The 70185-nt window shown below is 33.6% G+C and overlaps 8 protein-coding genes across 16 annotated transcripts; 3 read left to right on the forward strand and 5 right to left on the reverse strand.

Annotated features, from left to right (window-relative positions):
- Positions 1 to 11260: 11260 nt before the first annotated feature.
- On the forward strand, positions 11261 to 13854 carry LOC145117163 (berberine bridge enzyme-like D-2). Its single transcript, XM_079053495.1, has 2 exons — positions 11261 to 13287; positions 13726 to 13854. Exons 1-2 carry the CDS (start codon positions 11616 to 11618, stop codon positions 13746 to 13748), a joined length of 1695 nt encoding a protein of 564 aa, XP_078909621.1. The 5' UTR covers positions 11261 to 11615; the 3' UTR covers positions 13749 to 13854.
- Positions 13855 to 17261: 3407 nt separating this feature from the next.
- On the reverse strand, positions 17262 to 22916 carry LOC145117247 (CLP protease regulatory subunit CLPX3, mitochondrial-like). Of its 2 annotated transcripts, XM_079053584.1 has the most exons (15): positions 21493 to 22905; positions 21317 to 21378; positions 21135 to 21232; positions 20951 to 21030; positions 20461 to 20511; positions 19690 to 19764; positions 19483 to 19560; positions 19313 to 19369; positions 19115 to 19185; positions 18884 to 18983; positions 18655 to 18759; positions 18206 to 18268; positions 17983 to 18105; positions 17725 to 17889; positions 17262 to 17572 (listed from the first exon to the last, which is right to left on the reverse strand). In XM_079053584.1, exons 1-15 carry the CDS (start codon positions 22366 to 22368, stop codon positions 17522 to 17524), a joined length of 2055 nt encoding a protein of 684 aa, XP_078909710.1. In that variant the 5' UTR covers positions 22369 to 22905; the 3' UTR covers positions 17262 to 17521. The 2 variants fall into 2 exon arrangements, 1 of the variants encoding a protein (XP_078909710.1); XR_013712609.1 differs by lacking the exons at positions 17262 to 17572; positions 17725 to 17889 and adding an exon at positions 18466 to 18554 and having other exon boundaries at positions 18076 to 18105; positions 21493 to 22916.
- A 1106-nt stretch (positions 22917 to 24022) lies between these two features.
- LOC145117692 (Class I peptide chain release factor) lies at positions 24023 to 26344 on the reverse strand. Its single transcript, XM_079054030.1, has 6 exons — positions 25926 to 26344; positions 25271 to 25346; positions 24946 to 25076; positions 24776 to 24846; positions 24488 to 24569; positions 24023 to 24202 (listed from the first exon to the last, which is right to left on the reverse strand). The coding sequence occupies exons 1-6, from the start codon at positions 26292 to 26294 to the stop codon at positions 24182 to 24184; spliced, it is 750 nt and encodes a 249-aa protein (XP_078910156.1). The 5' UTR covers positions 26295 to 26344; the 3' UTR covers positions 24023 to 24181.
- A 241-nt stretch (positions 26345 to 26585) lies between these two features.
- Positions 26586 to 34382, reverse strand: LOC145117373 (histone acetyltransferase HAC1-like). 5 transcript variants are annotated; one of them, XM_079053939.1, is made up of 15 exons: positions 34196 to 34382; positions 33335 to 33483; positions 33131 to 33239; positions 32836 to 33049; positions 30881 to 32700; positions 30473 to 30769; positions 30106 to 30384; positions 29688 to 30017; positions 29470 to 29612; positions 29077 to 29383; positions 28854 to 28993; positions 27832 to 27910; positions 27363 to 27746; positions 27062 to 27279; positions 26586 to 26975 (listed from the first exon to the last, which is right to left on the reverse strand). In XM_079053939.1, the coding sequence occupies exons 2-15, from the start codon at positions 33475 to 33477 to the stop codon at positions 26864 to 26866; spliced, it is 4575 nt and encodes a 1524-aa protein (XP_078910065.1). In that variant the 5' UTR covers positions 33478 to 33483; positions 34196 to 34382; the 3' UTR covers positions 26586 to 26863. The 5 variants fall into 5 exon arrangements, with proteins under 5 accessions (XP_078910065.1, XP_078909881.1, XP_078910005.1 ...); XM_079053755.1 differs by having other exon boundaries at positions 33335 to 33561; XM_079053879.1 differs by having other exon boundaries at positions 34191 to 34382.
- Positions 34383 to 37149: 2767 nt separating this feature from the next.
- LOC145104506 (DNA ligase-like protein) lies at positions 37150 to 40220 on the reverse strand. The gene is made up of 8 exons (XM_079041740.1): positions 39871 to 40220; positions 38837 to 38961; positions 38651 to 38739; positions 38486 to 38581; positions 38299 to 38393; positions 38006 to 38046; positions 37819 to 37902; positions 37150 to 37422 (listed from the first exon to the last, which is right to left on the reverse strand). Exons 1-8 carry the CDS (start codon positions 39908 to 39910, stop codon positions 37276 to 37278), a joined length of 717 nt encoding a protein of 238 aa, XP_078897866.1. The 5' UTR covers positions 39911 to 40220; the 3' UTR covers positions 37150 to 37275.
- A 7328-nt stretch (positions 40221 to 47548) lies between these two features.
- On the forward strand, positions 47549 to 53593 carry LOC145117777 (branched-chain-amino-acid aminotransferase-like protein 2). 3 transcript variants are annotated; one of them, XR_013712862.1, is made up of 18 exons: positions 47549 to 47968; positions 49662 to 49760; positions 49891 to 49962; positions 50058 to 50150; positions 50227 to 50364; positions 50435 to 50493; positions 50790 to 50892; positions 50998 to 51177; positions 51298 to 51453; positions 51534 to 51672; positions 51820 to 51905; positions 51999 to 52052; positions 52136 to 52219; positions 52313 to 52384; positions 52544 to 52624; positions 52762 to 52797; positions 53061 to 53180; positions 53379 to 53593. XR_013712862.1 is itself a non-coding variant. In XM_079054130.1 (18 exons), the coding sequence occupies exons 1-17, from the start codon at positions 47882 to 47884 to the stop codon at positions 53147 to 53149; spliced, it is 1668 nt and encodes a 555-aa protein (XP_078910256.1). In that variant the 5' UTR covers positions 47554 to 47881; the 3' UTR covers positions 53150 to 53180; positions 53379 to 53593. The 3 variants fall into 3 exon arrangements, 2 of the variants coding, with proteins under 2 accessions (XP_078910256.1, XP_078910300.1); XM_079054130.1 differs by having other exon boundaries at positions 47554 to 47968; positions 53021 to 53180; XM_079054174.1 differs by lacking the exons at positions 49891 to 49962; positions 50058 to 50150 and having other exon boundaries at positions 47555 to 47968; positions 53021 to 53180.
- A 2676-nt stretch (positions 53594 to 56269) lies between these two features.
- Positions 56270 to 61415, reverse strand: LOC145118025 (uncharacterized). The gene is made up of 7 exons (XM_079054178.1): positions 61076 to 61415; positions 60210 to 60565; positions 59943 to 60128; positions 59764 to 59865; positions 59612 to 59683; positions 59402 to 59518; positions 56270 to 57643 (listed from the first exon to the last, which is right to left on the reverse strand). The coding sequence occupies exons 1-7, from the start codon at positions 61326 to 61328 to the stop codon at positions 56411 to 56413; spliced, it is 2319 nt and encodes a 772-aa protein (XP_078910304.1). The 5' UTR covers positions 61329 to 61415; the 3' UTR covers positions 56270 to 56410.
- Positions 61416 to 64107: 2692 nt separating this feature from the next.
- LOC145118183 (chromatin-remodeling complex subunit) lies at positions 64108 to 66670 on the forward strand. 2 transcript variants are annotated; one of them, XM_079054187.1, is made up of 4 exons: positions 64108 to 64462; positions 65324 to 65537; positions 66105 to 66172; positions 66431 to 66670. In XM_079054187.1, exons 2-4 carry the CDS (start codon positions 65363 to 65365, stop codon positions 66560 to 66562), a joined length of 375 nt encoding a protein of 124 aa, XP_078910313.1. In that variant the 5' UTR covers positions 64108 to 64462; positions 65324 to 65362; the 3' UTR covers positions 66563 to 66670. The 2 variants fall into 2 exon arrangements, with proteins under 2 accessions (XP_078910313.1, XP_078910311.1); XM_079054185.1 differs by having other exon boundaries at positions 65363 to 65537.
- The last annotated feature ends 3515 nt before the right edge of the window (positions 66671 to 70185 follow it).

Consider the following 70185-nt stretch of genomic DNA (forward strand, 5'->3'; position numbering starts at 1 on the left):
GTTTAAGGAAACTATGAAGCAGTAACACAACAAATATAATAACTTTCCATGATCATTTACTATTTTCCCCAAATTTATGATGTTTTCAAGGAACTAAATTGCTGAAAAATAGTTAGACAAATCAAAAATTCAAGAAAATTTATTTTAATGTCTTTGACTTCAGTTAAAACTGAAATACAAAGTTTGGGAAATTTTATAACTTATTTGATTTAGTTTTATATATTTAACCATTTAAAACACTTTCCAAAATGTTATAGTTACACTTCAATTGACATTGCCAAAAATGGGATTTTTCACTTGAATTTGTTATACAACAAATTGATTCATAGAAATCTAAATTTCATAGAAAAATTGTTTGTAACTTAACAATATTAAATTTTGACACAATATTTGTAACATCCCAAAATTAATGTCCAAAAATTTCGTTTTAAAATAAGTAAGTATAAAACCAGTGGTCTGAAACATTCATATTGTCAACTCATTTTATAAGCAAAAACCAGTATTTCAAATAACTAAAACATGTCATAGAAAAGTATTATCAGAGTACAACTCCCATAGATCTCATAATGCAGAAATCATAGTGTGATGCGTTGCAATCATGCCGACTCCTTTCCTTTTAAAGAAGAAGTACCTGAAACCAAAACTGAAAACCGTAATCATGAAGCTTAGTGAGTTCCCCTATCATACCACATACCATACAATAAACATACTGACTAGCATATATGGGTGTTGTCCTACCCCTTCGGTCTCTTTCAACCGATACTGCCTAGCATATCAGGGTGCTGGCCTACCCCTTAGGTCTCTTTCAACCGACAACTGCCTAGCATATCTAGGTGTTAGTCTATCCCTTCGGTCTCTTTCAACCGGTTACGAGGTCTATTTCGCCCCTTTACCACTACCACATAACAACATATATAATCATACATAAACATATTGTCAGGCATATCTAGGTGTCCGACCTACCCCTTCGGTCTTATCAACCAGATAGTATATTTCACCCTTACCACTACCACATAATATCATATCATACTAGCACATAAATCATAATAGATAGTGGAATACCAGACAATTATCACAAAGACAATCATCTAACTACAAACTCCTACTAGTGGGTCGGCCTTGGTGCCTTAGACCCACTGCTACCGGGAAGGTAACTCACCTCACACTGCTGAAGCTCACTGTAAGAAATCCTTAGTTGCTGCCCTGGAAACTCCTCGAGCTATAAATACCAAAATATCACCCAATTAGCAATTGGGTTCCAAACCATGATCCATAATTCTTACTTGGGGTAAAATGACCGTTTCACCCCCGACCCATCAAGGCCCAAACTACAAAATACATGAAAGTCCATCAATGGCCCAATTTTCCAACTTGGGCCTAAACCCTTACATGAAACCACCCTTTAGAACCCATTATGTATTTCATAACCCTACATGGGTCAACCTTGGTCAAAGTCAAGTTAAGGTCAAAGTCAAAGTCAACGCTCCGAGTTGACTCAACTCGTCGAGTTACCCTTCAACTCGGCGAGTTCCTATAAATCACAAAATCGTGATTTCGCGATCCAACTCGTCGAGTTCTTCCATGAACTCGTCGAGTTCTCCCTTATCAATAGAGTCGGGACTTTTTAGATCAACTCGTCGAGTCCATCCTTGAACTCATCTAGTTCCTCAGTCTGTTAGACCCTTCTTAACTCAATAAGTCCCTATTCTTTAAATCAAGGCCCTATCTTCTGGATCCAAGCTAGAAATACGTCTAGAAGGGTAAAGTTTCCAACTTTACCCATTAAGGACCTCTCCCAACGCATAAAACTCAAACCCTAACCCCAAAATGACTTGGATCCAACTCCAAATGCCATCAATACTTCAAGATAGATCATAAGGCCATAGATCTGGACTCAAGGGGTAATTTGGCCACGTAAAGCTCCCATCTTTACTCGCATGCAAGACCTAATAGAGCTTAAAAAACCAAAATGATGGTATAAAGGTTGCATGGGACTTCCATGGCCATAAAGTTGGCACCTTTATGCCATGAAGTCCCCTTAATACCCTGGATCTGAAGGGTTTGCTCAAATGGGATGTCTAAATCCCAACCATCAACATAATTTGAACCAAAACATGAAGCAAAACATCCTAAGACTAGATCTAAGCATGACATGGACAAGGTTGAAGCTTTATAGCTCACATGAATCAGAGAGTAAGCCCAACTTCTGGATCTACTCTCCTTCCATACGTTCTTGCTCTTCCTTCAAGCTTCATCTTCTTTAAACCTACCAATAATGCACAAGATTAGCTCACAATCACCAAAGATGGCTTAGGGTTTCGAGATTTAGGGTTTGGAACTTGGAGGCTGGAAATGAGGCCACACCCTAGAGCTTAAGTTGTTTAAATAGAGTGCAAAGTCCCGATTTTAGGGTTTACCAAACCCAGTTCAACTCGATAGTGGTACAAGTGGAACGTAGTTCAAGGCATCATTTGCATCATCTCAATGCATTGTTAGTATTCACGGCTCCCCCTATTTTCGGTTTTTAAAATGTTTTGGGGTGGAAAAGCATGTCCAAAAACTATTTATTGTTCGTTGTATTTAATTTGACTTGTATCAAACTTTGTTGCTATATTTTGTTTTGTATGTGTATGCTATTGTTAATTCATGAGGCCTTATCGCCTTTAAGTCCCTGGAATCAGTTTACACAAATCATTAACTCATTTGAGCCCATGGTCATTATGAATAGCGCTATTAGGAGGTAGACAACTCCTCACTCGCATGATTCGCTTGAATGCATTTTACCATATTTCTCCCTATGTTAGCGATAGACATAGCATTCAAGAGGGCATTCGGTCTTAGGCTTGGGTTGTGAACTCATGATTTGATCACTATGCACATACAAACTCTGTTTCTTATTATAGCAACGAACTTTTATTACTGGAAACTTATTTACTTGTCTTAACAATGAACTTGTTTGCTCCTTGTAGCAACGAACTTGTTTGCTCATTATAGCAATGAAAATTGTTTACTCGTTTTAGCAACGAACTTTATTTCCCATGAGGATATGAACGTTGCATCTCATTTGGGCAACGTACTTTATTTCTCATGATGACAACGAACTTTGTTTATGCAAACCTATTTACTCATTTTAGCAATATATTTTTATTCATGGAAACGTTTATCAAAACTTTGATTTCGATTTATGAAACCAATATTATTTTTAATCAGTGAACTCACCAACTATTTTTATAGTTAACGGTCGTTTTACATGCTTTTTCAGGAATCACCTAGTACGAGGCACGTAGAGACACAACACTTGTAGGAGCATTTGCATGTGTTGTTCCATTTTAAAACGTTGTAATTAGTTTTGAAAGTTGTTCAAACTCATTGTAATTTGTAAAGTTTTTAATACTATCGTTGGTGTTGTCTTTTAACTTTTGCTATGAGACCCTTTGTACTGCCATGCCGCGTGTTTCCGCTTTAGCGGGGTGTGACAGGTGTCTAAGCCCATAACTACAATTGGTATGTACTTGAATTGATAGTAGCACAGTCCTTTTAGGTTGCCCTCATACTAGCAACTCGACATGATGACTTTTGGAGAAAGAGGTTGAATTTGTTATTTGAATAATAAATTGAAATAAATGATTTATTAATGTATTATGAAAATAATATATTAATTAGAAATCATATTATTTAATTAATATTTAATCAGAATTTAATTGGAGTTAATTTCGGGATTAAAAGAATTAATTAAAAGTGCAGGGACTAAAGTGCAATTGTTCAACAGTTGAACAAGAAGTTCCAGAACCTTCCTAGGTAGGTGGTGAACGAAATTCCTAAGGATAATTAGGGTTTCTAGATTATCCCATGTGGATAATTATGGAGGTGGATAATTACCAATTTGAATTAATAATATTTTATTCAAATTAGGGTTATCTAGTGTATCCTATCTGCACTATAAATAGATCCATACGGCTTCATATTTTCGGCCACTCTAAACCCTAGAAAGATAGCCGAAAATCTCGAGCATCCTCCTCTCTCATCCTCTTACTTAGTTTGGGTGTGAACCATCACAGGCATAACACTTGTGACGCTTGCTCTCATGGTTGAAGAAGACTTGGATTTTCATTGTTATTAGAACATAACAATCAAAGGTATGTTTACTAACCCTAGTTATGATTTTCGAAATTATACTAGTGCAATTAGGGTTTTCTTTTTGATTTTCAATACTTGTATGTTCAATTAGAGAAAGCATAGATCCAAGAAAATTAGGGTTGCATGCACACATAGGGATTGTTTGTTATGCTAAAAACTCATCACTAAAGAACATCGAAAATGGAGCTCGTATGAGGAAGTTACGAATTTTAAAAGAAACAACATTTTCGGCGCGCACCCGATGCGCACAAGGTTATAGAAGCATGCATCACATACCAAAGGCCGGAGGACATGTGTCAGTAGCAGAATGGAGCCACGTCGCTTGAGCGCGGCGCGCATTCTCAGTATAAAAAGAGATGCTGCTCCATTCCTTCCTAACTCAACCACATTTTTCTTTCTCTCGTTTTCTACTCTGAAAATCCTCATAAAAATCTTATAAATTTCTTCATTTATATATACTTTAGCTATTTTACTATTCCCTCTCGCCCGATCGATCCCGAGCCATCGACATCACCAGCTGCAGTCCTAGAGTCTAGTAAAGCACGCTTCAATGATGAGTTTCACGGCCCCACTTTTACCATTTTTCAAATGTTTTATGGGGGGGATACATGCTATAAAACTATTTCAATGATTTTACAAAAACATTATTACTTGTAATATGTTAACAGTTTTGAAAATGCATGCAACGTTAGGATAATATTATGTCTGGTAGTTACACTGCCTAAGCTTTAAGAATGATATTATGCCTAGTCATTATGATGCCTACGATTATACTCGAGGATTATACCTAGTTGTTATGCTGGCCTATGCCCTAGAATAACGTAGTTTCTAGTCGTTATGATGGTCAAATTTTAGGATAAACATTATACTTAGTTGTTACTCTTCCCTAATATCCTATAAATATCAGTAACCTAATAATTATTTTATGGATATATATATATATATATATATATATATATATATATATATATATATATATATATGTATATATATATATATATATATATATATAGAGAGAGAGAGAGAGAGCTAGGTTCTCAAGTGTTTAAAGTATTTATTGTGTTATTGTATGCATAAATGTGGGCCAATCAAAATTTAAAATATAAATAAGTAATTAAATAAATAAATAAGGGTAATTAGGTAATTTTATAAACAAATTCCCCAAATACTTTCCTATAATTATGCTAGTTGATTTTAACCTAATTTATCCCCTTTTATAAACAACTTCCCCAAATATATCGATGAAGGTGAGAAGGAAAGCACGAAGCGGCTGCAAGGTCCAATGGATGTCGATCGATTGCAGGCTAAGGAAGCGTCTCCGGGGTCGACGAGACTGAAGCAACGAAGTGAAGAAGCAACATAAGTCATCTTCCTCGTTCAATCTAATGAACGTCGTTTCTTTGACTTTCGAAAGTCAAAGTCCTTCAAACCAAATTCCGATAGCAATGGTACGTAATCAGGTACCCATGTAATGCCCGTTACCCCATCGAGATTTGATTTTACGAGCCAATTTCGACTTCAATTTCGTTTGTAAATTCCGATTACAGACGCCAAAACAAAGAACTCCCGAGTCCCGACGAATTTGATTCCAACAAAAATTCCGATCAAAGCTTCTTCTGTAAATGCGAATGGATGATGGGAATGTTTTTGACTATCAATGATGGAATTCCGAATCTGATTTGAACATTCGATCAAGATTGTTGTGATCAACTTCCGATTATGAACCTGTGAATGCCGATACTGAGTCGAGCATCCCAAATCAACACTTAAATCTGAATCCTTTGAAATCAGTTTCAGAATTGTCTGTATAAGAACGCTATGAATCGGTATTTCAAACATTTATGCGAATACTAGACCTGTTCATATCAGAATGCAACAACGAGTTCCGATTTTGGAGTCAAAATCACAAACCTTCGTTTCCAGTTGATGTCGATGCGATTTCAATTCCGACTCCAAATTGATCCACCAATGAGGAGTTTCTAGCATCAATTAATGAAGGAGCAAGGGAGCAACGAGAGAAAGATGGGTGAGGGGAGGTCTTTCATTGCACATTTAACTTGGAATTATATATAAAATCTGATCGCCTCAGATTCGATTTGATTTTGACGTGATTTTTAGTGTACAATTTGGGATTTGTTTTGATTTTAACTTGATTTTTTGCTGCATTTTATGAATTGATTCATGTTTCAATTTATGTTTATTTTTTTATGATTTAACACTTCATTTACGTGGACAGTGCAGGATCTTGACAATGTTGAATTCTGAAAATGTATCAACTATGTTTATGTAGATGATTCAATGGATGATATTGGTGAGATTTCAATTCTATTGGAATGGAATCACGAATTCTAATTCTGTTGGAATTGAATTACGAATTCCAATTCTGTTGGAATCACAGAAGTTGATGCTTGAAGAACGGACCATAAAAGTGAAAGTGATTCTAAGCAACATTATTCTTTTAGAATGTTTTAGTCGTTGTTAGATTTTGATGTTTTCTTTCCCGTTTTGAAAGTTTTTTTAGTTTTATTCTTTAACAATAAATGTAATTCTTAACAATTGTTACCCGTATTCTCTAAGAAATAATGTATTTTTTGTTTTTATTCTTCAATTGATTGTTCAAGAATTTGTTATTCTACAAAAAGTTTTTAAATTCATGATCAAGAAATAGGTTCAAGAATATTTTTATTATTTATGGTTCAAGAATATTTTTATTTTTGAATATACTCATAAACATATTCTGTCAGAATGTCCGAATTAAAAGAATTATAATTCGTAAAATCGGATTTTTAAAATTAATAGAATCTATGATCCCTTAAAAAATGCAATTTTCCTTTATTAAATCATATTATTTGACTAAATTACTCTTCTAATTAATTAAGATGATATTTTTCAATTATATTTAATTCAATAATATATATTAATAACTTTCTTAAAATAAGTAAAATTGATTGGCCCATATTTATGCATACAATAACACAATAATTAGTTTGAATAGAATAACCTAGGCCTATATATATATATATATATATATATATATATATATATATATATATATATATATATATATATATATATATATATATATATATATATATATATATATATATATATAGCAAAATAATTGTGGAATAAAACTATATTAAAGTAAAACTTCAGGATAAGCAATGTACTTAACTATACAATGCCTTAATATCTTATCAAATATATTAAAGCAAAGATATATATATATATATATATATATATATATATATATATATATATATATATATATATATATATATATATATATAAAGGAAATTATATTAAAGGAATAACATTATATCTAGTCGTCATGCAAGGTCATTTCTCTAGAGTAACATAGTACCTAGAGCTGGCCAAAGGAATATCATTATATCTAATCGTTACTCTCGTTAAACGGATAATGGTAATAGATTATGCCGTCTCTACGATCGATTCAAACGTATAATAGTAGTATGTTAGACCATCTCTCAGCTTTTATAATTAGGGGTGGCAATCCCAACCCGAACCCGCTAATCCAACCTGAACCCAACCCAATAATTAGTAGGTTGGGTTGAGATTTTGAACCCATTTAATTAAATGGGTCAACCCGTCTAACCCGTTTAATTAAATGGGTTGGGTTAGGGTTGAAATTTGTAAGGGGTTGTTTGATATTGGTGCTAACTCGGTCCTCAATCAGAAGTTGATGTGTTTGATTTTGCCTGTTCATGTTCATTGTCGGACTCGGTCAAAATAAAGGACTTGATCCAAAAATAGTTGATGACTCGGTCTTCATTTCAAAACCTCCTGACCGAGTTTTGCCTTTCAGTCGGTCCCAAATTACACGTTTTACCCCTTGCCCTTGAAATAGTTCTTCATTGAATTAGGAGCAAAACAAAACCAAAAAGGACCTTACGCTGCTAAAAAACGTAGCAAAGAAGAGTGACAAAGAGCGGTATTAGGTAGAGAAAGTAGCGAGACCTTGAGATCAATACCTTATAATGAAGCAATCGCTAAATGATCGCCGATTTCGTCTTTGATTTTGTCATTATTCTCATTAGTCACTTCCTGTCACACGAACACACCCACTTGCAGGTGAGAGAGAAAACTTGGAAATAAAGTCAGATATGGCGATATAAGGAAGCCCAAATAAATAAATAAATAAATTTTATTTTTCATTAAATCCCTCGTATGTTTATGTTATTTTCATAAAATCTCAGTTAATAGTATTTTATTTCATTTCAAGGAAATACAAACAAGACAACGAGACATGTAGCTATAACAAAAAGAAACGTTATGGATAATTTTATTTTATGGTCCTTTGATTTTAGACAATTTTTTATTTAGATTCTTTATTCATAAATAAATGATAATAAATGATAAGTTAATTAAAAAAGAAAGTGACAAGAATGACAATTACAAAAATTAATTGGTAAAAGATAAATAAGAAATTAAAAAAAAAATACAACTATGAAAAATAATATGATAAAATAATGTGTTGTAAATATAAGGGTAAAATAGTGATTTTTATCGTTTAGTAAAGATAGTGAGACATATAATCAAACAACGCGGTTTCAGTCATAAGGTAACTCAATCAGAATTTTTAACTTAGTCAATTTCTAACTCAGTTAGCAACTATCAAACGACCCTAAATCGTTTACAACCCGTCTTTAAAAATTTTAAAATTTTTTTAATTTATACTTATTTAGTATTATTATTTAGTTGATCTTAATATTTTGATTATTTTTTATTTATCAAAAACCATGGGTCAGTAGCTGTTACTAGAATTCAAGTTTGTAAAAGTGATAGTCGAGTTGCGTAGAATTTAGAAATTAAACAGTCATAATGTTTTATTATTATAAACACTTATTTATGTTTGTGTTATAGGCCTATAAAGTTATTGTTGTATGATTTTCAAACATAAAAATTATTATAGCTTTTAAATTGTATGTAATTTTATTTGATGGATTATTTGATTTTAAGGGGTTCTTTTCATGAGAATTTAAACGGGTCAACCCAGGTTTAACATGTTTAGTAAATCAGTTGGGTTGGAAAAACAATAAACATGTCAACCCGATTTCAACCCATATATTAAAAAAATATGGTTGGGTTAGAAATTTTCAACTCGTTTACTTAAATAGGTTGGATTGGGTAGAGATTTCAACCCATTTAATTAAATAGGTCCACCTGTTTATGACCCAACCAAACTCATTGTCACCCCTACTTATAATGGCTATATCGTCACTCCGCCAGTTTGGCTTGCTAAGAGTATCTACTTTAAATATAATTATATATTAATAATAATTATAAAACCATTAAGATTCTAAATACGTCATAAATATACTGTTATATAGGTTAAGGTTACACGGTATCTGATTAACCTACACTGAGTATGAAAGTTTACCCTTAGTGATCCTACCTTGTAGATAAGAATACCCACTTTTCCGTAAAATACACTCCTAAGACATGAATACGCTAATCAAGGATGAAGGAAACCCTAGTACCTATGCATAGTAAAATACTATTTTCAAATCAAGGAATCAAAATACTTTTACAACTTAACAAAGCTCTATACAAAAAGTATTTTCAAAGTATAATATACAAAAATTGTGAACTTACCAACATTACGTTGAACTTTTTAAAACTATATGTATTTCTAGAAAACCGTGAGATGGAATATTGCACCTCCAGAAGCAATGGTTGACCAACGAAACTATCGAAGATTTTTTATCGTTATAGTTATGCTTACCTATCGAGGCATCTTTTTGTATTAGAATTTCTAGAAACATGTTCGGATGTAATATTTTTATCCATAATGAAAGTGATATTTATGTTTTATATTGTTTTGTACCGTTCAATGTATGTTCAGTGTCTGTGATCCAACGTCCTAACGTTGCACAGTTCGGCGTTTCCGCCGACGGCCGAGGGTGTGGCAGATTGCTTAGTTTTTGTTGTTGATTATTGTCATGTTGTAGATGTAGGATATTTTAGACATTAGCATTGATATTTTGATGTTTAAAAAAGAAATATATGATATTCTGGTATTTATGATATTTTGATTTTTAAGGACATATACGATATTTTGAATTTTTATGAAGGGTAAATACGATATTTTGAAATTAAGTTGGACCAATATGATATTTTGATGTTTATAAGTGTATATGGACATACATAGCAAATTCTAATCTAAAAGATAAGTTAGGCAGTTACATGTATACGAACGTCTATATAATTGGTTTACAAAATAAATAGTCCTAATCATTCGCATTAGGCTTCAACACAACCTCTCAATACTATTTTAATTGCTTCTCAAAATATTACTAATTATATGTCAAACTCACGCTTGTTCCATTACATCAATCTTAATCAATATAAGCATATCAAATAGCCCTTTCCGTTTCCGTTTTTATTTTATTTTTACTTTTTTCCAATGAGAACTAATCCATCACCCGTGTAAAATTTTATGGTTTTAAGTAGTCTTCGTAGATATTTAAATAGATTAAACCAATCAAGATGATTACCGTTGATCTAACTTCGATATAAGGTAGATAATTAATCGATCTATTGTTATTGGAACGGCAGTGTTTGGCATTTTGCGGTTGGCCGGCCTCTCACCACACCACCAACGTAGTAATTAATCTTCAAAATGAATTATACCACTTTCCAAGTCTTGTATTACATTTTTTACTACAAAAAGTATAAAATAATGTATTTTGGTAAATTATGTTATCATTTCACACACATAATATGCATATTCAACTATGCATATATATATATATATATATATATATATATATATATATATATATATATATATATATATATATATATATATATATATATATATATATATATATATATATATATATATATATATATATTGGAAAAGCACAAAATATGTATGCAACCACATTTCGTTTTTTTTCTTGTTTTCAAGTTGTGATCCAGACGCCAGCATTAGAATCTCATGGTGTTGTTGGTTTTGAATAATTTTGTTTGGATTTTATTTAATGGCAATCTATTCTACTCGTAAACCACTCATCAATTTCATTTGTGTCCGTAACGGAACCCTCAACCTCAAGGAAGGAGGATACGTGATACTTTTGTGCAAGAATTGAGTATTGACATTTATATATATTTGAAATGTTGAAGATGAAATGAATCTGAATTGACCTCCAAAAGATGGCATTTTGGGATTGGAGGTTGAATGAAGCATTAGAATTTTACGTCTATCCAAATGAACAGCCCACTTTCTTTCCCTATCTGTTTGAATATTATGTGAGAAAGCTCAGTTTGTCTGCATGCAGTAGCGTATGTTCTTCAAGGCATTAAGAAAATGGCAATGGCCGGCCACGTACGTTAGTTTCTGCTTTTTCTCCCTCTGTTTGTCTTCTCCTTCCGAGCACCATGATTCTTAATAAATTATTCATCTTTAATTTTCCATATAAATCTATGTTCACCACTACTCGTTTCATACATTTATGGGGTGTGATAATTTTCAGCTAATAACAATCTTCATCTTCTTTGCCATGTCTGTTTCTGTACCTTCACTCGCTTACGATCACGAAGATCAAGAACAAAACACAGAGATCTTCACCTCGTGTTTACTTCAGTTTGGTGTTCATAACTTTTCAACTCAATCAAACTCCAACAATGATTCATCAGTTTATTATCAGCTTCTCAATTTCTCCATTCAAAATCTTAGATTTTCCGGATCAAATTTGCCGAAACCAACAGTTATTGTGTTCCCCGAAACAAAAGAACAGTTGGCCAAAACCGTCATCTGTGCCAGACAATCTGCGCTAGAAATCAGGGTCCGGTGCGGTGGTCACAGCTACGAAGGGTCATCATCAGTAGCCATGGAAGGACGTCCGTTTGTGGTGATTGATATGACCAGACTGGACCATGTTTCAGTGGATGTGAACTCAGGTAGTGCGTGGGTTGAATCGGGTGCAACCCTTGGTCAGACCTACTGTGCCATAGCTGAGGTCAGCAGTGTCCATGGTTTTTCAGCCGGATCTTGCCCAACAGTTGGAATCGGAGGTCACATTTCCGGTGGTGGGTTCGGGTTGTTGTCCCGGAAATACGGTCTGGCGGCGGATAATGTACTAGACGCGATTCTAGTAACCGCCAATGGCGAGTTGCTGGACCGCCAGGCAATGGGGGAGGATGTGTTTTGGGCAATACGAGGTGGTGGTGGTGGGGTATGGGGAATCGTGTACGCTTGGAAGATTCAATTATCAAGGGTACCTGAAACTGTCACCAGTTTTATCTTGTCTAGACCAGGCACGATAAAACAGATGACAGATATAGTAAACAAATGGCAACACGTCGCACCAAAATTGCACGATGACTTTTACCTCTCGTCTTTTGTCGGTGCGGGTTTACCCGAACGAAAAAACAAACCCGGGATATCAGCCACATTCAAAGGGTTCTTTTTAGGACCAAAAAGTAAAGCTATATTCATCATAAACCAAGCTTTCCCCGAGCTAAGAATCGTTGAAAACGACTGTAAAGAATCAAGTTGGATCGAATCCATTTTGTTCTTCTCGGGATACGGAGTGGGGAGCTCGATTTCGGATTTGAAAAACCGATATTTACAAGATAAATTGTACTACAAGGCGAAATCGGATTATGTCCGGAAACCGATTCCAAGGCTTGGGCTATCCACGGCTCTTGAAATACTCGAGAAACAACCGAAAGGATATGTAATTCTTGATCCCTATGGTGGCGCAATGCAATCTATAAGTAGCGATTCCATTCCTTTCCCTCACCGGAAAGACAATCTTTTTACTATTCAATATCTAGTTGAATGGAAAGAAACTGATAATGATAAGACCAACGACTACTTAGCATGGATACGAGGTTTTCATGGATCGATGACGCCCTACGTATCATGGGATCCACGTGCTGCTTACGTTAATTACATGGACATTGATCTTGGAGTGATGAATTGGATAAAAACTAGGGTTGAGTCGAATGAGGATGATGCAGTGGAGATGGCTCGGGAATGGGGTGAGAAGTACTTCAGTAAAAACTACGATCGATTGGTGAAGGCAAAAACACAAATCGACCCGTACAACTTTTTCAGGCATCAACAAAGCATCCCTCCAGTGTCGTTGGAGAACAAGAATCAAACAGCAAGTAGATTGAGTGAGTAACTTAACTACGTAAGGAGTGTTATATATGAATTGAATTGTTCCTTGGTTTTCTTTTCATGTGTATACTTTGTGAAGTTCCCAACAAAAGTGTAATAGAATACAGTTTTAATTCGTTAAAAACTACTTATTAAATTTGTTAAACTAAAAAACGAGAATTTATTTCCTCACATATAAAAATAAACTTATTTAAATTATAATATATGGTTAATTACTTAATTTAATAATAAAACCAAATATTCAGTTTCTAAATCCGGATTATTTAGTATTCGAACTCTTCCTAGTAAGCCTGATACTTTTATCTTAGCTGGCTATTTTTTGAAGGATATTTTGTGTATTATGATATTGAGTTAGATTTATGTAGAGATTTGAGTAATAAGAGATGAACCGTAATTTTTTAAGCTGAAATGTGATTTTGTGATGGGATCTTCAGTTCATGAGTTTTGGAGCCTTTGAACTTGATCTGCGGGACCGTGATCAACATTGAAGATTTGGATGTTATTTTTCTGTACTTGAGAAGCTTAAGCGTTTGAAGCGGATTGACCTTTAATGAAAGAAATTTCATTACCTAGACTCTGAGATCACACCAGCTTTAGGATTCACAAGAATTTTAGCATTTGTTTTCTCGGTGTGTACCGTATTACAAATATTCATTATTCAAAACCTTTATCACAGGTTTATACTCTTCATAATTTGCAAGAATTTAGAAAGATTGTTAAAGTTGGTAATGGTGTAAACTAATGAAATACTTAGGTTAAAATATTTCTTTTTATGTGAGACATATTCCCTCCTCTTGTATAAATAGAAAGAGAATTTAGGTAATTTCTATAAAAGTCCTCCATCGTGTAGTCATTTTAGTTAGAGAGAACGTGGAGTAATTCCTTAGCCACTTACTTAATTTGTTCTCCATGTAGTATTTAAGTCTATCTATTACATTATTAATTTGACTTACTACAATCTTCATTATTGTTCTTATTCCATACTAAATGTCAATCTCCCATGAAATCCAACAATATTAAACACCAAGACTTCCGAGGTCCGCTATAAAGAGAGTTACACAACCACCATAGAAGAAAGAATCAACTTTCTATGTAGAAAGTTTACATGTGACTTTTGAAGAATCATTAACCACACATCCTGTTTAAAGATATTATTACCTATCATAATTTTCAAATAAAAAAGTAATTTGCCTTACAAGATATATGTGAAGTTTCTGATTGACAAGAGCTCTTATAAAAAGTAAATTGGGGATTCCACATATATCATACATAGTATCAGTCTATTAGAACGGATATCAGCACCCAAAGAAATAATACTAATGCCAAATTGTGGTAATTAAAGAATAAACTAATTAATACTAATAATATAACAAGATAAATAAAAAAAGTAAGTGATTGGTAAATGTTTAGTAAGTAGTAAGTGGATATCAACACAACCCAAATTCTAATCTTATAGGTGGATCTCTTATTATTAAAGAAACCATCTTTTCACTAAAAAGAAAAAATAGTGTGAATATAATAAAAAAAAATAACCAAGTCATTACCGTTGGACTTGTTTAGGAGGCTTAAAGACCCTTGTATGAAATTCTAAGTCTTTATTTTCTTTTAACATCTTACTAGTGTGTCTTAGTAACATCACCTTGTTAAAAAAACAAAAACAAAAACTTTGAACACATATAGTTTTTCTTTTTAATGACGAATGCATTAAACAAAAGAAAACTAGCAACACATTAACAAAAGTTACAAATTACAAGCATGTGAAGGGGAAACACACCACTTAAACCAACATAAAAAAAAAGTAACTTTAGAAGGAAACTTAATCCAACTAAAAGTCACAAGTTGGATGTCATCTGCGGTCTTCAAAGGAGAACACTTTCTCTTCTTGAAAACTAAAGTGTTTCGAGCTTTCCAAATACACCAAATAGCCCAGTAAACCAAGGCAAGGCGAAGTTTACCCCTCTCCTTTCCAACATCTGAACCAACCAAAGACTTAGAAAGTTTCTCTCTATTTTTCGGGGAACCAAAAAAAACATGTCCGGCCACCAAACCAACTCCAAATGCAATCAGAAAAATGACATTTAAAAAGATGTGATCAACCTCTTCTTCCTCCAGATTACAAAAAAGGCATAGAGAGGAAGGTAAAGCTATTCCTCTAGAAGAAAAATTACTCGCCATAGGAACCCGATTTAAGAACATTCTCCAGACAAAACAATTAGACACAGATAGTTGTTTTTTCAAGAATATATATATAACTATCATATTGTATAATATTATAACAAATGATATTATAAAAATAATGGTATTACCTTAAGAATTTATATTCTTCGATTATATATATAAAAATAGATTTAATACTTATAGTTTTGGTCCAACTCTTGAATGTACGTGTAACAATAAAAACAAGATATACCTAACTAAGCATAGCTAGGGACGTGCATCATTCAAATTGTTGAATTGTTGGGCGTCATTATCACTTGTGTTGATAAGGAAATTTCTTTAAGCTCATTTTATATATATATATATATATATATATATATATATATATATATATATATATATATATATATATATATATATATATATATATATATATATATATAGTTAGGTTTATGTGAGACGGTCTAATTTTGTGAGACCGTGGGATCACTTTTTTCTAGTGAAATATTTTAATATTCTAGTGTTTATAAAAATTAAATATGTGTAATATTATAATATTCTAAAAAATAAGTTTAACATATTTTACATTGAAATATTCTAAAACATATAATGTTAGAATATATTAGATATTTTATTTTTACGAAAAATAAAATATTAGAATATTTCACTAAAAAAATTTGGTCTCACGGTTTCACAAAATTATGTTCGTCTCAAATCAACTCTTATATATATATATATATATATATATATATATATATATATATATATATATATATATATATATATATATATATATATATATAACTCACTAGTGAGCCGTAAATATAGCTTATTATATACCGAATAATGTAAATATCTTGTTCTGATTTTTTTTTTTTTTTTTTTTATGTATGTATGTGTTTTACTCTTCATTTTGCTTGCGGTTATATATATCCTACTCCTATATGTGAATTTGTATTCCTACTTTTGCAAATTCCCATCATAGTTTACAAATATTGGTCAAACTGATAAAGCCTAGCTGAAAAATATCTATCATACATCCTTAAACCAGTCCAAGTCATGTGATTTGATCATTTTTCAAACTGGCCATGAAAAGAGATCCAGCCTAATCAAATTGCTTTGATGTTTGAAGTGTCAATTTGATCAGTTTCGATCAAACCAAACAGTGGACATTCCCTATCTAAGCCTTATACATACGCAACTTAAAGACTTTCTAATCAATAATCCAGAATGGACCATCTAAATATTGTACAAACTAATTAATCATGTAGGGTATGTTCCAAAATTTTATTATTAAAATCATACCATAATGTTTATTATTTTCAAAAGTAGTACTTCTAAAATGTTCAACAATTTAAATTAAACGTACATGGGATCAAGGTTGAAGTTTTTGAGATTCAAACTTGGTTCAACTTCTAAAATATGGTCCGTAAGTTAAAATCATATGTTACCTTTGAAAACGTAAACCATTAAAATATAATCATACAGATATTGATTGACCTAGAAAAGGTTTTCCCGAAACTATACCTTCAAATTTATGTTTAGATGTATGGGTAAAATCTGACATATTTATTACAAATAACCAATTTGGATTATATTTTAACGGATCAAATGGATAAAAATAAGAAAATAAAAACAGCTAGAAACTACGAAAAAAACAATGAAACATGATGAACGGATCGAAAACAACTCAATGTGTATTTCAATGCATACAGCTTCCAAGATTGTTTTATCTAAAAAAAATTTTTTACTTATAATCATATTTAACACACTAACTACTCATAGATGAAATGGACAAATATGGGCGCTGAAATGAATGAATTGGCTCTTTTTCAATTATTGATTTGGGAAGGTTGGCGTGTGCGGATGTTACATTTCTGTTTTTCTTTTTTTGTGTGTGTATGAATTTAAACCCAAATTAAATACTATAGGGTGGGGTGGGGTGGAGTGTTATCCTTGTGTTCTTCTGCAGACTACAGACTACAGGTGAAACATAATTTACAGTCTGTTTTGTTTTGTCTTGTGGACGTTTTTTTTACAACAAGACATTCTACACTAAATTAACAATCAATCTTACATGCTCATGGCTTTTGATGACACACCTTCGTCAAGCCCTTCCCCTTCCTGCAAAATATGAAGAAACATTAAAAGTTTATTTTACAGGAGCTAACAAGCGTCAAACAACCTAGTACACTTGAGTATTGTTTATGTTTAACCTTTAAAGTGAAAAGTGGATTTATGATGAAGAAAGAAAATAAGGATGAGTAAGTGGATACCACTTCTTGTTGTTGTTTGGAGTTGGTTTTTGCAAGATACTCATCTAATGCACCTTCACGCCGAAGTATTTTTCCACCACACCCCGGTTTATCTACCGACCCAACCGACTCCTCGTCAATCACCACCGCTTCTATTCGATCATTTCCCGTCCCCACATCCGGAATCTAAACAACAGAAGGGCAAATAAGTAATTTGAAACCTGAAAAAAATTTCCTAAATTTGAAGCAAGAGGTGAAAAGAAAAGTGAAGTTAGGTACCTCGTACATAGAATCGGTTAGAAGGTTTTCGAGTATGGCTCTTAAGCCTCTAGCACCCGTGTTCTTAATCATAGCTTTTTCAGCAATCAATCTCACTGCCTTCTCTGAGAAATGTAGTTTCACCTGCATGCATGCATGAGAAAACCTTTCCATGATAAACCAACAAACTTCAAACAAATTCTCCGTTTAGACTTTAGAAAGAAAGGATAAAACAAATGCTTACATTGTTCATCTGAAACAACTTCTTGTATTGCTTCCCAAGAGCATTTTTTGGTTCCATCAGCACCTAACATACAAGTAAATCATGTTCATATATATATATAACTCCTTCATTGAAAGGGAAATTGTACAGAATAGCAACCTACTTCACTTTTGCTACTGATATGTGACTTTTTACTCATAATAGCAACCAAAAGAACATACTTATTTTACTTAACCATAGACATAGATAATAGTACCAACATCAACAACATGCTTGCTTACATTTTTTAGGTCCACATGGGTTACATTACATGTTGCTGTTATTGGTAGAGAAACATAAGTACATTGGTATTATGGGGATGGGGATGGGGCTGGGGAAAAAACAAAATATTAGCAAAATAAGATAAAGTCTGTATGCAATTTTGTGTTTGATAGAATAGAATAGAATAGGTGATGTGATGTGATATTAACCTGAACAAGTTGGTCCTCGGTTAGAGCTGATAAACTAAGTAAAATGGGAAAACGTCCTATAAACTCCGGAATCAGTCCATAAGCTATAAGATCACTACTTTCAACCTGACACAAAGAAAAAAGAGTTGATAATTAATTACAGGAGAATGAAATATGCAATATGCATAGAAATCCAAAAAAAAAAAAAAAAAAAAAAAAAGGAGATGATAGTGATAGGCTGAAAGCTTACAGATTCAAGTAAAGATGATGTGACTGAAGCGTTGGTGAGTTTAGCATTTCTCATATTAGCACGAACAGGTGCTCCAAAACCAATTGAAGAATCCTGTCGTCTGTATAAACATTAAACAAACATGCATGACATCACTTTCAGATTCAACTCCCCACAAGGCACAACCAGTAATTCATAGAAGAAAAAAAAAGGTTGACTTTATGAAACAAAAAGATAGTAAATAGTAATCACCTCTCGGATATTGTTTTTTCCAAATCGATAAACGCTCCCCCACAAATGAAAAGGATGTCTTTTGTATCTATCTGCAATGCAAAGGAGATAAGACTTAATCTAATATATATTATACTGTATGTGTTTCTTTTTTACTTGATACAGAAAGTCACGGAAAGGAGGCTTATTTTAGAATTTTGGCCTAATTTCAAAAAATACCTGAATATTTTCACCCCGAGGATGCTTTCTGGCCCCTTTCTCGGGTACATTGACTATCTGTGCAGAGAATATAAATAATAGTAATACTTGGTGTTAGTGATAGATAGTCATAAAGGAAACTTAGATAAGAAGAAATAAGAGAATTTATGGGTACAAATACAATGACTTACTGTTCCTTCCAACATCTTGAGTAGAGCTTGCTGAACACCCTCCCCAGAAACATCTCTGCTAACGTTCAAGCTCTCCGCCTGTAAAATCATTACAATCAAAATTTCTCAGAATTTAAAGCATCCAACATGGAAAACTAATTCAATATATATATATATATATATATATATATATATATATATATATATATATATATATTTTAAAATGACCTTTTTGGTTATCTTATCCACTTCATCAATGTAAACCATCCCTTGTTGTGCTGCTTGAACATTAAACTCAGCAGCCTTCATACCAAATCAAAATTCAAAATATTAAATAAACTATTATGAATAAATAAACATGATAACCACTCAAATGGCTAAAAACATAAATTCAGGAACAGGTAACAACTTACAAACAGAAATTATATATAGGGCCAAATGCATTGTACTTTCATCGATTTGTTTATTATATATAGCATCCTACTTTCTATTTTTTTTTTCTCATTACAGCATTTAATTTGAAAAGCCAACCCAATTTGTAATACTTCTCCATAAGGTTACCAGTTGACTTTGAGGCTTTAAAGAGTAGACTACCTGTTTTGTGTATCTTTGTAATAAAAGGGTTTATTAGGGGCAATTAGGTCTTTTTCCCCAGTTATGTCAGTGCATAGCTGTAAATAACTAGCAGGTAGTATGTCATAGTTCATTTCAGTGAGTAAATTCACTTTTGGGAGAGCCTTCACATCTCGAATGTCAAGATATCATCTGTATTGCTTTGATTTTAGCACCAATCATTCAACCACAGTATACCATATATGTTACAACTTAAAGAAAGAAATATAATTACTATTCTCACTTTAACTTGTCAAACTAGTTGAAAGCATTGCATTTCACAACCACATTAAAATATAAACCCAGGCTCAAAAAGAAAACAGTACTTTTAGCTGAAAATTCATATTGGAAAGATATGCAATACGAATGAATAAATAAAAGCTATACCGTAAGTAGCTTATGTAATATAGATTCAACATCTTCACCAACATAACCAGCCTGCACAACATAACAAATAGGGTTAAATAAATGCTAGAAATAGAAACACACTTTCATTGATTTGTTTAATAAGGCATCCTACTCTTATTTCTTCCTATTAAAGCATTGTATTTTTAAAAATTCTACCCATCTAAATACAAAACAATTTTCACTGCAATAATTGGAAAGGTTTTTCAAAGTATAATGTCCTAATAAGAAAAAATTTGAAAACATGATGCTATATTTGGGTGCATTTTCAAAGATCTAAAGGAGTTTAGAAGGACCCCATTAATCAACATGATCCCGTTTAATTCTTTCTTAATACATTCTTCAGGTCAATACATCATAAATGAAGCAACACAAGTAGATTATGTGCTCATCTATAGTATTCAAAACAAAGCCACGCATATCCATATTTAGTTCATCTCCATAAAAACACAAGATGTTATATCTGATTTACCTGTGTTAATGTTGTTGCATCTGCAATTACAAAAGGAACATTAACAAATCGGGCAAGGGTCTTTGCAAGTAGAGTTTTCCCTGTTTTAAAGAAGACAAATTTATATCATCAGCCATCTGCAACCAACCAAAAAGAAACCAATGGAAACAAAAAAAAAACAAGAGAGACAGCCTTGTAGCCATACCCGAGCCAGTGGGGCCCATTAAAAGTACATTGCTTTTCTCTAAATCTACATTATCATCATCATCTTCCATCCTTCCTCTTCCTTTTTCTACTCCTGACCTAGAATTCAACACATAATTTGATAATTTCCATTCAGCATATCTACTTCAATAAATGAAAAGTTTTATACTTCAAATCACTAACCCTTTCTTCAAGGACGCATGATATATTCTTTTGTAATGGTTATATACAGCCACAGAAAGCACCTGAATATAAAATGAAAAAAACCAGTTTAAAAAATATAACAAAAACATCAAACAATATAATGTCTTTGCAGGAATGAAGTATTAGAAAGATGAAAAAAGGGTTAAAGTTGCAACCTTTTTGGCACGATGTTGACCGATGACAAACTTATCAAGCCCATGGAAAATCTCCTTAGGCGTAGGCAGATTCTTCCCCAAATTCGACCCACCCCACCCGCTACTCTTCTCTCCACCACCACGTTTACCGTTTTCACCACCACCAGGACCCCCTGCGCGAGTCACATTGATGCTTGGTGCAAAAGGAAGGCCTGGGGGAGTATGCACTGCAAGTCCGGTGCTAGATGGGGGAGGAGGAGGAGGAGGATGAGAAAGATTTGTCCAATTCTCCGGCGGGTCACCACCGTAAGACCGCAGTGTATCCCAAAACGAAGCCCTATGCTTGTTTCCATAATCCTCTTCACCATTAATGTGTTTCTTATCCTTCCCATTACCATTTCTAAACCTACCGATTTCAACAAACCTACCCTGAAGAGGAGACATTTGATACGGCTGGAACTGGTAAGTAGATTTACAGTTGGGGCACAAACTCACCGCTTGATGACCCCCTTTCTCATCCGGAACGGAACTGGGTTCCGGCGGGTCACCCCATTCATCTCCAGGAGCGAAACCGGTGGAAGGTGGTGGAATGAGGTGACGGTTATCGGAGAAAACGAGATCCATCTGTTTACAACAACGTGGGCAGTTAGCTTCTGCCTTAATCTTCCGTATCATCGTCGACGTTCTACTGTTATTATCATCACCACCACCATGCTCCCATTTGTAACGAGCTTGCGCACCAATTAACGACCTCCGACGAATGTGCGGACAATCGACTCCGGCTTTTATGTTCACAAAGCCACGTTTCGATGTGTGCAATGAAGGAACTCTCGCAGCTGCGGTTGTCGTAACTACGACATTTTGAAACTTCCTCCATCTCCATAACCCAGACATCATACTCCAAATTTATAGTCTTTTTTCACGAATTTCTTCAACGGCATGCAATTGAGATGCAACGAATGAGAGAATGAATCAAGAAACGTTTTCAACAATTGGGATCTTTGTATAGTAGTACACCCAAGTGCTATATACCTTGAGAATCATGTATCTGATCCATAAATCTATCCAAATTAGGATTATATGCGTCTGGTGCATACATGAAATCCGGGAATTGTGGCAGAAAAAAGGGATTGCGTTGAGAAATTGAAGAAATTTTGACAAGCGAGGGGAGTATTTCTAGGTGGGAAGCAAAGATTGTGATGATTGGAACCAACGGGAATCGCTCTAAACTCTTGCTGCTTTGTTTTCATTTTTCTTTTTCTGTTTTCACTTTTAGTGGAGTACATAAACAGCCCCTACACTACATAGAAACTTGCAATTTGGTCTCATAGTAAATTATTTTTTGTTTGATTATTTTGTCACAATGTACTTTCATTCTAAAATGGATTCATCAAACTGGGCAATTTAAGACAAAAAAAAAAAAAAAATCATTTTATATACAATCATTCTATTAAATAAAGTTATGACAATTATCATATAAACCATGAGTTAGTTCATTAGAAATAAAATGATTTAGAAAGTTGTAAATAACTGATTACATCATTAAGCCATTTTGTTTTGAGTCGGTTAAAAAGAATTACCTATATAAATAAATATATTACAAAAATAAGTATTAACACAATAATTCAATTTTGAAGAAAATATAAGGGCATCTTTGTCACAAATCTTTTGAGAGAGTTTTTAGTTTTTAATAATAATAATAAAAAATTGCAACAAGAGCCTTTAGTTTTTATTTTAAACAAAAAATTTCATGTTTAAAAATTTCAAATCCAAAAACTAATTCAAGTAGCATTTTGTTTTTATTTTAAACAAAAAATTTCAAATCCAAAAACTAATTCAAGTAGCATTTTGGAGGTTTCAGTTTTTAATTTTTTAACTATTTCATATTTAAAAGTTTTTTGTCATTCAGATACCAGAAGAATTCTTATAAATATATAATACTGACATTCATTAATTTTAAGATTGTTTTCAAGGACACGGATGAAAAAAAGAATTCCATTTTTGAATTGGGTGTTTTACGTCTTTATCTTGGATTTCAAACAGATGTTAAAAGTTCATTGTTTCTTGGGTCGATTGACTGAAATAATTTTTTTTTTGAAAATAAAATTGACTGAAATAATTAGTTTCTTGTGATATGTAATTATTATGGACTAGTATTTTGCTAGTCTTTCTTTAATAAAATCCACCGATTAGTTGTTAAAAAAATTATTTTAAGATGATGTCAAGTTGTCAACTGTGAAATCATAACTATATACTCTAACCCTTTGGAAATAAGTTTTGTATGAACATGTTTCGTTTGCCATAATAAAATAGATGGGTTACCAATAATCAACTTCTTTATAATAATATTGGATATGTAACTTGAAAATCAATATATACCTAATCTAATATAAATAAATAAATAAAATTATGTATGAGTGTGCCCAAATATATGTATATGTATCTATGCATGCATATACACATGGTTTTTTTTATAATCATTACATCATTTAATTGGTATGATATACTTTATTAAGTATAGGTAAATACTATAATTTGTGGCAATGGAGTATAATAAATATTTAGGTAACCAAAATTAAAGACGTGCTTTCATGTTGAGAATTCACATTAAAATATGTTTTGTCAAAGAAACCCTTAGGATGCCTCAGTAGTCAAATACCTACCAACCAACTATTCCCATGATTGCCGCATACAAGTTACAATCTGACTCCTATTTCAGAGGCTTCATACCCTGCATATTTATTTTATACCAAAAACTTAGGCTTAAATAAAATGTGAGAATATTATTTGATTTAAAGAAAAAAAAAAAGTGTTATGAGAAATTAAATATACTCCTACATTTCTTCCTAACCATGTAAAATAACGACAAGTGTCTTAAAATATTATTAATTTTATCAAAATGTGACACTTGTCACCATTTCACATGGGTAGGAAGACAAATAGAGAGAAAGGGTAGGGGGATATCTAATTTCTCATTTATTAATTATCATGATAATATGGTGGATTTTGATTATACCTTAGATGCCCGGAACTCATTAACCGCTTGTCTAAGAGAATCGTCAGACAAAATCAGACGTGACAGAGCTCCGGTGCTTAAGCTGCCAATCACCATCACACGCCATTAGACCAAAATGAGGGTAAATTTGTAAAAAACCAAGGTCTCTTTTTCCTGACTTTTTCTATTAAGTCAAATACCCTTTACCCATACATAACTTAACAAATTAAGTCATGTCCCTATTAAGTCAAAAAAAAGAAGCATATATGCATAAGAATGTTGCAATATCCTAAAAAAAATACCACATACCCCAATTTCTTTGCAGCATCAGCCACGGAACCATCAACTGCAAAAATAAGATCTAATAAAGCTTGCATTCCCTGAGAAGAATACAGCAAAATGTGTTACATAAGTCACAAACTTCTCCATACTTTCATAGTACAAACTAAAAACTCATGAGAAAGTAGATCTGTATATACCAAAACGAACTTTGGGTTATTATGCCCAATTTGAGGCCCACAATCCGATCCTCTTATAGTTGACTTTGGTGGAAGAACTTGAAGAAGCTCAGGAGGAGGTGTGTATGTTTCAAGATCTATACTGTTCCTGACTAGTCCAAACCAACAAAGGAAATAATGAAATATACATCAATTAATAAGTAAGTAAAATATGTAACATTAAGCTGCTTTTGTTACATTTACAAGTTTATTAGGGAAATTTGGTGTTATTTATTCAGTATAATACTTGAAAGGAACATTTAAAAGTTTGAAGACTACAAGGTGAGACAATAAAGATAACATCTACCTTTAAGAGCTAGCAGACTACGTAGTCGAGTTAGGGCAGATGCCCTATTTTTGTGCTGTGATCTATCTTCAGATGCCTATAAATTAATTATAAACACCACAATAAAACTAAACTTCATGAGAAACAAAACCAACATGCACAGAATGAAATAATCAATTAATTACTCTGAGAACAAAAGTGATACGCATCCCTTCACAAAAAGAAGTCACCTGTGACTCTCTAGGCTAATGAACAAACTTCTAGATTCAATATTGAACAAACTTCTGAATTCAATATTGATGTGCATTCTGTAAATTTTACTTATACTTTACTTTGTTACAACTTACAATCACCTCCTCCATCCTAAAACAAACTTTAGTCGGATACTCAATTTTCTTAGTATAACTTGTGTATGTATTATCTCCAAAATGATTATTTCAACCCTCAAATCACTTTACATTATGTCAATCTTAAATTTGAAAAATAATAGCTTCCAAATTCCAAAATAGAAATTGCTGCCTTGTTCTTCCTTACGAGGATGCAGATAGTATGCATTAAAGTGATGATTACAAGGAAATGTTTGAAATCAATGTCAAATTGGAACCGAATTCTGCTAATCAATTTACAAAAATGAAAAAGAAATTGAGAAAACCGAAAATTAATGATTATTATTAACCTGCGCAATAATACCGGTTGGGATATGCTTGAGACGAACAGCAGTCTCACGCTTGTTACGGTGCTGACCACCGGGACCGGACGATTTATAGGTATCCATCTCACACTGACTCATCAGTTTCTCGTCGGACATCGACAACAATTCCCTGCCTCCATCAGTATTTGAACTCGAAATCGGAGGAATCTTATCGACGCTGGTGGTGTAATGGAACAACGAAGTCCGATTTGGTGCAATCGATGTGGTATCGTTACCCTTGATGATGATACCGAAGCGGATTTGAAAACGTCGGAGTGGTACCGGAGCTGCCGGCGACAGCGCCGTCGTTTTTGGCCATACTTTCACACACGATTTTACGAGGTGAAAAGCCATGAGGAGTTTGGAGTTCGTTCACCTGGATTAGAAACGACGAGAGAAAAAGCCAATAAACATGAGCATGCTTCACATGTTGTACTATGTGCATAATAAAGTGTACACTGCCTTTACACTCCGCAATTTTTCAATAATATATCATAATTAACTTGATTAGTTTCATTTACATTTCGAATTATGCATAACAAACATGTTTGGATTTTGTTTATTCGAGATAACCAAATACATAACTTATTTCATTATGCTACAAATACACGAACAAAAGAAAAAAAAAAAAACACCAACAAAAGATAACCATAAATGTCCACAACTGTAATTTCTGTTTATTCCCTTTCCTCTTTAACAAAGAATTGTTCCACGTTTCCATAAAAATAAAATTAAAAAACAAAAAGGAGAGACTCATATCCAAGAAAAAAAATGAAACAAAAAGAAAGATAACTATACTACACTACACTCAGATCGCTCTTTAGAAACAATTGTCCCTTCCTTTCGTCATCAATGTAGTTAAAATTTTGACCAAAATGTCAACTGCATGTGTATATAAAGAATATTTACAACTTTGCCACCCATCAAGTGCTGCTAGCAACCTCGGCAGCACGTTGCCTCATCATCTCCATAACCGCCACCCTCCGACGGCTATCCGACTGTTGTTGCAGCCTTCTCAAATGTTCATTTAAATCTCTGTATCCAAAATAATATAAAAAAAAAAAGTCACAATACAAAAACAACTAAAAACATACTTTCTTCAAATAAACACAAACAAGCACCTGCAACGTGGGACATGACATTGAGATTCTTTACAAGCGCGAGCATGAAGTCGAAGTAAATGCCACATTTTTTTACAAAGAAGACAACCACCTGAAGCCCGTGTCTTACAATTAAACCCGTGTCTGAAAAGCCCTTTCACTTTGCGACAATTCGGATACTGGCAAAGTGCCGATCCACATTGAGCCGCATGCACCAAAAGATCAAGCATTTTCCTAAGCTGTAATTTTCAAATTAATAAACTCGGTTATCAAAATCGTAAAAAACAAAATCTCCAGGGTAAAAAATGAAAATATAATATACCTGTAAAACTCGTTGTTGTCGGGCTTCTTTATTTTGTCCATCGCGTTCAGCAATGGAAGGATGGTTTGTCAAGTTATGAGGATGATTGATTCCTACATAACATGCATTGCAGACATCGAAATCGGGACAAAGCTCGCACCGCCAGCCTTGTCCCGTTTCGATGTCCAGGTGGCATTTGTTACATGATGTAACAAATGCCGGGGCGGTTGGATTGTGAAGGTGATACAAAACCATCATTGATGAATGTTTTGCACGCCGAAGAGTGTCATATTGGTAGTGGTTTCCTTGGCAAAGACTCAAAAAAGCCTGTCGAGTATCGAAAAATTCACTCTCCAGAATCTCGTCTTTGTCTTTTGTATCTGTTGGCACACCGTTGATTTCGATCTGCAAGTTTATTTATTTACAATTTTTAACCTGATTCAAAAATATATATATTTTATACGGAAATGTAACAGTGAAAGTAACTAACGGGATATAGTGCATGCTTCTCCCTGTGGTTAATAGGATGTTTTTCTCTCTCATCAAGCGTTTGTTCCATTTCGTGACACCTGCAAGCTCATTCACAATCATTGGGATTATAATTTTAATAAATATAAGGAAACCAACATTTGTTATAACTTATTATAATCTAGTGTTTGTTGAGACCACTAAAGTAGCTAGTAGCTAATAAGCTAATTTTTTAAAACCTAATTGATAGGCTCCGAGAGCTTTTTCACAAGTTTTCCAGATATACACTTAATATGCTAAAACTTTTTTTACAATTTTGTTTTCACATGTTTTATAACACTTAGTTTTTTACAATTTTTTTCAACATTTGTTATAACTTTTTTTACAATTTTCTACTTCTTTTACATCTTTTTTTTTTGTTTTTTACATATCCGTTTTCATGCAAAAAACTCATTTTTTACATATTCAGTTTTACAAATTTGTAATAAAATTAATTAAAAAAAAAAACTAAGTTGTAGAAAAACTTTATACAAAAAACTGTAAAAAAAGTTGGGCAAAAAGTTGTCAAAAAAAAAGGTTGTAGAAGTTGTAAAAAAAAAAGTGTGATCAATCTGAGACAACGTTAATGGTAGTTGCCTTTTAATATAATAAAGTATGTAGATTGATAAAATATAGACATCTGAAATAGTTCGTTGGCCAAATTTGGTGTTACCCATTTTTAATTATATATCTAAATGTCCTTTTATTTTATTTTACAGTTGTCATCTAGTTTATCAGCTACTTTTTAGTTTTTACCAAACACTATTACTTTACCAGCTAAGCACAATCTAAAAAGAAATAGATTAAATTATATTTTTGGTCCCTAAGTATAGTTCATTTTTTCAATTTTGGTCCCAATGAGTTTTCTCTTGCAATTTTGGTCTTATTTGAGGTTTTTGGTCGTTGTTCCAAGTAAAATGAGTATATTTTTTGGACGAAAATGGCAAAAATCAGCTACACTGAGGGACCAAAAATGTAATTTAGTCAAAGAAATATTATGGTTACCTATCACATAGACGAAAATTCTTGCATTGGTGACAAACCCAGCGCTTTCCAGACACCATTAGAACACAACAATGAGTGCACGCAGGTTGCAAGTGAACCATAATGAAATCTTCCTTCATTGGGGAAATCAATTCACCAAGCTGTAAAAAACGTATCACACATGAATAAGTAAAAATAAAAAAAGAATCTCAAGGCAAGATAAATATGAATATTTATTACTTACCCTATGCATGAGTAGAAGATCTTTGGAAAGATCGGTTTGACCCGAGGCTTTTAGGGCTCGTTTTGTTATGGGTTTTTTAACTTTAATCGACCCTTTTTTGTTTAACTTTCTTCCATCTTCTTCTTGACCAAGTTGATAGATTATGTCTTCAGCAGCACCAGGCCAATAATCCCCATCAAAATATGGCAATCTGGTTGCAGTTACTTTAGCTTTACACTCACCAGATGATATAAAGAAGTGGTCATATAAATTAGTAAGCTCAGCCACAATATTTTCCTTCATCGCCTTCCTTAACATAGCCAAATACCTGATACGAAGTACAAACAAAACATAACAATAACATTATTTAAATGTCAATAATGAAATAAAATGGATATCTATCTTAATACTCACCATTCTCTTAGTTTATCAGACTTTGGTGTCTTTTGGATTTCGGGATGGCAATATAAAATATAGTCTTCACCCTTTAATGGAGGGCAAGCCCATATATAGCAACTTGTGAAACCACGTAATTTACAGTATTCTAGATAACCAATCTGAAACAAGAAAAAAAATGGTGAAAAATATTGACTTTAAAGAAAAATGGAGTAAAAAAAAATAATAATAAATACCAGAATTTCATGATATACAAAGGTGCGAAGTGCCTCTCCTGTTATGGTTTTAATATCTGGTCTGAAGTACTTAACAGAATCCAAATAAGAAAGATAAACACGGCGATGATTTGGGTTCTGAGATTCTGTCCCAAATTCTTGCACATACATCCCAAATAGACATACTTCTACTCCTTCAATCTTCTGGAACAACAAAACTACCTTGGATTTATACCCAAACTCCTTGGGATAATTTTCATCTTCAAACATTTCAACAAATCTTTGTTTCACTTCCAACTTCTTGTCAACAGACGAGACAACTCTGACAACAAGCGATTCAGCTCCAGAAACCTGATAAAAAACAAAAACATACCTTTTAAATGTATCACTGAGATTATAATATCAATTTATAAGATGAGGATGAGCTTCAGCTACCTACCTCATCATAAGTTCTCCCATGGAACCTTGCTCTTTCCATTCGTTCCTGTTTCAATCTCTTAAACAGCCGATTCTCTATATGATCACTGAGAATTGTTCGAGGCAAATCTTTTGCACCAAGAACCGAACTTTGAGGTAGGGGAATCCTTTCTCCTTTTTCCACTTCTTCTATGTAACAATTTGGACAAGTGTACTCTGCTTCTCCTCCATCGTTTCTTTTACCATTAAATAATGCGCATATTTGATGTTGCCAGGCTTCACATTTGTCACATTGAACCCACTGTTGTAATAAAAAAAAGAAAAAAGATGGATTAAAAACTTATTATAATAAAACAATGATATAGATATACTTATTAAACAATATGTACCCATTCTTCCGTCTCTTCGTCGTTTTTCTTTTTCTCCATTCTTGACTTTAGAATATTAGTTCCATCAACATTTACGGTCTCTCCACGTGTCTCATTATAGCAGGGAATACAAAAATAATGGCGGGTGTCACCGGTTCCAATGGTGTAAAACATTGCATTTCTTTTGATACGAGCACCACAAGGTGTGCAGTATATAGGTGGTGGTTCAAAACTTAGCTTTTCAACTGCACATAACTGACAAGCATTCTCGTTCATTGAACTCTCCATACCTTGATTCTTTTCCACCTTTGCTTTACTCTAAAAGTAACAATATAAATTACAAAAATAAATGAAATTTTAGGAAAACATAAGAATAAGTAGAAACATGAGTGTAAGTAATATTCTAATCTGGAACTCTGGATATCTGACCTGGCCCACCCACTGTCTGAGACCTGCAATATGTTCCCGAATCTGCTCCGGAGTAAACAATTCCATCATTGATACTCCCTTTATTTTCGGCTTTCCGGACTTTGTTACACCACAAGTTTCCGATTCCACCTCTTTTTCAGTCTTAACAAACTCCACACTTTGTATACTTTCAGACTTCTGTTTTACAGAAGTTGCAGGGAGATCTGTTTTGACTTCAGACTTTATAGGAATAACAGCTTGATGTTCTTCAACCGGTGCATCTTTAAGAGCTTCTAGGGTATTAGAGATGGGAATTGGTACGTTGGAATTATCAATTCCGGCAGGTAGTGATTCTGATGGTGGTTCGATCTTAATGCGTTTCATGGGTGGGTGTAAAGCTTCTGAAGTTTCAACCACAGATGGACTCATTTTCATAGCATGTATGCCAGCATGATCACTATGGTGATCAGGTGGAAGACCAGAATTGGAATTGGAATTGGAATCAGTACGAATGCTGGTTTTTAGTTGCACGAAACGCTTAACCGGAACACAAACCGGACAAGTTGGATCCCGACAATTCCAGTGATGATGGAGGAGAGGTTTTGTCCCACGACAACGAGGGAATCGGCATCGAACGAGATCTTTGCATGATGTTATATGATTCCATAGTTTTTGAGCTGTTATGCAATTGGGTTCTGGGCATTTGCCAGGTGGATGAACACATTTGCGAGCATGTCGCAAGAACAAAATCCATCTTTGTTGCTTCTCGTACTGTAACTCAAGGTTTGAATTAGGGTTAGGGTTTTCACCCATAGCCCTGGAATTATTACCAGATGCTTCTGAAGATAGATTATTCCTTTGAGCTTCATCTTGCCCTGTTATTCTTTGATGAAATTCCTCTTGAAAATTCGGATCATAAGACATGTTACCCAATCTTGAATTTGAATGCCATTGACCCTCTGGTTCATTTGGGGAGTCCACATCAAATTGGTGTTGTAGCATCTGCTGTGAAGTTTCTGCCATTGGTAACTTATTAGTTGCCATGGATGACTGGAATTGTTCATTAACTTGTGCCTGCAAACCTTCATTTTGAGATTCCATTCCAGGCTCTGACTTGATTTGACCAGCGGAATCAGATATCATCTGAGACTTTCCAAACGACAACCGTTGATTCTGCTGAATTTGCAGCATCTGTTGCTGTTGTTGCTGTAAATGAAGAGCCTGTTGACCCTGAAAATCCATCTTTTGCTCGGCATTTTTCAAATTTGATTGATTTTTCATCAATGGGGAACTTGTTCTATGTAACGCCTGCAAGCTCACTGGATTCATGTTCCGGAAATTTAAAGAATCAATAGTACCACCATGTGATGACATTTGCTGCTGATTTGAATCAAAATGTGGTTTTTGGGAGTTTACATATGAGCCATTCATCATCTGTAAATTGTTGTTATTCATCATCCCTACATTGTTTATTGATCCATTTTGAAACCCGTAAGCTTTTTGCTGCAAACTAGACCTAACTCCACCAGCCATATGGCTTCCAAGACTATGCAAGATTTGACTATTTTGACCACCAACTTGCTGTTTTTGATTTAGTGGCTGAGAGATAATTGTAGAATCCACACCCGAAATCCCAACAAGATTATTAGATGAATCCGCATTCATGTAAGACTGTTTACCAGTGTTATTAATATTGCCATTGTTGTTGTTGTTACTAAATCCAGGAGTAGGTATCATTTGGCTTGCCATTCTTTGTGCACTCATTGATGAAATCATGCTGTTCCCACCTGAACCCATGGCAAAATTGGATGTTGACTGTTGATATCCATTAGTCAACCCTCCTGCATTCAAAAGTGGATTCCCTTGTGAAATGTTATTCAAATCAAAATTTTGCTACAGATTATGAGGTATAAATAATTAAATACTGTCAGATGAACTGAAGGAACCACTATTAGGTATGAAGCTTCCAGTATTACCACCATTTGAAAACGAGTGATCCATAGATGATTGAACAGTTAAGCTTGAATTCCCGGTTTGAGATACACCCGGAGTCGGAATCATGATTCCCATTGCAACAGAGGTATTCCTATTCCCTTGCTGCTGATATTGTTGATTGTGATTATTCAATGGGAGACGTTTGATCAAACTATGTAGCCGAATTTCTAATGTCTCTAAGTTCATATACTCCTCCTAAAATTGAAATTTTTTTTTTAAAAAACAATTTATAAGAAAATATAAAAGAATACAATGTTAACAAACATAAAAACAAACCTTGGAGGTAGCAATTTTAAAAAGGCCTTCCTCTAATCGTTTAACAATATCAAGCACTTTCTTTTGGGCTATCACTTGTGTTTGTTGTCGTTGCATGAGAAAAGCATAGCTGGGGAAAGGAGATTCAATTTAACTGTCAGGGGTCAAAATAGGAGAAAAGGTAAATCTTGAGGGGCTATTTATATCAAATTTAGGAAGACTTACATTTTCTCTTGTATGAATCGCCTTGCCTTGACAAAACCAGGCTCCATAATGAGTGTACTACGCTGACCTCCTACACTGTTTTGCATCATGTTCTGCTGATGTGGCAGGGCATTGGGCACCTGCCCAGAGAACTGACCAGCCATCTGTGTCTGTAAATTCATTCTTAAGCTGTTGTCTTCAATCAATATATGATATAATTCATAACACAATGTCACAATCCAATACTCCTGATCAATATCACATGTTCCATAATATTAATGATGCCTAATCATTTACTCAAGCTGTATGCATAATTGCAATTGAATGGAAGAAATAAAATTAAATGGAAAAATAAGGTCAAAGAATCTGATTTTAAATGGTTTGCTGGATTTGCAGTAATGTACTAAAACAGAATCCCAAACAGTCAAGTGTCAACTCTAGTTAATGTACATTTCTATAGGGATGTAAGATAGAGATGGAACTCTGTCACAATCAACTTCAATAAATCTTCAGCAGAAAGCCTGTCACATCAACAATGCCTATGGATTCGCTCCCATTAAAATCGCAAACAAACAAGTCAACTTAAGACATGACACCCAAACATTGATAATGATCCCCAATTACAGGAAATTTCAAAACTGAAACTCCCAAAACCCAAACTAAAAAATATGACGAAGTGGATGTGACTTTATAAGCTAAAACGAACAAAAATCATTCACTTCAAACGACATTAACTATAGCGTAGTTCTTGGACACTATCCAGTTCAATTACACAAAACCCTAATCCAAATTCTACAAATTGATACGATCAAATACAAATTAACTAAAAGTGATCGAGAATCAGAGGAAAGCTAACAACTGATCGCAGTACAAGTACCTTACTTGTTATTGTTCTTGGTCTTTGAACAGTACGGCGATGAGTAATCAAAAACGTGTTTGTCCACCCCTATACGACTTGCAGAGTATGAGAGAGAAAGAGAGAAGAATTTTGTCGGACCTTGTCATAGACAAGAAATTTTACGACCCGATTTCAATGGGTTATCGGATTCATGTAGGAATGACCCGAAACAAAAAACAGTTTCCCAATTTGGGTTCTAAAGAGGGCTTTCCATGAACCCACTTTAAAAGCAAGCTAGCATCGTATTCGTGTATTCCCTTCTTTTTATCAATGAATATATTCATGTATTTATAGAAAAATCATTATCTTTTGGGTAATTTACCCAACAAAAACTATTTTTGTTTATTTTTTTACAAAACAAATATTAATAAAACCAATATCAACCGGGTATTGCCAAATGTTTAGAACCGGAATTGATCCGGTTGGTCAAACAGTTGGACCTTGAACTGATGAAGAGACCGGGCCAACTAAGAGCAGTTTTTTTTTATTATTTATGAACTGGATTGAATCAGCCGATTTTACCATAAAGCCGATTGAACCGTTGACCAAGGCTGTTACAAAAATCTGTTTTAAACCGAATAAAATAATAATAGCACAAAGTACCATACTCATATTTATCTTTTATTATTTTCAACAGCATTACACAGTTATATAAGATATAGAAAATGTTGTGAAACAAAACATCAAACGATTTTGACTTAATATTTGATTGTTGTTTTAATTTTGATTCACTATTCCATACACCCCACATTGATCTGACTATTCATTGTTCTTTGTTCCTTGAAACATCAATCTTTTCATATTAACTAAAAACTTTATTAAGTTTACATATTTTATTTTAGTAAACAGGAGAGATTTGATAGATTCAAATTGTTGAATAACATGTAATTATTCGCATTTATATTTCATCTCCAAAGCATCTTGACATGCAATAAGGAGAAGTCTCTTACTTTTGGAACTAATACTTCCACTTCTTTTTTGGTCTAGCTGAAGAAGACTAGAATATTAACTCGTATTTGAAAGATTTTCAATAATATGTGAAGGTCGAATAGGAAATACATCATTATGCATTGTAGCTATAGAATAATCACTTGTATTCTGAAAATCAAATTGAACCGGTGGTTCAACTAGTTGAACCGATCGACCCGTGGCCCGTTCATCACATCGATTCATTTAGACAGTTAGAGTAAAAACAAACAATTGGAAGGGTTTTAGAATGTTTGGGTTTTCAAAAGGGCTTCCATGAAAAGGATTAGTTCGATATGATTGACTAAGATAATCAAAAGTTTGGTCCTATTAAGTTTTGATTTTATAACCTCGTTTACAAAAGTTTTGTAACCTTGTTAGTCACTCTAGTGTGGTGTTAAGAGAGAGATTCACATGACTAATTGACCATAAGTTTGGTAAGTTTTGATTTTGAAGCCTTCTTGCTCATCTTAATCCAGATGATGATGGAACATGAAGAACACAAATGTCACCGGTGGCTACTTGGTCACAAACAATATGTATTGATCTGGATCAAGGTGTTTTGTCTCTAATGTTAAATTGGATTTAAAGAAAAAATATAAATTGCACGTACATCACCGCAATACATAATAGTAGCTTTAGAAATCAAACCAGCATGTCTCAGAAACTGCATTGGCAACAACATAATACTCAACCTCTGCACTAGCACTAAAACGAGAGTTTGTGGGTTGTTGCTTAGAGAAGCATGGGAGAAGATTATCGTCGAGGTAAACATGGTAACCTAAAGTAAAGTGTCAGGTGGAATGACATCGCATTACTGCTTTAGATAGTATTGAAATTCATGTTGTTTTGTAACAAACCATCAGGAAATTTATATTTTATCATCTTATACAAAGTATGACAAAGATTATGGTTGTTATTTCCTAACAAATACTATTAGAGAAGGTTGTGACGCCTATTTTTATCATGAGTGAAGGGTAAACATAAATTAAATATTACTTTGTATACCAAGCATTATATATGTGATAATTAAGGTTACGCATGTTTATATTTATCAGAATAATATTGTTTGTTATAAACCTTATTCTGCCATCAAACCAACACTTGATAGTTGATATAAAAATACTTTGTTTTGTACCATATATGGATATTGATTGATCTCAAGTGGATGATACATTTTTGCCTCACTAACGTCCATAAAAAGATATTTGGACTTAATTTGATCTTTTAATGATAATTGATAAATGAACTTTCCTTATATCACACATTGGCCACAGAATCTTCCAACAAACTACACATGTCTGCAAGTTTTACATTTCACATTTTTTTCACAATCAAAAGTAATGCTTATGTCTCTATGTGTTTGGACTTTATTTAAAGTTTTATATAATTAATCAGAGACAATGTGAATTTCGGTTCTATTGAAGTGATATCTGATCAAATATGTAAAAACTGTTTGATTCTATTGATTGTGGCGATTGGCAAATAATGTCAAAATCAACTAGGTATAGACATTTGTTATGGTGTGCAAAACATGTTGATTACAGAGCCCCAATAAAACACATATTTTGGATAAATTTATAGCTATCATTAAATTTGTCATCAAAACACATATTTTGTGTTAGATATCAAACTCCTTGATGGTGTTGGAAATTGGAATCTTTAAAAAATTCAAGTCATTTTTTACATGAGATTGTGATTAGATTTTAGGAAATGAAAATTGCAACAAGTAAATTTTAATATATGAAGATCATAAATGGGATACCCGATACCTGCGGTTATATATCCGGAAACCCGATGGGTATTTTTATGTTCTAACCACTAAATTTTCATTTTTTATAGTTGGATCACTAATCATTTTATAACCAGGGATATTGGGGTATTTAAACTTCAACTGTCACAATAGTTGAACATATAAATGTTTAAAGACTCACCCACTAAAATGAAGTTGACATGTTGGAAAATTGGTTGCCATTTAATGCATTAAAAACTATTTTTGTATTACAAAAAATACCAATCAAACGTCTTCAAATTCATTTTGAAAATTTGGTTGCTATTTAATATAGAAAGTGTAAAAGCTCACAATGTGTGCGTCAAGTCAACTAATTCTGGGGCTCATGTTGAACTTGCAGTCTCTGAAAAATCTTGAAATCATCTCAGCTTTTTCTGATGAAATGTCAGTGTTTTCCAGAATGATTTCCTTTGATGCTTTGGCTAATGCTTCGATTGATCCTATGCTTTGAAGCTGTTGCCACAAAACATATTACCACAAAGTGTTACCATGTGGTAATATATCATTTCAAAGCACATAACTAAATGCATGAAATAGCAACATACTTTCATTTGCTTGTGTATCATAGCATCCTACTTTGATTTCTTTCTGTTACATCATTGTATATTTGTAAGTTCAGAATTTTTCTTATTAGGACATTATACTTTGAAATTTTACTCGATTATAGCAGTGAAAATTGATTTAGATTTGGATTTGGATGGCATTGTTATAGAATCAGGTAGATTTTTCAAAGTAGAATGTTGTAATAGGAAGTAAACAAATCAACAAAAGTATGCTGCTGTGCTATTTCTGCGTTATAGTGCTAAAATAAATGTGTGGTGTAGACTCTAGAGTTAGTGATGTTAATACCGCATTAGCATCATGAGGTTCAACACGTGGGATTGAGGAGACAACTCTGAGGAATGCATTCATCCCTTGGACTGACCTCTCCCTCTTACAGAAAAAAGAAAGCACATAAACATAAGAAGATAACTCTGAAAAATTTTGAAAAAAAAAAAATTTAATTAAAATTAAAATTAATGGAATGGAAACTTACCTCAGCTTTCAATTTGGAAACTACATCGTGCCTCTTGCACACTGTCAAACAATACAACAATTTTTGTGATAATGAATATGATGAGGGCATGAATGTCTTTTCCGTATGTTTCACAAGATGGGATGGGACTATACAAGCTATCCAGGGCTATCTTTTATGATGAGGGTATTTATGTCTTTTGCACAGATGAGAGACCAAAAGTAAGTCCTTGTCCCACCTTTTTGAGTGAGACAAAAAATTGCAATTTCTGTCATGTCATGTGTAAGAAATGGGGACTAAGTATGGAGCCTTACCACCACGAGCATGTGCTATTCTTACAATCTTCTCAAACCCCATTTCTAGATCCAGAGCTGGAACAAATGTTGGTCTACCAATATCCTTACTGTAACTAAATAAAATAAAAAAGATCATCTCCATGTTTTTGTTTAAATCATCTAGAGAGGGATTGTGTGGAAGGTAAAAGTGTCATGTGTGATTTACCTAAAATAAGAATGTACAAAAGAATCATTCTGCTCCTTTGTGGGAAGAATGACGACCACATAGAGATGTGCAAATTGACTCTTCAGTTTCTGAGCTCTGTATCAACTAACATAAGATCAAAGGTGAACAAGATAGAGCTATCTGAAAAATAAAATGTCCACTTACCTGCTAAAAATAGGTCCAGGATTGTTGCAGTCGTAATTTATGACAAAAATGAAAGCCAGCGATAAACCCCCACAGTTAAAGATGAGATCCTGAAAAAGTGAAAAGTGAAAGTTTAAAGCCAAAGTAGAAGAGATGTGGAACTGGTGAAAAGAGAGATGATAAACATAAACCAAATGGATTTTTTACAGGTGCAATTGGCACAAAGTTTAACCGAAAGGAATTTGAAGTGAGGAAGCAGGATATAAAGTTTATGAAGGATGAATGTTGTTCGTCTCTCCATTTGGTACTCATCAGGCAAACCCCACCAACACCTGTATCAATGCAAATCCCACTTAGTTATAAGGAATCAGTAAATCACTAACAGAGGTAAAAATGTCATTCTTGAAATACTCTCATCTTAATTGAAAACTTTGTCCCATGAAGTATTTTCTTGGGATACAGATTATGATGTTTCTCTCAACTCTCAACTCTCAAGCTCGTATGCATCATCAGTCACAGAAAGTATGCCATGTATTTTGGCATGACCTCAGTTTGACTGCCAGTGTGATAGTGATAAGTTTGTAAATGTCCCAGTAAAGCAAGAGCCAATGTCTCTAGATCCTCAACCAAGGAAGATCATTGTACCCCACTGACAATGTTTCAACTCAGATAAGCCTAAAACCAATTTCATGAAATAACATAGTTTGATGCTTATGGTGATGCCATGATGCTAAAATGAAGCAAATAGCCTGATGATCTCATGATCATGCAAGTAGCACTACTTCTCATGCCTGTCTTTCAAGTTTCGACTCACACAAACATATGCAGCAGGAAATTTCATCAAACTCTTCCCCAGGATTAGTGAACAGGTAGTTATACACTATAATCAGTCGCATATAAAGCTATAACTAGTAGGCATTTGAAGAAAAACATTAAACCAACACTAGTCAATCGCATAAAAGATAATGAAAACAATCAAAAGTTTAGATATCGTCACTTGAACCTCTATTGATGGACACGTGATAGCAATTAGCCTTTTACAGGGAATTTCCATTATTTCAGTTATTAACTGGCAAGTGATGTGCTGCAACCAATGAATCTATCTATATTACAATGTAAAATTTTCATACGATACATAACTGAAGTCAGAGATGTAATAAGTCATGTAAATGTATAGAAATTGCATCAACGTAAAAATGACCTAAAACTGAAACAATTTACAGAATAGTAGAAAAGATCACCTGAGTTACGTATAGATTCGTTGTTCTGAGCGCGAATCATCGACAAAATTCAGATTCTTACGAAATTTGCCAACTCAAAGTTTCGAAAACGAACATGAATTATGAATCTTCTGCAGTCGTCAAATTCAATTGGACTATAATCACTGCGCCGTATTCCTATGAGCTTCTGAATTATGCGTACCTCATGGAATGACAAAAGAATACGAGTTCCGAGCTTCCGACCAGCACTGCAATGGAGAATTAGGGCAATAGCTTAAACTCCAAGTTCCATTAGTGGTGACGGGCGAGGAGAGCGTCGGACGATCGTGCAACGTTAGACGATGATATTGGCCCCTGTTTGGCGCTCATCTTTGAACTTCTAAGGGGGTGTTTGGATTCATGTTAAAAAGTTTTTGACAAAAGTCCTTTTTATTTTTTTGGCTTTTTACAAAATTTCCTATGACAAAAGTCTTTTTTGATTTTTTGACTTTTTACAAAAGATAGTTTTAAAATGTGTTTGGTTCATCTTTTAACTTTTAAAAAGCTAAAAACCCAAAAATTGCAAAAAGTCACAATTTCATGATTTTTCAAAAGTTTATTTTTGTTATTGCCAAAAAGTTGTTTTAAAAGAACTTTTTGAAATGCCCAAACATCTTTTTTAACTTTTAGCTTTTTGGAAAATCTAAAAGTTCTAAAAGTCATTTTAAAAGATTTCTCAAACACCCTCTAACTTACCGTATCAATTAATTTTGACAAAACTGCAAATTTGGTCTCTGTGGTTTGCCAAAAAAATGTAGATGGAGTCCAAAATCAGTTTTTTTTGTGGTTATGGTCCCTATCAAACATAAAAAGACTATTATACCATTTTAATTTGTTTTTTATATTTTTTTATTTCTTTTACCATTTTTATAATTTAAAAATAAAAAAGAAACAACAAACCTCCCAAACCCACTACCCGGTTACCCTCTTCCCTCTTCCCCCTCTTTTCTCTCTCTCTCTCTCTCTCTCTCTATATATATATATATATATCTATCTCTCTCTCTCTCTCTCACACACACACACATCCCCAAGAAAACCCAGAACCACCAAATTTCACCATCTCCACCATAGATTCACCTCTGAATGATAAGAGAATTTCACGACTTAACTTCAAACTAAAGCTTCATACCTGATTCATCCTATGATCGTGTTCTTGCTTTCATCCCAGATTCATCTTATGTTCCTCAAATCAAAGAAACCTCACAGCCACACAAGGGTTCTGGAACCTCGGTTATTCCCAATGCGATACAATTTATGCAATATGAGGATCGATGCATTTGATTCAAGTCCCTTTGTTCATCATTGACATATTATTAGGGCTCCAATTTGTTCAACACAAACTTGAAAAATGGATGAACAACCCAGAAAATCTATTATCCAACCTTACCTCCATTTTCTTCTTCTTCACCTTAAGTGCAAGATAAGATCAATTATCCAAATTCATTACCGGGTTCTTCTCATCAGACTTCAAATTGAAAAAAACCCATCAGCCAAGCATACATCAACACTGTCAAACAGTAGGAGTTTTTCCTCCTGTGGTTACTATTCGCTCTCACTTGAGGATGGTGGGTACCGTTGAGTAACATCCCCTCCATTTTTGTTTCGTTCCATATTTTCTTCGATTTGTAATCAGCATCAATGTTTTGTTTTCTCCATTCCAAATTTTCATGGGATTTATATTTCTAGGTTAGATCCCTCTCTCTAATCCTTCAAACACTTTCGTGATGAAGTTCTTACACTATGTGTGTATGTGTGTTTGAGCTTCTTTATTTCTAGTGTGTTTGAGCTTCTATGTTTCAGGTGTGTTTGAGCTTTTCTCTGTAACTAGTATGGCTTAGTTAGAAAAAAACTGTGAGAATGGTGTGAAATAGAGCAGTAAGGAAGAAGAAGATGAGAGAGAGAGAGGGAGAGGGAGAGAGAGAGAGAGAGAGAGAGAGAGGGAGGGGTAGGGATACGGTGGGTGAGGGTAAGGTGGGCCAATCCTTGTTTTTTGTATTATTTTTAAATTAAAAGGGTCTTAAAACAAATACAAAAAATTAAAAAAGAAATTAAAAGGGCAAAATAGTCCTTTCAACTTTTTGAGGGACTAAAACCACAAAAAACTTCTGATTTTGGACTAGTGGTGCAAGTTGGAAATTTTTTGGACTCCATCCACATATTTTTGCTAACCACAGGGACCAAAACTGCAGTTTTGTCATTAATTTTCTACAAAATTGCAAGTTTTGTCCCTGTGGTATGTCAAAAATTGGATGTTTGGTCCAAAAAGTTTTGGGGTTGCACCGGTGGTCCAAAAGGTTTGATTTGTTATGGAATTGGTCCAAAGGCTTAACAGTCGTTTGTGCCCTCCGTTTGTGTGAGGGTATTTCTGTCAATTCACACCCCTTCTTTTAATATCTTCTTAAATTAAACCCCATCTTCCTAATTAATTGATACCTACCGCCAAATCCCCTGTGCAGTTCGTCGATTGACTATCATATCACCTTCGTCTTCGTTCGTTACCCAAAAGCCCTAATCTCAAAGTGAAGTTTTTTTGTGATCGTTGTTATTTCAGTGTATGAACATACCAATGTGGAATATAAGGCTCTTAGACAAACCGTTCAACGCAAAGGTGGCTTATGGTAAGGATTTTGTAATTTCTCTGTACATTACATCTTTTGTATGTGAAATCATGCTTCTGAACTTATTTTTGTTGTTGGTTTGAAGATGGCCACCCAACATTATTTACCATCAAGTTATACCATGGAGGTGAGTTCACCAAGTTTCCTGATGTTCGGTACATTGACGGAAGTGTGAACTATGTTGACATGGTGGATATAGACAAGTTTTCAGTTCATGAGATGGATGCTATCATGAAAGGGTTCAGGTACGGTGTTCCTCCTGTGATTTACTATCACTTCCTTGTGCCTGGTGGAGACTTCCACTTTGGTCTTAAACCCTTAGACAATGATGATGATTTACGAACTTTTGCCCAATATGTGCGTGATCACAAAATCATGAGGGTATATATAGCAAACATGGTGAGACAAAGTTACTTACCTACTTTATGAATCCTAAACCTGTTAGGAAGGTAACTATTGTACAAATGGATGAAATAGATGGAAATGATGATAATGAAAACCCCACAGCTGAGGTACAAGATTTACCAATCCCGCCTACATCATCCCCTGTTGAGGTACAACCATTACATGTTGAGGTTCATGATAGACAAAAAGAGCTTATTGCTAATGACTTTATTGGGGCAGCTACAGAATTTGATATTGGTTTGTATCAAAAGATATTACAATCAAATGCAGATGTTGGTCAACATGTACAAGTAGAAGTGGAAGAACACGTTGAAGATGAAGTGGAAGAACATGCACAAGTAGAAGTAGAAGAAAATGCACAAGATGAAGTGGAACTAATCATCCCGTCCAACATCTCATCTTCATCAACCATTCCATCATCATCACCAATATCCTCAAAGTTTTCCGGTAACTGCCTACCAAATCCCCCAGCACTAATCTCCATCTTCTCTATTTTTTCAAGTAAAGCACCCGTAACATTTCTAACAAACGGTAACCTTTTCACTATCTTCAAACCTGTGAACTTCATTCTATATACATACACCAGCTACATCAAAAAGATTAAAATTCATTAAGTAATTCATTATACATATTCCTGTCATAAAGTAAAGTAAATATTTAATATAGACAACAATATTACCGTCAAAACTAGTATAGGTCCACTGTAATAGCATGTCTTATCATCTCTTCTCCACAGTTGTTTTCTGCTTACCAAACAATCTAGGATATACTTGCACCAATCAATTTTAGAGAAGTCCTTTACCAAGACCAACTTATTCACAACATTAATTTGATTGGTACCACTCAAAGTTGATTAAGCAAATGTGTTAATGAAAAGGGTCAGGAAATTCAGCCTAAACATAAGACTGTCTTGTTTTGTGTTTTTGATTCTTTTCAGGTATTCTTCACCATTGAACCCCTTTTTTTTATCATATTGGCCTTTCCATTCTTGCAGAACTTCATTATGTTTATCACAACTACTCAACCTCATAAAGTCTTCCCTCGCATTTGGTAAACCCAATATGTCATGCACTGTGTCTTTCGTAATTGTTATGACCATATTTTCCAGAACTAGACGGCTACTATCTGGATCATAGTGATCTAACAGATAGTAGTTAAGTAAACCCGGAGTAGTGTCTATGTCAATATGAAGAAGTGAACCAAATCCCATTGACACAATCCCATTTTTCTGTGCGGGTGACATTACTTTCACAGATGAACTTATCCTTCCAGGAGTCATCCTAGTTGCAAGTCTTCTATAACCTTCTGGATGGTCCTTGCTTATTTTTCTGACCTTCCCCTCCATTGTTTTGATTTTATCATTTTCATGTTCTACTTTTCCTTTCTGTCTCTTTGGACTTTTCTTTGAAAGTGCATCTTGCACTACCTTTTTCCTTTGTACAACATTTTTCTTATCTTCCATATCCACACCAATATTAGCCTTTTCATTGTTTTTCTTTGCCCCACTAATACTCTCCATAAAAATCTCATTTAAACCTCTTGGTTTTTTCCTTTCACCACTTGCATCCGACGATTTCTTATTGTCCTTAACATGTGTATTTCTAGCAGAACCCTTCCTTTTCATACTTCTTACACTTGTGCTGTCAATTTGTATTGTGTCTTTCTCATCTTTGTTAAAATCTGTTATATCACAAAAAAACAATTACTAATCGTATAATATAACTTCAATAGAATAATAAACTCTATATTAGCCATATCAGAATCATATAGTTGAACTCATTAATTACAAGCACTTATTATCTAACCTGTCTTACCACATTCTACATTGTTCTTTCCATGTTCTGATCTTGAAGTTGTTTTCCTCTGTTTCTTTGTTTTGCTTGATCCAACAATATTCATATCATTTTGTCCACTTCCGCCACCTTTTGCTTCATTAATTAACAAGAAATACATATTGGCTATCAACATTTTCTAAAATTATTGTTACTTTCCTTCATAAACCAAAAAAATTAAATCTACCTGTAGGTTGAGTACTGATATTCTCTTTAACGGATGTTGATCTGGTACGGTAGTTCCTTCTCACATTTGTTTGGCTTGTAGTATCAACATTAATTGGGACTGGATCAGCTTCTGCAACAACTAATGAAATGAATGATTAAAGTCGCTTAATAATAGTTTTCAAAGTAACCAGCCATACTTCATTACCTATAAAAACTAAAAGTATTATATAAGTTTTCATTCTGTAAGGATGAAACACAAATCCAAAACCTGTTTCTTCCAGAATTAAAACCAAATAGTAAATACAAATAAATTAAATCATCAAACTTCACAGTAATAAAAACATATACATTTACTTAATAGCAATCTCCAGATTAAACAGTCACATTCCAATCTATGTGACCCCAATATACACTTACTTCTGTTACAATTCAGTAAGCATGTACACACATACCCTAACAATGATTCTATTAGAATTTTAATTCTTATGATCAAATTCTATCAGAATGCTAATAAGTACAATGCAAATACACACAATTCTGTTACATTGATTATATTACAATGATTTTATTAGAATTATAATTCTTAGGAGTAAATTCTATCAGAATGCTAATAAGTATAATGTACACACACACAATTCTGTTACAGTGATTCTATTACAATTTTGCTTTTCATCATTCTGTAAGAACGCAAAACACATAAGTATAATGTTTAAGTTAAAATTAAAACCACAACTTTACTACAAAAAAACTAAATCCTCACAAATCACAATAACAAACACAGAGAAACAAACACATATACAAATACCCAATATTAATCCCCATATGAACATTATTTTTTAAAGATTGTCTGAGAATTAGAGTTATTTAACCACTACATCCCCTTCTCATGTTACACATTCTTTACGAATTTAACACATTTAATTAAACTAATTATGTTAGAATTACATACACACCCTACATACAACTAAACTGCAACATCAAAATAATAGGAATAAAACTACAAATTATAAAAACAAAAAAACCAAATTAAATAAAACAATACAACATTATATTACTAAATTGTATCATAACATAAAAGACCTTGAAAGATTTATGCATTTTTTTTAAAAAATATCTCAAAATACTAGAAAAAATTTCAATAACAAACAAAACATTAACACCCTAAATTACCACAACAACAACTACGTTGACTCCTTTTACATATTTAGTATTATGGAAGAATGCATTTCAACAAATAACCTTTTAGTTCTTACAGAATATCCTCAAGTCTGACTTACATCACAACCACAACAATATATTTCTAAGCGAAATAAAGGACAGAAACAACATCGTTTTTCGCGGTTACAAGACACAACAAAATACACAATAACAGACCCTTTTCTTCAAGAATGACATTACCATATATGTACAGTAAAAAATTTTACTTCGTTTGTAAATCCCCAATTTCAGAAAACCCTAATAAAAAAAATACTCCATTTTTATAGATTTTTGTTCTTTGTTACTTAAACGAACTTAACAACCACATGCATCTACTTCATTGTTCAAAAATTCCAAAAGAATGTTCTGTAATCAAACGATTACCTTAAAAAAAACTAATTTTTTTTACCTCTAGGCGGAGTAACGAAATCATCATCGTCTTCATCTAGATTCAAAACCGTTGCTTGTGTGTTCTTAAATTTCGATTTGAAAGAACTCGTCATTGTATTCCTCATTCTACTGCAATTTCTTTTTTTTTTCGAACGATCACAATGCAGTTTCTTTGAACGATCTTCAATAATATAACACTTTATAATAAGAAAACAACAGAATCTACCGTTATTTTTGGTTGATTATAGAAGATTTTCATTGATTTCGTGTTCCAAAACAGAGGGTAGTGGAATCCAGACTTATGCGAAGTTGTAGGGATTATGCGGGAAGTTATGAAAATGGAGCAGTTTTCTATTTTAATGGAGAGGGCAAATGTACACATATACCCTTCCTGATCATTTTTCATTAAATGTGAAGACTTTTTCATTTATTGGATATCTATTTTATGATAATCATTTTCATTTAAAAATTCCATATTTCATTGGCCCACAATTAATAATACAATAACACAATAAATAGTGTTAACAAAATAACTTAAGCCTCTCTCTCTCTCTCTCTCTATATATATATATATATATATATATATATATATATATATATATATATATAAATTTCAAATTTATAAAATTACACAAGTGGTCCTTGAGGTTTGTAGTATATTGCAAAATTTGATACAAGGGTAAAATAGTCTTTTTCATTAAAATTTAACAGCTGAACAGTTAGATTTAACGGTAGGAGGACATTTCATGTAATTTTCAAACCACACGGACCAATTATGAAATTTTGTGTAAATCTTCCTTTTGGACAAAAATGGAAAGAACCGGACAATAAATCCAAATTCTACTGTAGGAGAACACCATAAAGTTATTGTGTTTTGTGAACAATTATTTTATGTGTTTTGACAACAATAAATTTAGGTTTCATTCAAGCTTTCTTACTACATATAAAACAGTTTTGACCGAAAATTATAAAGGGAAATTATCATCCTACCTTATTCAAACTTACACTTACACTTACACTTTACTAAATGATAGCTCCACACACACTTACACTTTCACTGACCATCTTATCTTATTATCATCACATTTCGGTATTTTATTCTGAATATAAATATTCTATCAAATAGCAACAGAAAATTATAAATTATTCTAGTTTGATCATCCCAACACGGAATCTTTTTGCCCATTAGTGGAGTCGAGTAATTGATTTGAGTAGGTAGTACAATTGTTTTGATTTTTGAAGTAGAAAACTGTTGATACGGTATCACAGCCACAGCTGTGCGCACGGAGGGTTTTTCAATCGGAATTAAATCCATCGTCTACCCCGATCATATGTTACATGCAGAAGATACAGAGTATCAAACTGTGAATTTGGAGTTGGAAAATGTCGGAAGAGGGAGAAACAGAGGTGATTCATTCATGGTCTGCTCCCAGATCTTTAAGCACCAGCCTCATGTACTCTTTCGCTCAGGTAACTCCGTTTTTTCATCGACTGTGTCTTTGGTTTGAAATATGAATTTGTTCATCTTCCACTGATCAATTTGCTTTTATGATTTAATGATGTTGATTTGTGATACTCCTTCGTTTCAATTCTTATTATCACTTATTCACTTTCCTTTTTGGATATTCGATCGAATTGCACGTTTTCTTCAACGATTTCATGTTGAAATCACAATTACGCTTAGCTATTTTTTTAAAAAAAATTACATTTTAATTGATGATAGTGATTTGAGCTTTTGCGATGACCCATCATACCATGGGGATTTTTGTGACTGAAAGGGATTTAATACGTCGACAAGCAGAAACGTAGAACTATTCATGAAAAAGAGAGAATAGATAATAGATTGGTTGGAGATTTAAGACAAAGATGTTTAGTTTTCATGGTTTGAAATAGATTATTGCGATGCTTCAAAAAAATATTAATCAAACTCAAATAATTATGGAGGGTAATAATTAGTTTATTTAATATTTATTTTAAAGATCTAGTTTTTCAAAATCTGATTTATTTCAATATTAGAAAATCACATAAAAGATATGTTAAAACACAAAGAATTATTAATTTGGGAATCTTCCCTTTGACCTCAAAAGTCAAATCCTCGACCTGTGCTTTCGGGTATGGAGTCTATCAATTTGTAATTGAAACGAGTTTTGATCCATTCAACATATTCTATTATTATTTATTATTCATATTATATTTTATTAGTTTTTGAGAAAAATTAACAAAAGGTATGCCCGTTGGCAGATCCTAAAGGTCATTGTTAATTTTGATACTTATAAATTAACTACTTTTTCATAATAAAAAAAATAATAATCAGCAAAAACTAAAATCATTCCACAGTGTCTATTTGGCTGATAAAAAATATAAACGGACATAAAAGGACATGTAGAAATCTTATATGTTATGTCATCTCATATTTCACGTCGTAGCATATATGTTCTCTAAGCTTTTAAAATGACAATTTTTTATCGACAGATTTTGTAATTTAAAAAAATGCAGTTATTTATAAAATAAATGGTGAAACAAATATTTGATAAATTCTTAGATGAAATGATCTTTTAACAGATGATGTTTATTAAAGTCATGATTGAGAATGATGCTATTTGATGATGACTATTGATAAATAAATAGATAAGTTTGTAAACTAATGTATCTATTGTTGAATACTTTATATTCTTTACAATTCAAAAATAAAAAATTGTATCTTGTAGAAATACATAATAATTGAATAATGTAATCATTAACAACGTTAAATAGAGTTTTAACAAAAAAAAAATGAAAATCCAATAACCACTGTTGAATATTCTATATTTTTCGGTAAATAATATTTTCAATAAGGTTTTGTTTGGCACATAACTAGCTTAGTTTTTGAGTTTTGTTAGATTGTGCTGTTTGGTAAACTAAAAAGTAGCTTATGAGCTAGCTTTGTAGAAAGCTACTTGACTACCTTTTCAACAAGCTTATTGAGCTTGTTCAAAATTCTCCCAAATTTACCCTTTCTTAACTATAGAAAAACTCAATTTTATTGTAACCCAACTTTAAAGATCTTTACACGAATTTAATAAGATCATGTAACAACTTATTTGCATTGAAAGTCATTATGTTAATAGTCTCTAATCCGATAGTTTTCTTGACATGTTATAATAAGTATATTATTATTCTTCAGAGGGATGATACAGAAGTGCTTGATGAACCTCTATATGCACACTATCTAAGGGTAACAGGGGTTGATAGACCATATAGAGAAGAACTTCTTTCAAAAATGGTAAGTAAGTTTACATACTGTCATTGAAAAATGTCCATGGTATTGTATTGTCCTCGTTTCATCTCAAGCTAATAATTCTTTTTTTTTTTTTTTTTTTTTTTTTTTTTTTTTTTTTTTTGAAATGCATAAGGAGTCTGATGGAAATAAGGTTGTGAAAAACATCATTTATGGTCCTGGAAAAAAGAATTATCGTTATTGTAAGGTAATTGATTAACTTTTTATGCTTGCAAGTTGCAATTGCATACTTTTATTTTCCATCTTTAAAAGCTCATGACATTTATTTGTTTTATTACACAGCATATAGCAAAAGTACGACTGCCTGGATTAAGTGATGATTTGACAAAAAAAGGAAAACACTTTATATTAATTCGGAATCCGATTGATTCATTGGTACTTGATACAAATTTACAATGGTTTTTGTTAGACAGTGTTTTTAATGTCTTTATCTGTTGTTTGTTGTTATCAGCAATCTTTTGACAAGGTTGTCCCTTCATCCTTCCATGAACTAGGGTTAGCAGACCTGGTTTCTGTATACAGTGAACTCTCTGCATCAGGGAATCCCCCTCCTATTCTTGATGTTGCTCATCTTCAACAACACCCTGAGGTTTTCAATTTTTTTTTTTTTTTTTTTTTGTTTTCTTAAATATCTGTTTATTATTTTACATTGTTTTCAGGCTGCATTACGAGGTCTTTGTGAAGATCTTGACATTCCATTCCAAGATTCAATGCTCAAGTATGTCAATGTTTTCTACCAGTTAGCTGTTACTTAGATTAAATTACATTTTTTCTCCCCCAATATAGCTTATTTTTGCAATTTTGGTCCCAAAAAAGTTTTCTCTTGCAGTCATGGTCCTTATTTGAGGTTCTTGTAATGTTTTTGGTCCTTGTTAATATAGCTGATTTTCACTCTAAAAATAGTCATATTACTTGGAACAGAGACCAAAAACCTCAACTAAGGACCAAAATTGAAAAAATCAGGTATACACAAGGACCAAAAAGGAAATTTACTTATCCTTTTTGTATATCCAGATGGGAAGCTGGTCCAAAAAGTGTTGATGGGATTTGGGCTCCATGGTGGTACAAAAGTGTGCACAAATCTACAGGCTTTGTACAACCAGTAAAATATCGCCCTGTATGTACTACTTGCTTCTGTAATTGCTAAAAACACCAACTTTTATGTATGATTGAAAATTTTGAATAAAACCATTGTTTACTAAGTTGCTTTTTTTCTCATCAGCCTTTTCCACCATCACTTTATGATGTGTTGGAGCAAAGTCTACCCTTTTATAACATGCTCAAAAGTCTTCCAAGAAGCACAAGATTCCCAAAGATTCCAACACCATCTCTCCCTGTTGCTACTAATGAAAAGATTCTTGTTTGGGTTGGTGATGAACTTTTACCCCGTGTCAATGCAATGGTATATTACGCATCCACCCATTATAAAAATTAAAAAAAAAAAAAAAAAAAAAAAATCTTTTTAGTAATCTTTACTTTTTATGTATACTTATTGTTTTTCTTTTGTGACCTTAAATTAAAGGTTTCAGTATTTGACTCAGTTGTCCAAGGTGGTGATTCGGTATGGGAAGGACTTAGAATTTATAATGGGAAAGTTTTTAAACTTGAAGAGCATTTAGACAGGATGTTTGACTCAGCAAAAGCTCTAGCTTTCAACAATGTCCCAACTCGTGATGAGGTCAGATATCTCATATATCTTGTTCATGGTAAAGTTTAGTTTATTAAATTGTTGATTTATTTTGTATTTAATTGTGATAGATTAAGGAGGCTATATTCAAGACTCTGATTAGAAACGGGATGTTTGACAATGCACATATTCGTTTAAGTCTGACACGTGGCAAAAAGGTGACATCAGGGATGAGCCCGGGTTTCAATCTTTACGGATGCACCTTAATTGGTAATAATAACCAAATTTATAAAAATAAAAATGTTTCTTTCCACCAAGTCATATATATGTCCTGATATCACAAGAAAGATTTAAGTACTGTGATTACATTGATTCCTATTTTAATTTTTTAGTTTTTCTTGTAACTCCCTCATGCAGTTCTTGCAGAGTGGAAACCACCAGTGTATGACAATACAAAGGGAATTACTTTAGTAACTGCCACCACTCGGCGTAATTCACCAAATGTAAAAATATAGAAACCCGTTATATTCCTTACTATTATAAATGCAATGTACTTTCTTTTATCACTAACTTTAATTTCTTCATTTTCTTGTCAGAATTTGGATTCCAAGATTCATCATAACAACCTCTTGAATAATATACTCGCAAAGGTAAATATCTTTTTATTAAAAAAAATTTTATGGAAAAAACACTTTAAGTGGTTTGAGATTAACAAGTTACTAAGTTGATGCAGATAGAAGGGAACAATGCAAATGCTGATGATGCGATCATGCTTGACAAAGATGGTTATGTGTCTGAAACAAATGCTACAAACATTGTAAGTCCATTGACATATTCCAAAACAGTAATTGGAATTTGTCTATTGAGTTATTAACATGTTTTAATAACTCCATTTTTCTTTTTATTGCAGTTCTTGGTGAAGAAAGGTATTGTAATGACACCTCATGCTGATTATTGTCTTCCTGGCATCACCCGGGCAACTGTAAGATTTTCTGTATATAAATCCTTCACTTCTTTATTTATGTCCTATATATGTCAACTTGAGATATAAATTTTAATTTATACTCAGAACTCAGAAGTGCTAGTGTAATATTATCCATATTGATTTTTTTTTTAATATTCCATACTCCACTTGTTTCAGGTGATGGAGCTTGTAAAGAAGGAAAAGTTGGTTTTGGAGGAACGGCGCATCAGTCTATCAGAGTTCCATACTGCAGATGAGGTTTCCAAAATTCACTTTTATAATTATTTGTAACCCTTACAATATATATATATATATATATATATATATATATATATATATATATATATATAATAACTCAAAAGGTTTTTAATTAACAATCTAGTAATTTACTGCAGGTGTGGACTACTGGAACTATGGGAGAATTGAGCCCGGTATGTTGCTAGTATTTGTATAAATGAGTTTTGAGTAAACATTTATTTAGTCAAATACTACTTCAATTGTATCTATTATTTATGCTCCTTTAATGGTGGTTCTTTATGTATGTATGTATGTATGTATGTATGTATGTGTTACATTTACAGAATTGTAATACTTGTGATGTGGTTGTTGGTTTTTCCTTAAAAAAAAAAAAACAAAAAACAAAAAAACAAACAGGTTGTGAGGATTGATGGACGTGTAATTGGTGATGGCACAGTTGGAGCTATTACTAGAAGACTGCAAACTTGTTTCAAGAAGCTGACTACTGAAGAAGGGCTTGGGGTGCCTATACCTGCCTATCATTAGCAAGCCTGAATCCTGAAATCACACAACACAGGTTTGCTAACTGGTTGAAATTATCATCAATCATTACGCACAAGTTGGTGGTTTTATTTGTTAAATACTTTGACAATGAAAAATCAAACATTTTTTTTTCTTCTTCTTAGCATAACTGTGGTATCCAAACAACTTCAGTCATCAGAGTTTTTCTTTGCTCTGTTTTGTTAATTGCTATAACATGGTTTTCATTAAGCAGACACTGGAATGGAGAAAGAGATGGAAGTTGACTTCGGGAGTTTAAAAAGAAAAAGATGTGGAGTAGTTTGATGAGTGTGAGTGACAGAGTGTCATCCTAATAAATAAACTGAAAACAAGTTGTGCAATATGTATATGCATGCATGTAAAATTATGAATGAATTTTGCAAGGTTTTACCTTTCAAGTGAGTGAGTGGGTGGCTTTATTTTGGTTAATTACATATCTGGAACTGCACACTTCCATAAGCTTATTTAGGGTGGAGGGAGTCATTCCCTCCCAACTCACTCAAACCATTGGTATATCTTTTCCAACCCATAACATATGGAAAGTTGGAAACCATATCTTTCTCAACTCACTTGCCACATCATTCTTTTTTATTTAATTAAATTATAAAATATAAATTAAAATAAATCATAACATTTTTTCATTTAAAAATAAACTTTTGTTAATTTAAAACAAAAAAAAAATCTAAAATAATATTAAAAATAACATTTAATTAAAAAACCACACTACAAATAAAAAAATATATGATACTTATAAAACACGATAATTAAAAAAACACACTGAAAAAGACAAAATAATTAAAATCCTATCTGCAAAGTAATGTCAAATCAGTAGTCGTTCAGTCTCTAAATGATCTCTTTGAATTGTGTTTCTTTTTTGAATGTTGCTTGAACTAGCATTATTTTGAAAAAGAAATTGTGCAGTATAAGACAATGCAGGTAACAAATTATTGTTGATAAGTTCTCCTCAGATGATGAACTATCGTTGTTGCATTCCATTACTATTTTCCTCAAATAAGTTTTACCGCTAGCCATACTGTTCATCCTACGCTTATACATGCAATTGAAAGCGTTACATTTCTTTTGGAGGTCTTTCCATTTTGAATCTACTTGGTGTCGTGACCGATCCGAACCTCCAGTTTAAACATTAAAATGCTCTAGAACCCGATCCTAAAATGCATAGAACCTTTTTTGATTTCCATGTTCTTTATCTAGAGAACAATCGACATATACCCTAGCCAAAGCCAACTCTTGGTGTTCTACCCATTTCTTTGACTTTTGACGGTTTGTATAGTTGCGTTTTTTCTTAGCAACGGGTTCCAACTCCTCGTTGGTTTCTTCTTTGTTTCTTTCGGAACCGGGTCATACTAGACCTGCCAGATTCTACGTTTCGAGCATCACGGAACTGGAAATTCTCGGGTTAAGAAGATTGGAATTGGGTTGCTGGAACCCTTTGAGAAAATTGATTACATGGATTATAACTCAGATTTTCCTCTGAAAGCCTAAATGTGTTGTAAGATTGTTGCACCGGGTAATATTATTGTGGATAGTTTTGGTTTTGTTGATAGTTTTGGTATTGCTAATAGTTTGGATTTTGAAATTTTGAAGAAGAAAATGGAATAATTTAACTTGAATCGTCTTGTGTGGATTTACGTGTTTGGCTCGAACATGCTTGTTTAGCTTGTATAGCATTTGTTTTATTTTAAAAGAAAACAACAAAAAAAAAATATAAAATAAATAAATAAATATTATGCAAAAATTCTCTGCAAAAGAGAGCATTGTGTGGTCAGAATCATATTCACATTAAATGTTCATATCTTTTATAGCATATATCTTGTACATCATCTGTTTTATTAAAACAAAAAGAAAAAGAAAAAGATAGAAAGGGACGAATAAAGAGCAAAATCAATTCTTTCTTCTGCATGAATATTACATTGTGTAGTCAAAATCATGTTCATATGCATGTACGATATTAACTTACGGGTTGGTGAATCCATTGCATGCCTTTAATATATCAAACCTGTTGAACCTCACAATTGAAGGGACCATCACTTCCCTTAGGGAGGAGGGAGTCGTTTCCTCCCAACTCACTGAACCCACTGCCATATCAGTTTTTATCTTTTATTTTTCTTCATCTTTCCCAACCCACAACACACGAAAACCCTATCTTTTTCAACTCACTCAACCCAATTAAGTGGAGAGAGAGAGGGGATGGTACCGGTGGTAACTCTTCTGCTAATTAAGATTTTATTTTGATTGTTTTGTATTTTTTTTTAATTGAATGGGTTGAATGCGTTGAGAAAGATAGGATTTCCGTGTGTTGTGGGTTGGGAAAGATAAAAAAAAATGAAAAAAAAAAACTGATGTGAAAAAAAAAAAAAAAAAAAAAAAAAAAAAAAACTGATGTGAAAGTGGGTTTAATGAGTTGGGAGGGAATGACTTCATATCCTTATTGCATGTCATGTCTATATGAGCTATTAAGTACAACAAATAAGTTAGAATTTGATTAAAAAAACAAGCTAGAATTGCTTCAAAATATCCAACAATGTAAGCTTAATCAATAATAATATTAGCATATATATAACTAAGGGCTGGAAAACTTGATAAGAAAATTCTGATTTATTATGTATTTAAACTCAATAAATTCATTTAAGTTGAAAGGATTATTAACTTTGCCATGGGAATCAGAACACATACAGATACTGGGCATTAAATCAAAATTTGATTAATCAACACTATTAAAACCTTTTTCAAACTAATAATAGTCGTATAAGTTATTTCATTCCATATCCAATGGAAAATTTATGTTTATTTCATCGAGGCGGGAGTTGAATCAAATTGGACTATATTACCCATCTTGATCTCTGAAATGTAGAATTCTTGGAAACTCATAATGAATATGAATATGCCAATAATTATTAAGTTTTGAGAGGCATAAATAAAAACCAACCAGCAAGTCCAATAACCCACCCCCTGTTAAGACTAATTAAGGTGAAACTAGTGGGTGAAACTGAAGGTGGAAGGATGATTTCATTGCACCTGTATGTATGGTATTTATTGGTGTAACAGGAGGTGCAAAAGAAAAGTTGGTAGAAAGAAAGAATGATATGACCAAAATCCTTATCTGAAAAAAGCACAGCTTTATGACATCATCTCAGATTCACCAATCCTAACAACAATATTCTCTCACCAATAAAGGATGATGGATAACATAGCATAACAGGTCAGGTCACCACTCAAACTAACTAACTAACGATACATCTGACTACTATCATACTGACCATAACCTGCTTGTGGCTGTGACTGAGGCTGAGGCTGTGGCTGTGGAGTTGCATATCCACCAGCAGTTTGAGTTTGAGGAACAGACTGATCATAGCCAGGCTGAGCTGGAGCTGGAGCCGGAGCCAGAGCTGGTGCTGGTTGAGAATAAGCAGTAGGCTGAACAGGTGGCCCATATCCCATCCCTGGACCACCACCACCATACCCCTGATCCACAGCTGGCCCTTGGTAACCATAACCTCCAGTGTTTGGAGCTGCTGCTGCAGCTTGTTCACCGTATCCAGGTTGTGTCGAAGGGTACTGACCATAACCACCAGTTGGAGGAGCATAACCAGGTGCCGCCTGTTGTCCATACCCAGAAACCGGCGGAGGAGGAGCGTAACCACCAGGGTGACTATACCCATCATTATTAACAGGAGCAGGGGCAGTAGTACCATACTGAGGGTAAGGTTGTTGGGTGGGCCCAGTTGACATAGGGTATGGCTGCTGTTGACGAGGTGGAGGTGGTCCGTACGGTTGACCATAGGGTCCCTGTTGTTGTTGTTGTGGCATGTTGTAGGCTAGGGGCTTACCATACTGATCAACCTGCTGCTGTTGCTGACCATATCCTTGATTTTGAGGGTAAGTTGAAGGTGGAGGCTGGGTAGCTTGGCCTTGTCCTCCATATGAAGAATATGAATGTTGACCCATGGGCCCCTGGTTGTGATCATACCTGGGTTCACCGTAACCTTGTCCTTGCCCCCCATACCCCCCCTGTGGTGCAGTCTGCCCGTAATCTGGTCCATAGTTGTAGTTTACTTGAGAAGGAGGAGGTGGGCCCATTCCCATTCCCATTCCCATTGAGTTAGGGTGGGACTGCATGGGATTGGGAGGTGGTGCACCACCGTAGTAGTCGTAACCGTAACCAGTCTGTTCAGGCATATTTGTTGGAGGTGGTCTTTGGTCCCAGCCATAATTGTTTTTTGGTGGCAGAGGTTGTTGTGGTGGGTAATTTCCATAACCTGAGGAGGAATATGGTGGGTTTTGGGATGGATAGGATCCACCTCCACCTCTTGAGGGTGGTGCTGAATAGTTGTTATTATACCCACTTGCATGTGAATGTGAATGTGAATGGTGACCACCGCCTCTTGGTCCTCCCCAATTAGACCCGGGTCCACGTTGACGCTGGTTGTAACCACCTGATGGTGTTGATGACCTTGTTGGCTAATGTTGTAGCATCAACACAAAATAACCACAAGTCAGTATCATGGTATATAAGAAAACAAAAATACAAGTCAAAGATAACATAGTCATTATAATCTACAAGAATGAGAGCAAAAACACAATTCTCAAGGCAGAAGATACGTGTGAATAATATCATCTTCATCTCTGGAAGCATAACTTATAAGCAACACCAACACATGACTATTCCCTGGTGAAATCTGCTAATTACTCGTAGTTCCAACTAAAACTACATTATTATTTATAATCACATATAACAATATTAAATAGGATTCAGCTAACAACATGCTTTACGTAACAATTTGCTTCTAATTAAGAGCAGATAAACAGACTTAAACAAGTATACATGGGAATGGTTTTCAAGATAAGCAAAAGAAATGGCAATTTGGTTCATCAACCATGCAGATATCAACTCTCACATACTTAGATAAAGTGGAACAACTTCTTATTACTTCTAAAAACAAAAGATGTGCAGTCAGTAACAGGACCACATGATTAGAGCTAGATTACTTCAATTAATAAACTTGCCCCCCTCCCTAATAGATGACAACAGACACTACCATATGTCTCAATCAAGAAAGAAACAAATTAGGTTCAAATATCATCTAAATTATCCAGGCATGGTGCTTTCTTTTTCTTCCAAGACATAGCTCATGCATAGAACAAGGGGATGTGGTATAAAATAGTCTTTTACTAATACTAGTAGTAGTACTATCATTCATGGATCTTTGAGTCTTGAAGCAATCTTACCAATACCATTAACTTCCTTCAAAAGCCAAGATTTATGTGTGAAACTGATACTGATACTGATACCTTTCCTCAGTGGATGAATGAGAGATAGAATGACTGACTAATGGTTGTTTATTGCTACACCAAGAAACCAATGCTGACCCAGTGTCAGGAAGTAAAAGCCAAATCTGCATTTTTAAAAGCCAACCAATTCCAAAAATCGGCATCTTCAAAACAAATAAATCATCGCATTGCATGGCATGGCAGCAACCCATGTCTCATTTTCAAATCAACCAACCTCATTCAATCATACATCATGTTGTCAACACTCATGAGCTTACAAGCAATCTTGCTCCAACCCTATAACTACTGACACCACTCGATACTCAAGAAGCAGAGCAACTACACAACCAATGGCAGAAACTAAGAATGATTTCATGTCAAAGCTCAGCTGTTGTAGCAATGGATTAAGAAAAAAAAAACACAGATATACTACTAATGTACCATCAGAATATACATATAATGGTAAACCGTGTGAAGACGTTAAGAGCATCAAGATAAACTTAAGTACACGATACTTCTAACCAAGATCATACTGTAGTAACCTAGTGCATACACTTACACATGATAGAACTTCATGTAAAATCGGTATCTATCAATGAACTAATAACCAAATTTACAGTAAACAGAACCTGAAAACTATTAAGAATTTAATATCCAAATATGAGTGATTTATCAAGGATTGATATAAATTTTTTGACTATGAAACACAAATCAGGCAAGGAAATAACCAAAAAGATGTTGCCCCTTGACACACACAGCTATTAAAGCAATATCCGCAGAAACTACATATCAAACAATAAAGACTACTTCAAGACATTCAAAAACACTATAAAAACAATGTTCACGCATATCAAATATGCCTACAATAAAAATCAGCAAATCTAGAAACCATCATAATATAGAAGCATATTGCAATTATTAAGTCAAAAGTAACGGATGTGCACAAACCTGTTCCATCACTTCCTTGATCAATTCTTTTGCTGTCTCAATCTGTTTCCTATCACCGGTGACTCTCACGGTTCTTTCTCTAGATTGGTCCCCATCAGGAAGATGTTGAGGAATCAACTACATTATGCATAGCATAACAGATTCAGAAAAGTATATCAAATTAGGTCTTTCATCACACAGGCAAAAGTGTCAAGCCATCTCATAAACTACCTGAATGCGTGCTCCAGACCGTGTCTGCAGGTTTTTAATAGTTTCCCCACCTTTCCCAATTATTACACCAACCTACAGGAAATAAAAAAAAATTTAAGAAGTTACAGAAATCCAGAGATAAGAGATATGGGGATATGAAATTGCAAAGTAACCTTTTCATTTGGAACTTGTATGTGAACTTGTTCTCCAAATCCCCCTGAAGAATGGGCACTAAAACCTCTGGCAACCAAAGAAGGGGAACCACCAGCATCAGCCTGCAAGATGAAAACTTAGCCTCAACATATACAGGCAATACAAATTTTAAAGAACATTAAAATAAAAAATATTACACCTCTGCTATAACATCTTTTATCAGCCGCTCAGCCTTATTTATATTCTCTAAAGAACCTATTAACTCCACAGGCCTGAAAGCCGAATCTGGATCAACATCAGAGTCCCGTGTGATTTGAATCCTTGCCCCCGAACTATATTGCAAGGTTCGGATGGTGTCACCACCCTTGCCAATTAAAACACCAACCTGCTCCAAACAATCCATGTAACTCTTTAAAGTGAAAAAGGTATAACTTAACTAGTCAACATAAAAAGTCAGGAAGCTCACCTTATTACTTGGGACTTCCATTCTACGTGAAGTAAGTTGGTCAGCCGAAGCAGATTGCTCCTTCAAATCAGACTCATCTTCCTGTAAACCAACATCTGTAGTGGGATCCTGATATTCTACTCCATATTCCTGTTGCTCCTCTTTGGGTGACTCTACAGGATTCTCAGCAGCTTGCAGTTCCAATGAACTTGCCAGGGGTTCGTCAGTTACAGATTCTTTGTTCACATCATCCAAGGGTTCATTGGACTTTTCTTGATTCTCCTCCAACTCGGTATTCTTCACAGAATCTGATGGTTCAGCGATGTCTTCCTTTTCTTCATCTACCATTTCCTCCTGGTGTCCATTCTCGGTAGTTTCTATTAGTCATATGAGTGAAAAACAAGTAAGGTTACAATATAGTCAGAGATTGTGCTTCAAATTTCAGCGAACATTTCGATGTAAAGTATTTTCGTCTGTTATTTCTCATCATATATATCAGTCCATCAAGTTAATCGTCATACAGGCATTTAAATTGAATCTTACATTCCCTCTTGTCATATCAAAGAACTAAAAATGAAAAGTGGATTGTGTAAACAAATATGCACCAAGGCTTTAGAACAAATTTTTGAAAACATTCAAGACCCAAGGTGGGGAACTAAAGATCATGTAAAACAAACCACAGTGGTAATGCAGTGATTTGAGAAAGACACAATGTCCCGTTACCTTCGCCCTTCCCTAAAATCACTTCTCATACTCAACTAGAAAGACCTGGTTTCAAGGTTTCTAGGCGTGGGAGTAATTTCATGGCATGTACATCACGCATAACATGTAATTCAAGAGACGTCAAATACTACGTGAAAACGACGACGACATACTCAGAAACATACCAGAACCGTCTGAATTGTCCTCGAGACGAGGTCGTTTCGCGTCTGGATCTTCGGTAGAAGCAGCATCAGCGTCTCCGTCGGCGTCGCCGTCACCATCAGCATCACCATGACCGTCGGCCAGCGACTGTGAATTGCCATTGGACTCGGCGGAAGCCGGTGGTAGCTCGAACGGTTCGCTATCTAATTCATCGAGTTTCCGCTTGTGATCAGACGGAGCAGGGCTTGCTGAGCCCATAACCTCTTCGTCCCCCATCGCAGAGTAGATCCGAGTTTTAGGGTTTCAGTAAGGGTTCGTAAGATAGGTGCAAAGTAGTCTCTTCTGTTTCTTCCCCTGGGATGATTCAGGGTCTTTTATACATACGGCCCTCGGATGAATATTTTCTTTCCGTTTTGGTCCCTGGACAGACGGACAGTGGAAGTAAAAGTGGGTGGGAGTGTGGATGAAATAGGGCTGAATGTAAACCGGCCCAGTTGGAATACTAATTTAGGCCCGTAAAAAAAGCTTGGGTCCAAAATACATTATATTTTGTTCGTCATATATGTAGCGATTAGCGAAGTGCATACAGGTTTTCTAATTTAACCCAGGTTTAAAATTAGTTTGGCCTATCTCATTAGGGAGCTGATATTTTTACGAATATTTTTGATGCATCACCATTGGCCATATCCAACTTCTTCTCTTTTTACTAGCGTCAACCACCTCACCTCCAGCCATCTATGACTTCTTCACATCCCATAATGGAATCTACAAAGAAATTGTATGAACAAGACTACAAGAGCCAAGTGTTTTCTCGAGTAAGAATATATATGTGGTCTTTACCATTCGTTTTTAGCTTTCCCAATTAAGAAGTGATTTCCCTAAGTATTTCAAAGCACTAAAACCAATTTAATAATTTGGTTTAACAACCCTAGGGTTGTCTTATATATAACTTATTAATTTAGGTATTTTTTATGACAGTTTGTCGGTCTGTTGACCTTAACTCAATTATTGAAACTTCAATCTCGTCGATTCAAAGTTTCACTATAAATAAGCAACTTTATCATGCTCATTTCATCAACACAACTATGTCTCTCTTCTATTAAATGAATCATTACAAAAATAATCAAGTTTCAAGATGATTTATCCATTTTGTTAATCGTGCCTACAATATTCATGTTGCTTCTCATCATGATCTTTATTTCCAGATGAAGAGTTTTGTATTTTTATAAGTTTATATGTAATGGTGGTTCCACCACTGCTCTTTTGTGCGATTTTAATTATTGTACTTAAATTTTGGTTTTTATCGAGGATGAGGTCGGAGGTTGCAATTCCTACGGAAAATTATCATTTTGGTCTAAAAAAGTTTGGACTAGCACCAGAGGTCCAAACTTTTTATTTTATTACGGTTTTGGTCAACTTTTTTTGTAAATATTTAAACTAATGGTTTTGCCCTTATTATTTTGATTTTATTTTTCTTTTAGTACAACAATTAAAAAATAAAAGCAAAAAAGAAAAATAAACCCCATCCCAATCCCAATCCCCTCCCCATTCTATTCCTGTTACTAGACTAGTCTTCCCCATTCTTCACCTTATTGCCCTCCGATAAACATCTCCACCACTAGTCAACACAGCCGCCACCAGTTAACCCCTACCAACACCACTGGTTACCATCGCCACCACCCTCGATATTCCTGCGAAGACCCTTACCGAACCAACGCCTCTTTCTCCCTCCACCCCCTATCTTCTCTGACTCATATCGACGAACATCACATTCTTCTCCCGCTGAGACCGACGAACACCACCTTCCAGCGACATTTAGGGTTCGCTATTTACAAGATCGACGGAGTACGAGGTCGAGTTGTAGTAGATCTATTCGTCGTGTATGAATCTGAATATGTTTGTTGTTGAAACGAAAACCCTAATCCATATGATATAGGTGGTGACGCTAGGGTTTTCGGTACGGATATGGATCTATTCGTCGTATACAATCCCCTCAAGAACACAAAGTCACTGGAGCCAGAGTCTCTAAAATCCTAACTCTTCAGATCTCGGTGGGTAGTGGCAGAGACGATGGGGGCTAAAGATGGGGATGAAAATTATGTTACTGTCGAATCTGGAATGCTCATTCTTTGACGATATAAATCTAAAAGACGATGAAGTTGGTGAACACTGATGGCGATACTGTGATTCAACGAAGGAGACGATCAAGTCGGAGAAGACGAAGGAAGGTGTCGGTGGTTTCAGTGGTTTCTAACGTAAATGGTGACTGCAGCGGTGGTTTCGATGGTTTCCATCGAATATGGTGGCAGTAACGATGGTGGGTTCCGATGATGATTGTTTCTGGCAAGGTGTGGTTTTCGGCGAAAATGTAGAGAGAGAGAGAGAGAGAGAGAGAGAGAGAGAGTCTTGTATGTGTGGTGGGGGTATCTATGGGTAGGGTTATATTTTATTGAGTAAATTACACGAATGGTCCCTATGGTTTAGGGTAATTTGCGCGTTTGGTCCCCAACTTATTTTTTTAACTCGGAAGGTCCCTACTGTTTGTTTTTGTTACGCGTTTGGTCCCTGTCTTACCTAAAAAGACTATTTTGTCATTGATTTTTTAATTTATTTAAATAAGCACACCCCCAACCCCACCCCTCTCACCTTACCTTACCTACTCCACCATTTTTCTCTATTTAAATAATAGTCTTTTTTAGGTAAAATAGGGACCAAGCGCGTAACAAAAACAAACAGTAGGGACCAAACGCGTAACAAAAACAAACAACAGGGACCTTCCGAGTTAAAAAAATAAGTTAGGGACCAAGCGCGCAAATTGTCCCAAACCATAGGGACCATTCGTGTAATTTACTCTATTTTATTTTTTGATTTATTTTTATTTTTCTTTATTCAGAAAAAAATAAATCGAAAAATTGAAAAGAAAAAAAATTAAAGACAAAATTATCATCGTAAAAAAATTAAAGTTTAAAGAAAATTGGATAAAAATAATAACAAAATAGAAAGTTTGGACAAAATAACAATTTTAGCTACTCAGAGACCATTTGTGCGGTTTTGTGAAAGTAAAATAACCAGAATGCCCTCTTGTAACCTATAATCAATTTACGGACATCGACCGTCCATCACAGCCATCGTGCTTATTCTCCATCGACTTGGCTTGTTCTTCTCCAGCACCGCTGCTTCTCCTAATCTGTTCTTCACCGTATAGACTCCATCTCCTCCGTCAGTTTGCTTCTACATTGGATTCCTGATTTCGAACTGCAATAATCGGTTATAGGGATAAAAAAATCAAGATTAAAAGGGAGACGCACGGAAAAGAGGAGAAGGCCTGTTATCGCCTTGTTTAGTATTGCATATCACCTCCCTGAAACTTCCTGCGCTGATCAATCCCAAATCCGACATCAAACCCACTAGTAAGTAATTTCAATTTATTGTTTCTAGTACCTGTGGCTGAAGCAATTTATTTCTAGTACCTTTTTTGCACCAATCCGAATTTCTGTAAGTAATTCTCGCTTAAAGAATGATTGCCACCACATAAAGTTCTCTGCTATTGTTTCTAGTACCTTTGGGTTGTTTCTTATGGCTAGATCATGTTTTAACTGATGCTACTTGAATCTTTCCTTGAACACTCTTGTAGGAACTGTTAGCTTATAGTGGTGGCAATTGTTATCATTTTGGGCTTGCATTTGGTTATGTGGTTTTGCAAGAAGTTTATGATCATGAACATATGTTGTTAAAGATGAATGTGCATGAATATCACAAATCAATTAAATAATTATTGAAGTTAATAAAAATTGTGATGTTATTTATGTAAATTTTTGTCAAAAAAATGATTTCGTATAAATGATTAAAGATAAGGCATTGTATGTAAAAAGCAAATATGTCAAATATATAAAGATGTCTTCTTTGGTCATTTTACACATATAAGTGCTTTTTTGGTCATTTTACACATATAAGCACTTTTTACCAAACACTCCAAAAAGTTCTTATAAACTTATAGATTTTTGCAACCACATAAGCCAATTCAAAACACTTTTTATAAAAAAATTTGTTTTGCTACCACATAAGCTGGTAAGCACTTTTTCAAAAAATGCTTTTTGTTTTGAAACACAATCCCAAACACCCTCTAGAAATTACTGAAATTTGAGGTTGGCTCTTTGACTTCTTTAGCATCTGTTCCATCTTAAATTAGGGTTTGATTCATTAGGGTTTTATAGTATCCCTGGCTGATGTTTTTTCACATATTTCTTTTAAATGAAATTACTTGATAACAGTTGAATTAATCATATATTGAGAGAGTTTATTTTTGTAAGATGGAGCAAGAGGTGATAGAATCAGAGATGGTGTTACCTACACACCTAAGTTTTAAAAAGATTCAGATGTACGAGAAGTACCCAAAAGGTCAAGCTAGAGGGAGGCATTGGAAACATCTCAAGCAGATCATACAAGCTGAAAATTACCAAAATTATCCTGCTGATGAACCAAATTGTGAGTACTACTACTTATCAATCTGTATTGGTAGAAACCTGGGATATTGATATGTTTCATATTGCATCAGTTTACACATTTGTGATAATGTGGAGTATTGTCATTTGATTTACTGTAGGTAGGCCTACTTCTCCTAAAAGGTTTCGTCTCAATAAATTTAGTGAAATAACTATCTAGATTTTTTTACAAGTACCATATTTTTGATGTTGACATGGTAATCTTTTTTTCATTTTGAATTGTGATTATATAGAATTAGGATTTGGCAGTATGTATATCACTGGAATAAACATGAGTACATGTACAAATGGCAGTGTTAGCATATCAAGGGACTAAATTCGTAATAATTCTTTTTTCTAGGATTGTCAACCTTGAGATTAGAGAATTTATTGAAAAGCTTTAACGATATTGTTTTTTAATCCAAAGAAACCAACATGTCATTGATTGCCTTTTAGAAGGTGTTCCTTTTTGTTAGGATTTTAGTAGAAACCTTTTTTTTTAATTGACATTATACTGTTTGGGGATGTCAATACTTATCTATTCACTTAGCATGTGTATATGATTTTGCAGATGTTAATATTGAATCTCCACCTTCGATGCACCCTCGGAAGCAAATTTGTGATATAACTGGATTTGAGGTATGTAAATTAGGCATGGGGTTAAATAGCAATATACTTCCATTGATTTGTTTATCATAGGTCATTCAAATAGAAAGCAATTTTCAGTGGTATAAGTGGGTAGAGTTTTTAAAGTATAATGTCCTAATGCTAATGAAAGCACATCTTTCAAAAAACAATGGCTTAATGATGTAGAAAGATGTATATTTGTGTAGGATGCTATAAATGAAAGTAGGTTGGTATTTGTGGTAAAATGAAATGTATGATTTTGCAATGCAGGGACCTTATAGCGACCCAAGAACCCATCTGAGGTATGCAAACACAGAAGTGTTTAAGGTGATCAGATCGCTTCCTAACGAGTATGTGCAAAGATATCTTGCTCTCAGAAACGCAGCAGTTGTTCTCAAGTAATATAAAATTCATTTCACCATTCCATTTGATGTGATACAATGTCTGTGTTACTATTTGATCCTTTCGGAGCTTGTTAACATTTGAATGAATATATATATATTTAACCGACTTTCAACTGTTTAAGTTTAACCCATTTCATCTGCTTTGATTTTCTAGCCAAGCTTTTATATGTTATCTAATTCACCGTTTGATGATAAAATATGGCCGAGATTAACCCATTGTAAGTAAGCGGTTGGGTATGACTCTCTGTTTGATGATTCAATTGATAAGAGTCTCGGTAATCAGGCCTTGTTGACTCAATCAACAACTTCTAAATGAAGGGTCAAAATTCACTTACTATTTTTTCTGTTACAACTTACTCCTTAAGCTTAATCCTAACTATGTCATTTTACATGAAACTTCTTTTCTCTTGCAACTCAAGAACGCAGTTAATAAAATTCTCTTTCCATCTCTTTCTCTTTCTCTTTCTTTCCCATCCCCTCCCTTTCCTTCCCCCTCCTCAGTCCTCAAGAACAAGATGTTTAGATATAAATATTGCATACCTTTAATCCAAAATAGGAATGGAAATGGGGATAGGGTACATATTCGAACCCAAAAACAAAAAATGTTCCTATAACCAATTTGAATAAGTCACTAAAACACTGATTAAAAGTATGAGTTAGGTGGACTCATGTTTCAACAACACTATCATATACTCATACGAATGAGGTAAGGGGTTGTAAGATAATCATCGGGTATGAAGACTCTTTTCGTAGAGAACCTCCAGAAAAAAAAAAGTATAAAAATACAAAAAGGGGTAAAATAAATAAAAAAAGAAATATTGTAGTGCGTCCAAGACAAAAAGATCCTTGCATATAAAACATCAGTTCACAATGGAAAAAAAGAAAACAATAATGTAAGTCTAAAAAAATACGGATAAACAAGATATGTCTTTAAGTAGATAGGGAAACTTGGAAGGGTCAACCACTATAACATAAATCGATAAATAAGTAGTGAAAAACACTAAAACAAGCAGATAGCATACAATAATAACACTTGTTGAAAGTAGTAGGAAACATGAGTAAATAGGTGAAAACTGACAAGCAAGCAACACCCTAAAATAGGTCACTACCAGGGGTGGAGGCAGTACAGGGACTAGCAGGTGTTAGCAGGTGTGCTGCCCACTCCAACATGTTTTATTTATCTTATATACTATTACTTATAAATCTATTAATTATTTTAAGCCCAAAATAAAAAATAATTCCAAGCCCAACGTCCCCCTTAGCCCAATTTCCTTACTTTTGTGGTGAGAACAATTATAATATGCATTTCAATAACAAACACATCAATTATAATTTCACGGCAATTGCGAATCGGAAATTACAAAGGGTGCTCCTATTAGCACGAATAAATTCGTGTATAATCAATGATTACAATCAATCCCATCACATTTGTTATTTTGGCAATTTCAATTCTTTTTATATTTTTTGATTTTAGTTCCTTTAGCTTAGATGCAAGCTATATATATATATATATATATATATATATATATATATATATATATATATATATATATATATATATATATATATATATATATAACTTGCATATATATATATAACAATTTCAATTCTTTATATATATATATATATATATATATATATATATATATGTGTGTGTGTGAATATACGCAACAAAGTATATAAACTTAGGTATCTAAATTCACCGTACTAAATCTTTTTGTATCATATATGGGTTGTAATCGTCCAAAGTTTTTAAAATTCAACTTTTAACTTGATTTATTTTTAAGGATTTTAGAAATTTTATCATTATCTTAATCTTACATAATTTTTTGCAAATGTAATATATATATATATATATATATATATATATATATATATATATATATATATATATATATATATATATATATATATATATATTAGACTTTTACCCACGCCAAGTGACGGGTGTGAATAGTTTGTTTCGGTGATTTGTTTTTTTCGTCGAGTAAACTACTATAAAGTATCCTTTTATTGGCACGAATGTATCGTGTAAAAGTGATCATGATTTTGACTGATTGCAATAAACTACTATAAATTTCTATCAAGCTCATATATATTTACAGTTAAAATAGTAAACTAATCATAATTCATAATGTTTTAAATGATTATTGAGTTAAATACATTTAAATTTCTAAATAGACAAGTCTAAATGAAGGAATATAAATAAACCTTTGTTTGTATTCGTTCAATTCGTTTTCGTTTACTTTTTTATTTGTTCGGTTAAATTAAACGAACGCAAATAAACATACATTTGTTCTTGTTTGTTCAGTTCGTTTATATGTAGAGAAAATGATTATTTTTATTATTCATAATAACCGAATTCTAAATTATTTTGTTGTTTTTTTAGTAACAAAGAAAATGATTATGTTATTATGATTTTATAGTATATTTACTAATTTTATAGTATATCTACTGATTCTTTATGATTTTAGTTAAAGAAAATTAGACATAACCACCATCATTAGTAATTAGTATATATATATATATATATATATATATATATATATATATATATATATATATATATATATATAGAGAGAGAGAGAGAGAGAGAGCTAGGTTCAAATGTTTCTAACAGCTATTGTGTTTCTAAATGTATCAATGAGAAGTTAAGAAATAATAAATAATTAAATAAATCATTTAATGGTATTTTGGACCTTTTGTACTTTTAATTAAGGGATCATTTAATTGAAATCCTGCAATTAAGGAAATAAAATAAATATATTTGACCTAGTCTCTCTCTTATATCCTGTTTTATATCAACGGGACTTATTTTTTTTCATGGATCGACAGAAGGTCTAATGTTCCTAGTTTTTCATAGAGACCAAGTAATCTTCTAGTCTTTCAATTCCATTCCATAGAAAACAAGTTTTTTTCTTCGTTCTTCCAACTAGCCAATTTCTACAATTTCAACTTTTAGTTTTAGATTTTTATAACGATTAGAGTTGGGGTTTGCATTCTTGAAGGTATAGTTTCTAGAGAACATTTTGGCACTGCTCTAGCCTTTTCTTTTCCTTCTTGCTAGTATTAATTTGTATTTTAAAATGGGCTTATTTTTGTGAAATTTGAATTCATTCTACAGTATATTCCCTTTAAGCTAATTAAGCTAGTTCTGTGAGAATGACTTTCTTTCCTCATCATTGGGTGTTTATTCTTATCTCCAATTGTTTCATTCTTTAAGAATAATTATTTCATTCTTTAAGAATATTTTGTATCTAATGTATTCTTCTATTTGAATAATGTGTAGAGAGTATTATAATCTTGGAGAATCACATAAGAATGATTCTGCCAGAATTGTATTTCCGGTATAATCACATAAGAATGATTATGGTAGAATCACATAAGAATGATTTTGCAAGGGTTGTAAAACAATTGGCTGATGTGTTAACATGATTTTTGTTTCTTATGTTTTTCAGATGTTTCAAGTTTTACCTGGGGATCACTTACCATCTTCGAGTTTATCTCCTTTTGCAGCTCCTTGTATAAAATCATTCTCATACAATACAATTCTGACAGAATGTCAATCTCACAAAATGTCAATCTCATAGAATGCTAACATATTTTGAAGTGGCTTAGAGG

This window comes from Lactuca virosa, chromosome 1 (assembly GCF_052849685.1).
Source record: "Lactuca virosa cultivar CGN04683 chromosome 1, Lactuca_virosa_CGN04683_v6, whole genome shotgun sequence".
Taxonomy (NCBI): Eukaryota; Viridiplantae; Streptophyta; class Magnoliopsida; order Asterales; family Asteraceae; genus Lactuca; species Lactuca virosa.

Excerpts from the sequence above, each read along its gene's own strand:
- LOC145117163 (XM_079053495.1), top strand. The coding sequence starts at position 11,616 with ATGGGGTGTGATAATTTTCAGCTAATAACAATCTTCATCTTCTTTGCC. Across the intron at positions 13,288-13,725 it reads TCAAACAGCAAGTAGATTGA|TTCATGAGTTTTGGAGCCTT; the intron begins GTGAGTAACTTA and ends TGGGATCTTCAG.
- LOC145117247 (XM_079053584.1), bottom strand. The coding sequence starts at position 22,368 with ATGATGTCTGGGTTATGGAGATGGAGGAAGTTTCAAAATGTCGTAGTT. Across the intron at positions 21,379-21,492 it reads GTCAACATCGTGCCAAAAAG|GTGCTTTCTGTGGCTGTATA; the intron begins GTTGCAACTTTA and ends TTTTATATTCAG. Across the intron at positions 19,765-20,460 it reads TATTACATAAGCTACTTACG|GCTGCTGAGTTTAATGTTCA; the intron begins GTATAGCTTTTA and ends TTTGGTATGAAG.
- LOC145117692 (XM_079054030.1), bottom strand. The coding sequence starts at position 26,294 with ATGGCTTTTCACCTCGTAAAATCGTGTGTGAAAGTATGGCCAAAAACG. Across the intron at positions 24,847-24,945 it reads ATAACCCAAAGTTCGTTTTG|GGAATGCAAGCTTTATTAGA; the intron begins GTATATACAGAT and ends TATTCTTCTCAG. Across the intron at positions 24,570-24,775 it reads GATGCTGCAAAGAAATTGGG|CTTAAGCACCGGAGCTCTGT; the intron begins GTATGTGGTATT and ends GGTGATTGGCAG.
- LOC145117373 (XM_079053755.1), bottom strand. The coding sequence starts at position 33,495 with ATGAATTTACAGACACAGATGGCTGGTCAGTTCTCTGGGCAGGTGCCC. Across the intron at positions 33,240-33,334 it reads CGATTCATACAAGAGAAAAT|CTATGCTTTTCTCATGCAAC; the intron begins GTAAGTCTTCCT and ends TCCTTTCCCCAG. Across the intron at positions 27,747-27,831 it reads AGAAGCATGCACTATATCCC|ATCGAAATCAACGGTGTGCC; the intron begins GTTAGTTACTTT and ends ATAAACTTGCAG.
- LOC145104506 (XM_079041740.1), bottom strand. The coding sequence starts at position 39,910 with ATGATTCGCGCTCAGAACAACGAATCTATACGTAACTCAG. Across the intron at positions 38,047-38,298 it reads AATAGCACATGCTCGTGGTG|TGTGCAAGAGGCACGATGTA; the intron begins GTAAGGCTCCAT and ends ATTGTTTGACAG. Across the intron at positions 37,903-38,005 it reads TTTCCAAATTGAAAGCTGAG|AGGGAGAGGTCAGTCCAAGG; the intron begins GTAAGTTTCCAT and ends TTTTTCTGTAAG.
- LOC145117777 (XM_079054130.1), top strand. The coding sequence starts at position 47,882 with ATGTCGGAAGAGGGAGAAACAGAGGTGATTCATTCATGGTCTGCTCCC. Across the intron at positions 51,178-51,297 it reads TACCCCGTGTCAATGCAATG|GTTTCAGTATTTGACTCAGT; the intron begins GTATATTACGCA and ends CTTAAATTAAAG. Across the intron at positions 51,673-51,819 it reads TTACGGATGCACCTTAATTG|TTCTTGCAGAGTGGAAACCA; the intron begins GTAATAATAACC and ends TCCCTCATGCAG.
- LOC145118025 (XM_079054178.1), bottom strand. The coding sequence starts at position 61,328 with ATGGGGGACGAAGAGGTTATGGGCTCAGCAAGCCCTGCTCCGTCTGAT. Across the intron at positions 59,866-59,942 it reads TAAAAGATGTTATAGCAGAG|GCTGATGCTGGTGGTTCCCC; the intron begins GTGTAATATTTT and ends TTCATCTTGCAG. Across the intron at positions 59,519-59,611 it reads GGTCTGGAGCACGCATTCAG|TTGATTCCTCAACATCTTCC; the intron begins GTAGTTTATGAG and ends TGCATAATGTAG.
- LOC145118183 (XM_079054187.1), top strand. The coding sequence starts at position 65,363 with ATGGAGCAAGAGGTGATAGAATCAGAGATGGTGTTACCTACACACCTA. Across the intron at positions 65,538-66,104 it reads TCCTGCTGATGAACCAAATT|ATGTTAATATTGAATCTCCA; the intron begins GTGAGTACTACT and ends ATGATTTTGCAG. Across the intron at positions 66,173-66,430 it reads GTGATATAACTGGATTTGAG|GGACCTTATAGCGACCCAAG; the intron begins GTATGTAAATTA and ends TTTGCAATGCAG.